The sequence below is a fragment of the Pimephales promelas genome, chromosome 24, assembly GCF_988280905.1.
Source record: "Pimephales promelas chromosome 24, fPimPro1.hap1.1, whole genome shotgun sequence".
Lineage (NCBI taxonomy): Eukaryota > Metazoa > Chordata > Actinopteri > Cypriniformes > Leuciscidae > Pimephales > Pimephales promelas.
The window spans coordinates 25747055-25819143 of NC_142792.1; the positions used below are offsets into that span (position 1 = coordinate 25747055).

Sequence of the window (72089 nt, forward strand, 5' to 3'; positions counted from 1 at the left end):
GACCCTCAACCTTGCTTAATTCTAAATTAAATATTTAAATAATGTAGATTTCAAGTACAAATTATAAAATAATGCCTATTTCAATACATATAATATATAGCAATATTTATTTACATTTTCCTCTATTTTTCATAAGTAGAACCCTTGTCCCTTGGGTTCACTGTCATTTCCTAGCCTGGTAATACCAGACTCTGCCACTTTGCTTCGTCTAGTCTGGAATGGCATAATAGGGAAGTGTTTTCTCTCTCGCAAGGGGGCGCTTCTCTGAAGTTTAAAATCATTGGTTACCCGTAAGCCAATCAGATACGTTTATTTATGACGTATGTTATGCGCCGACACGGCCGCATCGAGACATTATGCATCGAACTCAAATCTATGATCGAACTTCCACTGTAGACAGGGAGCGGCGCTTTTGTAAGGGCTGCAAAATGTGTGCCAACCGGGAATGAACAATTCACAAACTAGGTTATTTATATGAATTACTGAGTTGCGGCCGCCCCGCAGCATCGGTTTGCCCTGCTCTCACGAGCCATGACTGATTTAGCTTCCGCCGCCCCGCAGCGCCGCGAGGACGAGCCCCAGCCCCTGCTCTCACCCTTTACTGTCTATGGCTCTCACGAGTCAGGAATGATTTAGTTTCCGCCGCCCCGCAGCGCCGCGATCGAGGGCGAGACCGAGCCGCTGCTCTCGCGAGTCATGAATAGGAAGTCATTCGAGTCATTTTGTTTATTTAAGTGGCTTAATGTTATAATTTTAACAGCCAAATTCCCCGATCACATCCACCTACGCAATGTTGATCATATTCTGAATTAAGAAATCATAATGCAGTAAAAAATGATTTACAGGGAACATAAATAATCACTTTACCTTGCTTCCGAGTCTTACGTTCATTTGTCACGTGACATACGCAATGAACAGATCGTTCATGAATCACATGTCTGGGACTAATGCAGCAGGATGTCGAAACGAAATATGGTGGATTATTATTATGATAATAAGAGCGCGCCAGGAGCGTTCACAGCCGAGGAAACCGACGTTATTGTTATGGCCATAAAAGACAGAGAACTGACGTTGAATGGGGGTAAGTTCCCAGATAGCAAACTGACATTGAATCAACGTGGAAATATGACATCGAAACAACGTTGATCTGACATTGTTTTGCTCATCGAATTAACGTTGAACCAACGTCAGACGCGTCATTCTTTCAAAACTAACGGAAAATCAACTTGAAATCAACGCGTTGTTTCAACGTTATGAAAGCAAACCAATTTTCGATTTTCATTTAGCTTTGAAGAATGCCGCGTCTGACGTTGGTTCAACGTTAATTCGATGAGCAAAATCAACGTTGTTTCAATGTCATGAGAGACGTCGTTTCCACGTTGATTCAATGTCAGTTTGCTGTCTGGGTTCTGCAACCACAGAAACCGAAAATTCTCGGGACAGCAGCATGTGTCCAAATTTCAATCTTAACTGTTCAATTTCATCAGAAAACAGAGCTTTAAGGGAAAAATAACAGAAACGTTTATTAATAGTAATAACAAAAAAATAGTTTTTATCTGCGGAGACATCGATATTGATTTGCTCAACCCACACGAACATAATAAAAATACAGAGTTTATTAATTTGATGCATAGTACTGGTTTATATCCCTCAATCACCCGACCAACGAGAATTACAACAAATAGCGCTACATTAATTGATAAGAGAATATTTACCAACGTCATTGACTATAAAGTTGAAAGTGGACTAATAATTAATGACATCAGTGACCATTTGCCAGTTTTTGCAAACGTACAGTACATAGCTACACTAGGACCAAGAAAGACAACAAAATATACACAATGACCCGATACAGAACCCAAGAAAATGTCAATATATTAAAAGAGGATTTAATGAAACAAGACTGGGGCAAAGTGTACATAGATAATGTGAATGAAGCCTATGATTCATTTTTGAATATAGTAACATCACTTTATGAAAAAAAAAATGTCCTGTAGTAAAAAAGGAAGTAAAATTGAAATCTGATTTAAAACTGTGGATAACTAATGGGATATTAAATGCATGTAAGAAGAAACATTTATTATATAAAGAGTTTTCAAAGAAGAGGACAAAAGAATCAGAAAACAAATATAAGATATATAAAAATGAACTAACCAGAATCATGAGAAACAGTAAAAAGACTTATTATAGTAAACTACTGGAGGAAAATAGAAACAAAATAAGAAACACCTGGAAGGTGTTGAATGAAATTATTAAGAATAAAAAAGACAAAACTGGAGATACTAAATATTTTCTGACAAAAAACAATATAGAAGTTAAGGATATGACCTTAGCTGCAGATGAATTTAATGATTTTTTTGCTGGAGTTGGTCCTGGTTTGGCTGAGGAGTTTGCAAAGACTGTCAGTATTAGTGAGGTGCTAAGCAAGAATGTAAATATTATTGAATCTATGTTTGTCAAGGAAACAGATGAAAAAGAAATTATAGAGATTGTTGAAACATTTAAGAGTAAAAAAGTCAACTGATTGGAATGGAATTGACATGTTTATGGTAAAAAGTATTATTGGTTGTGTTGTTAAAGAGCACCTATTATGGCATTTAAAATGTTCCTAATATTGTTCTGGGAGTCCCCAACAACAGTTTTACATGAATGCAATGACAAAAAACACTCAAACCACTCCTTTGCGTGACGCTAATCGGTAGTGATTGGTCAGATGACCCAGTCAGTTATTATTTGTTAGCCCAACGCATAAACATATTGATATAGAGCACTGCAGTACTACAAGATGCTCTATTCTTTGACAACTCCAATGACAGTGACAAACATTTCACATATTTAAAAAAAAGAAAAAAAGACATTGGAGACCTAGAAGCTGCGCTATGATGAAGCCACTGAAGTATTTGCTTCCATTGCCAGAAATCCATTCCAAAAATTAGATACTGCTTCATGGCAGTTCCAAAAGCTTGAGAGACTGACTGTCATCTTGTATGACAAGTCCAGTCCTTCAAGCTCCATTGTCCAGAAGAGGAAAGAACTCTTCTGTTATGGTAGTCGGACAATGGATAAACTGCCACCCACCCAAGATACTCTACTGCAGCACATCAGACGGGGAGTTTATCAGACTGGAATCTGGGCGACCAGCACACTCTCATAGCAAGGTATTCCTTCTCCAAGGGACTATGGATGGACCAAGGAACCAGGGTCTTGGGAACAAATTTGGATAATACTTCCAGAAGTCCCCACAGCCTGCAGAGAACTTATCAAATGTTGCTGTAAGGGGGATTGTTCCACCTGCAAATGTGGCAAAGCAAGTCTAGACTGCTCACCTCTATGCAAATGCAACTGTAATGACTCATAATTATCAATTACAGGGCCCATAAAGACCATACTGCATGTATTGAAGCTTAAGTTATGTATGTAAAGTTCATAAACATAAATAAACATATAAAATGTTAACTTAGGGATTAATTTGAAATACTTAATCTTTTGCAGGAACTTGAAAAAACGCTGTTTTTAAACATATTTCATTGATAATGATATACTTCTAATATGACATGATAAGACAAAAGTTTGAAAGATGGATTCATGATATGATAACATGATGACATGTACATGATGACCAAAAGCCTATTACTACATCTATAAGTTTCACTTTCCCTACAACGATAAGTTGAAATGTTTTCTGGTTCTGTGTTTCAGTGACGCGTGTAACGGGTTTGTCTACAAGTTTGTGAGGTTTATTCCTTCCTGTAGAGCCACATTCCTGCTTAGTTTAATTTCATGCTTCAAATAATAGAAATAGCATTCTGTGCCAATACGATAATTATCTGGTGTCACATCTACTACATTAATTTCTAGCATTTCTTATCATTCACAACTAAAACGGCACTTTATGAAAACATCTATTAATGTCTCTGAACAAATAAAAAAAATCGTATTATATCAGTCAATTATATTATAAATTATTTTCCAGAGTGTAGCATTCGATGTAACGGCGCAAACGCACCACAGGTCAAAATTGTTAAGGTCCTCTTATTTATTTTATCTAGAAACTCTGTAAATTACTAAGAAATAATTAATAATTAAGAAATATTTGGCATTATTTGAATGATAAATTTGCATAATTTTCCCCACAGCATTCCTGTCATAATTTCAGACTTCTAAGCATTATGACAAATTCAACTTTGACATACACAATAAATCATTGCATATTGGGTAGCTCTATGCAGTCTCCACCTATATAAAAACTCTCTCACACGCACACACCATCTCATATTACTATACACGGTGAAGTGACAACAAAGTGAGTTGAGTTAGACACATAGACCAGGATGAAGGTTTTAGTTGTCCACATCTGGGGTTTCTTACTGCTCCTGAACCAAAGAAACAGGAACATGGCTTCAGGTAAGACAAACAAGTAACTCTTTAAGTAACTTGTCTGTATACATGTTCTGTGAAAAACTAGACAGGAGATAAAAACAACCAAAGTAAAACTTAGTTTATGTAAAGAGCAACAGTGATTACTGTTATTATTTATTTATTTTTGCCATTAACACTTATATGCATTGCTACATAGAAGGCTTTACCTAGCTACATGAAGGATGTGTGATGAAATTAAGCTGAAGTTAACTTAGTACTTCCTTTTCGGTTTCATGTCTTTATAAAATGAGTTTACAATAATAATAATAATTGGTGGACCCTCTGTGTGTGCGTGTGTGTCTTTGACTATATTTGTGAGCAGTGTTGGGGTAACTCATTACAAGTTACTTAAGTTACGTATTCAGATTATTTTTTCAAGTAAATGGTAAAGTAAAGCATTACTTTTTCAATTTACAACAAAATATCTAAATTACACTCAAAAAAATGATGTGTTGGCTTTACTTAACTTTTTTTGCAAACCGGTTCCACATAACTTGGTTTCGTTAAACAAACATAATTTGTTCATGTAACTTCAACATCATGGAAGTCATTTTAAGCCATCCAATTAAACTCTAAATTGAGTGTTAAATGAACACTAAAGCAGTGTTAAAGTTAATGAGACAATTAAGTGAATAATTGAGCATTATTATAGACACCTGATGTTAACAAGCAGAATCACTGAAGGAGAAAACCGGAATTTCAGGTCACTATTATGGAGATGAGATTTTGTTTTGGTTGGGCTCTTGACACCCACATTATTAACTTTAGATTATGTTTGGCTATACGTGCGGTATAACAGCCAGATGATCATATAGAAAAGGTGATCTGATGCTGTTGGTTGTGTTTTAACATAATCAATACATGTTGAAGTGTTTTGTTGCGGTGCAGGAGCGTGCTGTTAGTGCGTTCACATGATACGTTTGCACAGTGAATAACTGATCCGCGGCTGTACAACAAACACATACTTAATATTTTTATTTTGGGGCGGTTTCCCGGACAGAGATTAAGCCTAGTCCTAGAATAAAATGGCCCTTTAAACCTGATTAACAAAAATCTGCTTTCTATGTCATGGCTTTAAATAGTCCTAGATTTAGTTTAATCCAGAGTTTAATAAGCCGATTTCCTGGAGGAAGACTGCAGTTACTCCAGGACTAAATTGAGACTTAAATTAAACCTACCAGGAGGCAGGTTTAACTTCAGATTAACTTTGTGCTTCAAAGAAGACACCTGCATTACTTGGACACACACATACAGTACATATATATCATTTAAACATAATTATGTTTTAATTGTATCGGGTTTCTTGTTAAAATGTAATTAGTTCATGTTAAACTAACTTGAAATGGTCACTTCACTTTGAATTCACTTGATGTTTAAATTTTGAAATATGTTTCAATCTAGTAACCTATACATGACATTCACACACTTCCCATCATGCTTTGCACAGGGCTGAAATGTAAATTTTGAAATAAAGTGATATTTTATGCAATTATTTTAGTAAGATAAGAAAACGGAGAGAATGTTTAATGTTCTATTATTATGTTGTTATTTAAACGTTTATGTTATGTTAGTATTTTTTGGGGGTTACCGTTTTGGTGACGTGTTGAGCCTGTACTTGGAGCGAGGACCTGCTACAAAAAAATTCAAGCTGTATAATGAATAAAGCAACCACTACGGTACTACTCTAGCTGAAAGTATTGCTTCTAGACTGTCAACACAAAACACCACATGTGTAAATTAATGTTTTAGTAAGTTTATGTAAATCACAGGAATAAACAAGAAGCATTAATTATAGTTGTTTGAATAATTCATTTTAAATGAAAACCATTCATTGTTAAAGAACACCATTGATTCTAGTTGTACATTGTTGAATTTATGTGTATGTATTTATACAAACATATATATATATATATATATATATATATATATATATATATATATACATACAAACATATTTCCCGACATTTCTTCTCTTTTATTCCATAGCTGGTGTGTGCAGATTATTTAGATTGCATAACAATTATTTACTCTTGTTAGTAAATGTTTTTTGATTGCAGACTTTTTCTGATGCCATTGTTTTCTTTGGATTTTCTTCTCAGTTCCATGCAATTTTAAGCTTTTCTTGGTTCATTCCATGTTTTATAGGCAACCTCTGTCATGCTAATTCAGATTAGCACAGTTGGTTTTAATTTAATCTGATTTATTTTAGTTCAGGACTCCATAGTCCAAGTCTAACTAATCTGTACTTAATCTGTGTTACAAAAAGCCATTTTTTAAGACATGATTAACTATTCTAGATTAAGGCCTACTCCAGGTTTAATTTAAACCCTGTCCGGGAAACTGCCCCTTAAAGTCCAGAAGTTATGCTGCAACTTATTTTTAAAAACAAAAAGTTGTGTCAGCATTGCGATTCTTTATATGCAAGTTTAAACACAATCTAAACAATGTAAGTTAGGGCTATTACTCCATGCATTGCAAGTTGCTCAAGCAAGTGGTCAAATATTTCCTATATTAAAATCGCAAATAATTTAAATTAAAACTTAAAATTGACAAAAGCAGCCGACTTGCCTTTTCGTTTGCATCTTAATTTTAAAACAATAGATCTTGCATGTCACAAAACTTATTTTTCCACCTCCACGATCGAGACGAGTTCATTCTGTCGCCTGGTTGAAGTAAATTGTAGTTTTCCTTGATTAAATGTACATTTATGGTGAGATTACTACATTTTATTTAATTAAACACATTTATGGTGAAATTGCTACACTTTCAGGACAATCTTTATCATTTTGACCACCAGCGTTTGCAGCACAGCAGAAATAGATTCGGTGTGGAAACGATCGCTGTGCTGCTGTTAAATGTGCGTTAGGAAACTGCTGTGTGGCACTTTGCTCGGTTTCAAGCCATTTGAGCTTCTACTGCTTCCTGATGAACACCAACCTTTGTGCGCAGTGGCTGCACAAAATAGACATTTTGATCGACGCGCAAAAAATAATAAAAATATTAAGTATGTGTTTGTTGTACAGCCGCGGATCAGTTTATTCACTGTGCAAACGCATCATAATATGTGAACGCACTACCAGCACGCTCCTGAACCGCAACACACACTGCAAACGGGTGTGAAACGGACGTTAGAGAAACTTAGATGTGTTTAAGAACTCTTTTTTTTCGTACAACAGCAGCACTCATCTTGTTTGTTTATTAGTGGATGCGGATGACCAGTCGTAGACCGGAAACTGATACGCCGACTTCTGACAAAAGCGGAAGTTCGAAACTACCGTTGTGCACATAGCCCATAGTTTCCTGGTCTATGACGTCACATGACGTCCTGGACTGATTTTACAAAGGCTTCACGACGCAATCACACAGAGCGTTCCCCATCGCGTAGTGCAAACGGGTGTGAAACGGACGTTAGATCCACTACAGTTCTTAGAAACTTAGATGTGTTTAAGAACTCTTTTTTTCGTACAACAGCAGCACTCATCTTGTTTGTTTATTAGTGGATGCGGATGACCAGTCGTAGACCGGAAACTGATACGCCGACTTCTGACAAAAGCGGGAAGTTCGAAACTACAGTTGTGCACATAGCCTATAAAGCACCCTTGAAATTAGACCGCGACAGCTTCTGTTGCCTTCAGCAATCGATCTCTGTACTCTGTCCTTGTCTATTTATAGTTTTTTGTCAAAGCCCAATATATATCACTATTTAGATTAATGGCAAGCAAACAAGATTGTGTAGACGTTGTGTTGTTCCCTGCCCTCGTTACATTACGGGTGGGGACACACATCAGCTATTTTTTACTGTTTGGGAGTGGAGCATGCCAGCAGTGAGTTCTCGAGGGAGCTGAATGTGGGCATTGCGAGAAGCTGTCCGCGAGGACGCTCTGCTCCCGCCAGGCGTTCTCCGAGGAGGACGGTTTGGTTTGCGGTCCCCGCGTGGGTCTCTCTGTTGCCGAGGCACGGAGACGACTCGCATTTCGGGGTTCGCAAATGGATTTGACAGCGGGGGTTGGAATGGGCTCAGCCCTATCTCAGCTTTCACATGCCAAATTTAGTGTGACTGCGATTTTAGTGTTTTGTTTAAAAAGAAAGAGTACAAAACAAATAAAAATATTAAGAGAAAGGCATATGTTTGAGTCTTCAATGAATAAATAAATAAGTCAGCTCATATCTCTGCTGAATAAAGAGGCGTTTTTAAAAGAAGGTGGTTTTATTTGTGCTGTTGCCAGTTAAATATTTACTGGCCAGTTGAACATTATGAGATTGAAAATAAAGAAGAGTTTTTTTAGATGAAATGTATCTTAAAACAGGAAAACTCTGTATCTCAGCCTCCTCGTCAGGGTCTGCATTTTTTTTTAACTTATCTTCACACTAAGGTGTCGAGATTGTGGAATAAACCGTTTTGTATTTTATGTGTTTAATCCCCAGATGTCTAATTATAGTAATGTTTGGGTATTAAGTATTATGGTATGTCAGTGCCTCGGGTTAAAGAGACGCTTGCAAGCTTTCTCTCTCCCGAGTCGGTGTCATCGTTATTAACCCCGACGTTACCCACCAGCCATCTTAAATAATGAATACATTTTTAGGCAGCCCTGGTGGATAAGGTATATAGGACATGGATGAGTGTGAGGAGCGACTCGAGGGTCGCAGCGCTACCAGTTCGGTTGTTTCCTGCTGGTGGCCACAGAATTATATATATATATATATATATATATATATATACAGGGGTTGGACAATGAAACTGAAACACTGGCCAATGTTGGAGGTTTCACATCTATATGCCTGGCGGCCAATCTTCAGAGTGAAGCACGGGTGGATCAGTGATGGTTTGAGCTCCAATATCATGACAATCCTGATTGTATTTGATGGACACGACACTGCCGAGGACTACCAAACCCTTCTGGAGGATCATGAGCACCTGATGCTCAAACCGTGTATCAGCATGATCATGCACCAACACACACAGCAAGACTTGTGACAGAAGGGTTTGATGAAGATGAAAGTGACGTTGAACATCTCCCATGGTCTGACAGTCACCAGATCTGAATATTATTGAGGTGTTTTGGAGGAGCGAGTCCACCAGCATCATATAGTGACCTGGACACTGTTCTGGAAGAGGAACGGCTCATAATCCCTCTGGTCACTGTGAGGGACTTCTATCTGTCAATTGGTGCTGTATTTGGATGCAAAATGAGGCCCTCACCATTCTAACAAGTTATTGTGTAGTAAAACCAGGTTTCAGTTTTTTTGTCCAACCCCTGTATATATATATATGTATACATATATATTTATGTTTTTTTGCGATATAAAGATAATGGGAAAATAAATATATAAATATGTCTGTTCTTCTGGACACTCCACTTTCAAGAAAACTAAGAAATAAGCCATTCAGCGGTGTTCCAGAGGTTTCTTTCTCACCAATCTAATGCTCCTGAGACTGCTGGGCGAGAGCAGTCTCTGCCTATTAAGCTCCTCGCAGCACAAGGTGCAAAACCGAACAGTCTAGCCAGTAAGAGATATGCAAGATCTGAGGACTGTTTCATCTCTAAAAAAAGCTTAGACAAAGAAGAAGCCCTGACGCCGAGGCTACCCCAGAGGGGAAGGGACGGTTTTGAGAAATCATTTCTCCTCAGCACCCTTTGGGGTACGTCTCTCTGAGGAGGGTCGCAGCACTGCCAGTCCGGTTTCCCTGCCGGTTCGCCGTTTCAGGGCGTCGAGATGCCTGCTTTTTCCAACTGTCCTCCAAGGAGGGTCGTAGGAACTAAGCTAGTTAAGAGGTAGGCAAAATCTGAGGACTGTCATCATCTCTAATAAGCTTAGATAAGAAGTCCTGTCGCAAAATATGAGGCTATCAGGCTTCTGAGGGGCAGGGATGGTTTTGAGAAATCGTTTCTCCTTGGCGACCTCTGGGGTGCGACTCTCTGAGGAGGGTCGCAGCGCTGCCAGTTCGGTTGTTCCCTGCCGGTTCGCCACTTTAGGGCACCAAAATGATTGTTTAAGCAAATCCAGAGGCCAGTCTTGAGAGACTGGTTCCCCTAGTAGAATTTCTGGCAGCGTGGAAACTACTGCCACACATTTCTCAGTGGGTCCTGCACACTATAGAAAAGGGTTTCAGAATTCAGTTCGGTTCGGTTCGTCCGCCCAGATTTCTAGGGATGCTCCTCACAGTGTTGGTCTCCCATTCGGCCTAGGTTTATCACCCCACACCTTTTCAATATGCGTGGATGCAGCTCTGGCTCTTCTAGACTCCAGGACATTCGCGTATTATACTATCAATGATTGGTTGATCCTAGTTCAATCTGAGCATATGGCAGTTCGGCATTGAGATGTCGTTCTGTCTCATTTAAAGATGTTGGGGGTTGTCTCTTAACGCCAAGAAGAGTGTGCTCTGAGGACCACTTTTCTAAGTGTAGCCTTTTACAGCTGTAAATGAGGTATATCTAGGCCAGTCACTCACTGTGAAATGTTTTCAGACTGGTGGCTCTCATGGCAGCTGCGTCCAACGTGATTACTTTTGGCCTTCTGTACATGAGACCCCTGCAGTGATGGCTCTGAGGAGAAAAACATTTTCGCATGATCAAGGTAACGCGGCTTTGCCTTCATGCTTCAGTCTTGTGGAAGAACCTTGGTTCCTCGCCCAGGTCCAGTGTTGGGGGCTTCTTGTCGACGCATAATGCTATCGACGGATGCTTCCCTCACAAGTTGGAGGGGTATATCTAGGCCAGTCACTCACTGTCAAGCATTTTCAGACTGGTGGCTCTCATGGCAGCTGCGTCCAACGTAATTACTTTTGGCCTTCTGTACATGAGACCTCTGCAGTGATGGCTTAGGACCAAGGGGTTTTCTCCGAGGAGAATTACACTTTTGCATAATCAATGTCACACAGCTTTGCCTTCATGCTTCGGTCATGTCGAAGAACCTTGGTCCCTCGCCCAGGCCCAGTGTTGGGGGTTTCTTGTCGACGCATAATTTATTTATTTATTCATTTATAAAAATTTATTAGAGGATCAGCCCCATGAGATGAAGCATCTTGTTTTCATGGGGGTCCTCTGTACAATTTCCAAACAATAAAGAAAAGTAAAACAAGAGAGTAGATACAATATACAAGATACAAAGAAAAATCTCAACACACACACACACACTCAGTTAACAACATACTGTCTATAAAAATCTAAAAATCTATTTTAACATATGTTAAGCAACCTCATTTATTTTTCCTCAGCACCATCACGATTGAAAATGTGACATTGATTTCCTAAAACAAACAGGCTGTTTTTGTGCTGTTTCAGCAGCGAAAATGGTTCCAAACAAAAATCACTGCAGAACCACGGCGCATGTGACAGGGACACTCAACCTGTTTTCATTACTGAGTTATTCAGCATTTTCAACGTATCGATTGAGTCAAAGATTCAATGACCCATAAACATCTGTCTCATTCTTGAATGAATCAGCCATTTGAACGAATCGTTTTAATGAATTAATCAATGACTGAATCATTAAGATGGCCACCTGCCACCACCTACTGGTGGTTTAGTGTTAAATGTTTAAAAGTAGTATCATTCTTTCCAACGTTTCTTATATGTAAATTTAAATCAATTTCATAACATTATTTTATGCAACTGTAATTTTTCAGTGTAAATTATTTAATTTGATCAGCCCCTAGGGTAACAGCCCTATAGTGTCTTATTACTCAAAATAATTTAATTTATTAATCAAATTCAGGAATTTAAAATGAAAGATGAAGCATACATTTAATGATATTGGGGGAGGGGTTTCCCTTTAAAGGTGCAGAAATTACAATATGGTGATTTAAATATCAAAGCTAATTGAACACTGATGAGAATATTGTTTCAGAATAAATTAACACACACAAAATAAAAATGAAAAATCCGGACGAACAACTTTTTTACTCGGACAAGTGAATGGCAGATTTACTTGTCCGAAGGACAAGCGTATGAAAAGGCTTAATGTTGAGCCCTCCCTATATAGCAATGTCATCAGGAGATACACATACACCGGTAGGCAGTGGCCCACCTTACCTGGTGACCACGTCGTGGTCCACCAGAATTGATAGTTTACCCACCTCTTTTTTACCACTACACCTCTGAGTATAGGAGACTATAAGTCTGATTGGACATCCATGACATGCGGAGCCTCAAGGCTCAATTCTTGCTCCACTCCTATTCAACCTGGATGACAAGCCACATTGGAACAATGCCCCCACTGAATAACGTCAGGCCGTAATTCCTCTGGCACAAATAAGTGATTTGGTGGGCAACCGACCGGAGGCGTTACCCCTTGTAAGGCCGTCTTGACCTTCGATTCGACCTCCCATATGAGTGTAGAGATAATTAGAGTCTCTGGAAAAATGCAATCAGGGGTAGACGGTTGATCGGAGCGGTCAAAAATGTGCGATAAATAATCGGGCTTGATGTTTTTGGAGCCCGGGTGGTACAAGAAAGAAAAGTCTAAACGTCCGAAAAAAAGTGCTCACTGAGCCTGCCTAGAGTTCAATCTTTTAGCAGTTCTAGTGTATTCCAGATTCTTATGGTCGGTCCAGACGATAAAAGGTACCCCCAACCCTTCTAACCAGTGGCGCCACTCCTACAATGCCAACTTGACTGCCAACAACTCTCTATTACCAATATCATAATTACATTTGGCAGGGGACAACCGGTGAGACAAAAACGCGCAGGGGTGCATGCTATCGTCTGTGAGAGAACGTTGGGATAGCACTGCACCTACCCCCACCTCTGACGCATCAACCTCCACCACGAACTGACATGATGAATCAGGGGTAACCAGCATGGGGGCTGAAACAAAGCGGCCTTTCAGTTTGGCAAACACAGCCTCAGCTGCGTCTGACCACCTGAACGCTGTTCTGGGGGAGGTGAAGGGGGTCAGAGGAGAGGCTAGAACCCCATAAACCTCTGTAGGGCCTTACATGAATCTGGACTTGGCCAATCTACCACTGCCTTAACCTTCTCAGGATCCATACGCATTCCCTCAGACGACACAATGTACCCTAGGAAAGGAGCAGACTGTGCATGAAAAGCGCATTTCTCTGCTTTGACAAAAAGCCCATTCTCTGGCAGTCTCTGAAGCACACGTCGAACGTGTTGCACGTGTTCGGCATGTGTTCCTGCACTCGTTCATCAAAATGAACAAATCTTTTTTCGAGTCATTTGGTTCATTCAACGAACGAAATGAACGAATTGAAAGATTCGTTCATTTTGATGAACAAATTCGAACAGGAGAGTCACGAACGTGCATCACAGTACAGAGCAAGGCGAGCATTTGAGCTTATAAAACTTAAACTTTGTTATTTATTTATAAAATGAGCGATCGTTTCGCTTGATAAGACCCTGATTCATCGTCTGGAATTGTTTAAAGCCCTTTGAACAGTTTGCACTGAAACTGTCTTTTGGACCTTGAACAGTTTGGTTACCAGTAACGTGCATTATTCGGTTCCCACTGAAGTCCATTATATGGAGAAAAATCCTGGAATGTTTACATCAAAAACCTTAATTTCTTTTCGACTGAAGAAGAATGACATGGACATCTTGGAGTGAGTAAATTATCAGAAAAATGTTTTTCTTTTTTTAAAATGAACTACTACTTTAATGTGATAATGCAATTTACTCGTCAAAATTAAAAAAAACAGTTAAATGCAATCTCAGAATTTTATACAAAACTATTATAATTAACTATATTAAATTACTCAAATATGGTTTTATGTATATAATCTCACTTTATTAACCAATGTCCTTGCTGCTGACCACAAATTTAGCATATTTAGAAATAAGAGTGTTGAACTTCCTTCTCCTGTATCCTATTGTTCTTAAATACAGAATGGCAGCAAAGTTGAAAGGTATGTTTGAGTGGCGGCTTCTACTGTACAGGCTTAAATATGCATTTGCTTCCTAAAAGGTGCCAAAATATAATTTTTTTGTTATTATTAAAAAACAAACAAGTAAGCCCAGCCCAGGTGAGAAAAGATAACACAAAAGTAATGGAGCACTACTTTTCATTAAAAAAAGTACTTTCCTCACATAAAAAAAGTACGGTCCTCACTGCAGAACACGAAATCCAGGGGGAGGAGTTGAATTTAGATCGAACTCCTCTCACCATACATATTGTTAGATTTTGGTGATGCCGAGCAGTGGTTTCAGTGGCTCGCCAATGTATTGGATTTCTCCAATACATAAAACAAGTAAGCTTGACCAGTTCTTGTGGGGAGAAGAATTTATTGAAGGTTTGTAGTGTAGCAGTCCTTCAGCAGCGGTGTTATCATGTCACCCTTCAACAATCTTAACCCAATGTTCTGTCTGTGAGACAGAACTTTATAAAGAAGATTATGGGCTACAAACAATAGAAACCTGTTAGGACCTCCCACAGGAGATGCTAATCCACTCTGAGCAATGCTGAGTCTTTGTCATTCACACCAATCAGTTTCTGTGGGCCATACATCTGAATGGGCCATTCATCTGTATGGGCCATTTGACACACACCTTTGCAGACACCGACAGAGTGGATTGATTATGATACACGTCACAATGTAAATGAATCTGATAACTGAAAATACAAAATCTATCAATATCCTACCCATCTCCACCACCTGATCCCTAACCCCACCCCTAATCCTACCCATCTCCACCCCCTGATTCCTAACCCCACCCCTAATTCTACCTTTCTTCTTCTGCAATGAGGTGCAACTGACTTTTTTGGGGAGTAACGCAATATTGTAATGCATTACTTTAAACTAAAGGTTTATAAATTTCCCAAACCATGTTTTTATATAAATGTAGTGTTTTGTGATGGGTAGGTTTAGTGGTTGGGGTTTGGTTAGGCTATAAAAAATATAATTATCCTGATTTAAAATCAATGGGAGTCTATGCAAACTCCTCAGTAATACAGTAAAAAAAAAAAACGTGTGTGTTTTTATTAATTTAAAAATCTATTATTGTGATGTCATATTAGATAAAATAAGGAGATATACTAATACTAAAAAAAATACTAAATGGAACAAAACAATTATCAATGTAAGTAAATTAATTTTGCCAAAACTGAAGTTGACTTAAAATCTGTCAAAACATGTTTTATTTTTATATATTGCGTTTATTTGGATTACTAAGAATTGATGTTACTGATGTTATCATGTCTTGGTAATTTTAAGATCTGCACACTCTTTGTGTCTTATGTCTTTCAGCGCAGTGTTCAGAACCCCCAGTGCTCTGCTGTGCTGGACAGAATAACGGATGTAACCGTGGGTGTTACTGTGATGAGGCTTGCGTCACAATCGGTGACTGCTGTCCTGACTACCTGCAGACGTGCAATCAATGTAAGATTTCATAGTCTCAACACAAAACATCCATTCAAGTCTCTACATTTTTAAAGTGTTAAAAATCACACCAATCTAAAATCACACCAATCTAATGCCACAGAATCTAATTTTATATGATCTTCCTAATTCTTACCATCAGCAGCGAATGCACAGCTCTCCTCACCATCTTTAGCAACAACGACACCAGACTCACCAACTTTGTCACCCTCATCATCTTCATTGCCAGATCCTTCACCCTCATCATCTTCATTGCCAGATCCTTCACCCTCATCATCTTCATTGCCAGATACTCCACCCTCATCATCTTCATTGCCAGATACTCCACCCTCATCATCTTCATTGCCAGATCCTTCACCCTCATCATCTTCATTGCCAGATACTCCACCCTCATCATCTTCATTGCCAGATCCTTCACCCTCATCATCTTCATTGCCAGATACTCCACCCTCATCATCTTCATTGCCAGATACTCCACCCTCATCATCTTCATTGCCAGATACTTCACCCTCATCATCTTTATTGCCAGATACTTCACCCTCATCATCTTCATTGCCAGATACTTCACCCTCATCATCTTCATTGCCAGATACTTCACCCTCATCATCTTTATTGCCAGATACTCCACCCTCATCATCTTCATTGCCAGATACTTCACCCTCATCATCTTTATTGCCAGATACTCCACCCTCATCATCTTCATTGCCAGTTACTCCACCCTCATCATTGCCAGTTACTTCACCCTCATCATCCTCATTGCCAGATACTTCATCCTCATCATCTTCATGGCCAGTTACCTTATCTTCACAAACCTCAGCACCATCATCATCTTCACAGTCAACAACCTCTCCAACATCTTCATCAATACCCTCATTATCAGGTGACTATTTTAAATATTTTAATAAATAATATAAATTGGCTGTATACCACATTGTGTATGTATGCTTGTTACCGCATGATTTTATGTGAGATGGCATATTCTAGGTTAGGAAACCAACAGTAGTTATTTAACCACTAGAGGGCAGAACATATTAAGAGATGACCAAATGTACAACGCCATTGGTGTGTGCATTTTAAAATAAGATGGAATGATGGTCAAACTCTTGCCACAATTATGGAAGACTAAAGGCGGGCATACACTATGCGATTTTCATCCGATTTTGAGCCGAATTCTGACTCGTGCGACTCTTTTTCCTGTCGGACCGATTTTCAGCTTTGTCGTGCGTCGTTTGTCGTGCAGTGTTCGTGCAGTGTACAGGGAGAAACGAGAGGCGATTAACCTCTCACGATCGACCATCGGATGGTCGGATGAATTTCTGGCATGTCAGAAATTTTGGTCGCTCCTCGTGACTATATCGCACAGTTGAAGCAAAGCCACGAACCGATTGCCCTAAACTCAGTGTTTTTTCCCTCACTGCACCTGCGCCAAAACAGAAGTTTAACCATTTCATCTGCAGCAAAAATAAAATTAAAATAAAAACGAAAAGAGGGAGATCTTTAAGTTCTGTAGTTCAAACTAGCTACAAATTACTGTTGCTTACCTCCAGTTCGTGTTGCAAAATGGATAATATTACCCACCGTCTTCCAAGCCACCTGCGATGTAACACCTCTTTTATTAATTTGTCAAACAATGTTTTTGAAATAAACCTGTTTTTAATTTTTATTGATGATTAATTATGGCAATGTTCGGACATATTATAGACTGTTAATAGTTGTTTTATATGCCTATAATTCATTGTAATCGACCTAAATGTTTTAGACTATTTTTAATGAGGAGTAAGATTATGTAATATTTTATTATCCTCACAGCACGTTGGTTCTGTCACAGTCTGCGTCTGCACCGTCCTGTCTTGTCATCAGCACTACACTTCCCAGGATCCTCTTGTCTCCACTCCTGAACTCACTCCCTCATCAGCCACCTGTTCCTCGTCTTGTTCATCAGTATCACCTGTCTTCACATCGTTATGTTTGATTCCTCCCTGTATTTAGTTCCCTCTGTTTCATTCAGTTATTGTCGGTCAATGTTTGATGTTAGCCTGTGTGGTGCCCGTATTCCTGTCTTGCAGCCTGTGTTTGTATATTAAAAGTAATCTTTACTGATATTCCAGACTCCTCGTCCTCTGCCTGAACCACACCCTGACAGATTGACCGACCCTAAGTATGAAGATCACTCTGGACCACCTAACTCCAATTAATCGCCTGATTCATTGTTTTCAAGATGGCGGCTCCATTGAGGAATATGTCGCCAGCTTCCTGGAGCTTTCCGTTGGGGTAAGCTGGACAGATGAAGTCCTGAAGACAGTTTTTTGGGGCGGTCTTGATGATCATCTGTATCAGCGAGCTCCAGCGGCGGCTGTTCCTGGATCGTTCTCCCAGTACCTGGACCATGTGCTGTGGTTGAGCGGCTCAGCCTTCACTGTTGGTGAGGCTGATGACATCGCCGCTCAACCACCATCTCCAGCCATGATCACCAGCCCCGCCGAGCCCGAGCTCTCCTCTTCGCTGGTTCCGTCCAGCACCGTTCAGCCTGCGCCAGAGACCGTCCAGCCTGCGCCAGAGACCGTCCAGCCAGCGCCAGAGACCGTCCAGCCAGCGCCAGAGACCGTCCAGCCAGCGCCAGAGACCGTCCAGCCTGCGCCAGAGACCAGGATCCCACCCAGCCTCCCTCTCCCGCCTCCTCTCATCTGTCCTCCATCTTCTCTCCTGCCCTTCAGCTCCCCGAAACCAGCTTGGTCAGTGGATCCTCGGTTTTCGCCTCCCGCCTCCTCCACATGGACACTTCCTCGGCCCCCGGTTCCATTGGCTCCCCCGTGGCTCGTACCTCCCTCAGCTCCTCCGTGGTCCCTCAGTCCACCAGCTCGGCCAGGCTCCTTCGTCCCTCCAGATTCCCTTCACTCCCTCGTCATCCTCACTTCACCGTTGGACTTCCTTCCCTTGGCTCCGCCCCGTCATGTCACCCCCCCGGTTCTGTCGGACTCCTCACTCCCTCCAGTCACCCGTCAGCCCTCACTCCCTCTGGCCTCACCGTGTCCCTCTGTGCCCCTGTCATCACTTCGGTCACCTGAGCCTGTGTTCTCACCATGGTCCCTCGGTCCCTCATCATCACCCCGTGTCGTCAGTCCCTCAGCTTCACCCTGGTCTCCTCTCTCACTTGCTCCGCCCCTGTCAGTCGGCCCCCTGGTGTCGTCAGCCCCATTTCCATCGGCTCCACCAGGGGTCCTCCCTCCATCTGCTCCGCCCTGGTCTCGCCCTCAGCCTGCTCCGCCCTGGTCTCGCCCTCAGCCTGCTCCGCCCTGGTCTCGCCCTCCATCTGCTCCGCCCTGGTCTCGCCCTCCATCTGCTCCGCCCTGGTCTCGCCCTCAGCCTGCTCCGCCCTGGTCTCGCCCTCAGCCTGCTCCGCCCTGGTCTCGCCCTCAGCCTGCTCTGCCCTGGCCACGCCCTCAACCTGCTCCGCCCTGGCCACGCCCCGCTCAGCCCTCAGATCGTCCCCCCTCCTTCCTCTGTTCTGCGGCGTGAGGCCACGCCTTCCGGGAGGGGGGAGTTCTGTCACAGTCTGCGTCTGCACCGTCCTGTCTTGTCATCAGCACTACACTTCCCAGGATCCTCTTGTCTCCACTCCTGAACTCACTCCCTCATCAGCCACCTGTTCCTCGTCTTGTTCATCAGTATCACCTGTCTTCACATCGTTATGTTTGATTCCTCCCTGTATTTAGTTCCCTCTGTTTCATTCAGTTATTGTCGGTCAATGTTTGATGTTAGCCTGTGTGGTGCCCGTATTCCTGTCTTCCAGCCTGTGTTTGTATATTAAAAGTAATCTTTACTGATATTCCAGACTCCTCGTCCTCTGCCTGAACCACACCCTGACAGGTTATGTGCTGTGAAAATATTGCGTGGCAAATTAATTATAATAGCGGATCAATTTAATAATAAAATTAGCCTGCAGGCCTCCCCTAATAATGATAATACAATAATACTAATAATAATTAAATGCATAAATTGAAAATACTAAATCATCTTGATACTGATAGCAGATGCTTGTTTTGACAATATCCCTGGATACATACACGTAAATAGGCGCAATCCAGGGGGTTATCGCAGATATTACACGTATAGTGTGAGCAGTGAAGTCGCAGCTCGACGATCGGACCGTACAGTGTGAGCACATAAATCCTGAACTTTGGCTTTGCATCGCATGCGATTTACTCGTTCAGTGTGAGTAGGTACCTTGCTGAAATCGCACAGACATCGCACAGTGTATGCCCGCCTTAACACAGAGAAAGAATTAGGAAAAAGGAAAGAAAGGTGAAAAACCTAAATACAAAACAGAATCATTAAACAGAAATTTTGTCAAAGCTGTGCTTCTATATCCATCATGACAACTCTCACATTGTTTGGCACAGTAATGGATATGACAAATGTTATTAAGTTAATATGGCTTCTCAAACATCAAAAATTTGAATCTGTGGCTTTAACAAAAAAAAGCCCGAAGCATACCCCCAACAGAGATTTAAACCTCCGCCAAGAATAATATTCAAAAATAAGAAAGGCAAAACAACAAACTAAAATAACAAACAGTTTACCAATGGAAGGATTGAAAACCCATCTGAGGACACTCTAATTACCTGGAGTCTACTCATTTATACAGGTGAACACTAAAACATTATAAAATCACTTAAACATGTAACAATCCCGGACGAGCCCCCAATTTTATGTTACGGCCAGCTCGATTTAACCCGGAGATGGATCAACCACAAATAATCAATGAAAGGAAAAGGTTTTATTCTCTTTAACAAATATAACAATAACCACTCATAACAAACAGAAGTCTAGGGAAAAAATAAATGAAATAACTACAACAAAATATTAAGGCTAAATGATATAAGATAAGTATAAGAAAGAAAAGCAGTGAAATGTAAAGAGCCACTCCTGTGATAAAACCATCACACAGAGAGTGCTAACAAATGGAAAACAATGGAGCACTTAAATGCTCCATTTCCTAATTAACAATTAATTGGAAACTTCCACAGACTGCCACCATTAGGTAAGGAGGACACTCACAATTAGTCTTCCCCAAGTGTGTCTTGTTTCCTTGTTTAGCCCTGTGTATTTAAACTTGTTTAGCCCTGTGTGTTTTCTGTGTTCTTTGTCAGGTCTTGTCCTACATGTGTGTACATTTGATGCTTCTCATTCTGGTCTTGGTTCTCTGGTCTCGCCCTGTTTTTGTTTATTTTGTTATGGATCCAGCTCTCCCTCTATTTCTTGAGTTCACTCTGTGTTACAACAACATTGGTGTGCAACGATAATCAAACTTTTGCCATTAATAAAAAACAACAACACTAGTAGTGGGGGAAGAATTAGGAAAAAGAATAGTATTTGAAATATCTTGAAAAAAACAAAAACAGACCAGACCGCTTATACAGAACAAAACTTTTGTCAAAGCTGTGGATATTTCGATTTATATGCAGTATATTTGGATCACCAAGTATTGCTGTTATTTGTATTGTTGTGTGTTGATCATTTTATGAGATGCACACTTTATGTTCTCTGTGTCTCTGTCTTATGTCTTTCAGGCCAGTGTTCAGTACCCACAGTGCTCTGCTGTGCTGGACATGATAACTCATGCTACCGTGGGTGTTACTGTGATGAGGCTTGCATCCTGATCGGTGACTGCTGTCCTGACTACCAGCAGACGTGCATTCAATGTAAGACTTAATAGTCTCAACACAAAACATCCATCCAAGAAGTCTTAATGATATTTTAAAAGTGTTAATCATCTTCCTCTTTCTTACCATCATCAGCACATTCACAGCCTTCATCACCATCTTTAGCAACATTACCATCATCAACATGGACGACACCACACTCGCCAACTTTGTCATCATCATCATCATCTTCATTGCCAGTTACTACATCTTCACAAACCTCAGCACCATCATCATCATCCTCACAGTCAACAACCTCTCCAACATCTTCACCGTCAATACCCTCATTATCAGGTGACTATTTTAACAATTTGTAATAATAATTTTATTGGCTGATTACCGCATTGTACAAGTTAGCCTGTTAAAACATGATTTTTTTATGCGAATTAACACATAGTGTTTTCTAAGTTAAGAAAACACTGAAACTGAGGGATTGTCGTGCTTTATAAACAGCCTGGTATCCCTATTATTCCATGTCAAAGAAGCTGATCTGCCAAACAACAGTATTCAACCACTAGAAAGCAGAACATCTTAAGGGACCACAAAATGTACAACTGCATTGGTGTGTGCATTTTAAAGTCAAAATAAAATGCAACAATGATCAAACTTTTGCCATAAGTAAAAACAACAACAATACTAGTACCAGGGGAAGAATTAGGAAAAAGATTTCCATTACATGAGAGTAGATGTTAAAAATTCATGCTGATTTGTAGTCGGCTTTCGCCAAGATAAGCACAAACTAAGACGTAGCTTTACAGTAAACTATGCTTCAACATCCATTTACGCTTCCTTCCAAATGGTGATGTGAATCTCCTTCTGTCCGGTGTTAACGGCTGCAGTGTACGTGGGCACACAACGGCTGCAACTACAGTGTGGTCTCCCTCAGTGGATCAGCACCACAACCGTCTGGATTGAGCCGAGTAGGGGACATCTCTAGGGTCTTCAAGTGGGCACCTTCTGTCCTCAGTGTTTCGTCTACTAGCCCACGACACCTCAAGAGGGCTCGACAGTGACCCTGGCGTCCCAGAGTCACCCCTTTCTGTCCCCCACTCAACTCAGCCCAGCTTACTGACCTCTACATCCCTCCTGCTGCTGAGACCTAACCACAATCTCTCCGCAACCCAACCATACGCACCAATCCGTTTGACTAAGGCTGTCGAGCCCCACTGTCTTCGTTAAAGTAGCTTCAGTGGCAACGGTTCCGTAGGGCATACCACCTACCGCAAAACACAATATCTGCCCAAACACCAACCCCCATTCATGTAATATACACAGTAACATAACTGTAATTACTATGCAAACTATACAAATAAACCAACAGACTCTTCAAGTTTTTCAAGAATTCTACGAAACCGTAGTTTGGCGGCCTGTACACAGCCAGCTAGAATATTTCCGTCTCAACCACAGCCAGTTGCTGCTCCTTTCTGGTATTTCAGATAAGCTCTTTACTGTGCGATGCAACTCTTGACCACTGAATCCCACGTCTCTGAGGAACCGGGTTGTAGAGTGTGCAAGAAAAGTAGTTGAAAAACCAACAGATCCCTTATACAGATCAGAACTTTTGTCAACACTGTGCATATTTTGATTAATATGCAGTATATTTGCATCACCAAGTATTGCTGTAGTTTTAATTGCTGTGTCTTGCTCATTTTATGATATTATGTCTTTCAGGCCAGTGTTCAGTACCCACAGTGCTCTGCTGTGCTGGACATGATAACTCATGCTACCGTGGGTGTTTCTGTGATGAGGCTTGCATCCTAATCGGCGACTGCTGTCCTGACTACCAGCAGACGTGCATTCAATGTAAGACTTAATAGTCTCAACACAAAACATCCATCCAAGAAGTCTTAATGATATTTTAAAAGTGTTAAATATCATCTTCCTCTTTCTTACCATCATCAGCACATTCACAGCCTTCATCACCATCTTTAGCAACATTACCATCATCAACATGGACGACACCACACTCGCCAACTTTGTCATCCTCATCATCTTCATTGCCAGTTACTCCATCTTCACAAACCTCAGCACCATCATCATCATCACAGTCAAGAACTTCTCCAACATCTTCATCATCAATACCCTCATTATCAGGTGACTATTTTAAAGAGCCCCTATCATAGCATTTGAAATGTTCCTATTTTTTGTTTTGGGAGTTCCCAAAAACAGTTTAACGTGCATGCAAGGATAAAAAACACTTTATTTGTCTTATAATATGCATTTATTTTTACCTGATTTGCTCAACGACTCCCAAATGATTCGTTCGACGATTCATTTTCCCAAACACATCCTTTGAATGACACGAATCTGCGGCGATTGGTCAAATGACCCAGTCGGTTGTTATTGGTAAACCGTAGGCAGAGATTGTCGGAAACGGAACACCCATCACCATTAATGGATTATAGCTTGTCAAGTGTTGAAAATTGTATACAGTGTATGAACAAACGTGTCAGAAAAAGAGCACTTTCCACACGGTCCCTTACTCGTGTCTCCGTCAAGAGCAAGCTTTCCTGGCAAAACTCACATTGTGGCGGCTTTTGAGGGGCAGTGCTTATTATATAGAGTGAAAATATGGAAAATTAAGCTTGTGAAACGTTGTTAGCCTTGCCTTTTTAGTGGAAATGGGGTTTAAATAACTTTTGGCTTAGTCGTATAGGAGGTAATTGCCTTAGAAGCTGCACAGAGTGTACACAACAGGTAACATAACAACAAACATTATTAATAATACTTACAGATTGTGATTCGGAGGAGGACGAACCTGATCCATATACACTGGATACTGAGCCTTCCTTTCGGGAACAACTGGCTTGCGAATCCACATTTGAATTAATTTAGGTTTTTGAATGATTCGTCATTAAAATGATGAGAACACAAAGTTCGGGCTATACTGTTGTGGTATTGTTTTGTAGTGAAGTTTTATTCTTCCATGCAACAGACCAGGAGACTCTTGAGGTATCTTTCACGCAGAAGTTCTTTAATGCGTCGCTGTAGTAATCTCAAAATAAGTCTGATTTAAAAGAACCTTACATTCTAGTTTATACATTTCAAAGAGGGCGGGATTACATAAAAGGTGGGGACACTGAAACAAAGCAAATGTAAATGCATGTGACCCTAGAGCTCCAAGACAAATGGTAACCTAGCAGGTGTTCAAACTTCAAACAGGCATTTTCACATGGTGAGACGAGAAAACAGGAAAGGCATAGCTTCCCGTGTGGTCAAAGGACAGTCAGGAGTAGTGCTGTGTTGAAAAAATCCATTCACCAATTCTGAATCGATTTTCATATTCATTTCTAAAGATCGATCCGTAACTCCGAGAATCGATTTATTAATAGGCCTACATTTTCCCCGTGAACTTTAACTTGCCGTGAGTGATCCCTATGTGCGCATTGAAAGCTTTCACTCAGCGCGCACATTGTTACGACAATGGACTTTGATTCATTAAACCGTTCATTCAACAAACACGTTCAAAAAAGCAGATTCATTAAAATAGATGTGTTAATTATTTTAACTTTGAGTTCCACTTAAGGCTCAGCTGAGCAGCAATGCGTCGCATGGGCAAATGGCATTGATTCAATGCGTGACTCACTGATTTTATTTCCCCGCGGTTTCCTCGTGCTGTGTGATGCTGCTGATCAGCGCTGCTGCTGACGCGCATTTATGGTAAATACCCGTAACGTGAACGTTAAAAGGATGATTCGACAACTATTTCACGTTCCTTTGACACGGCCCGGCAAGCTTTCCACGAATACATATGACTTCAAAGACAGACGCTGGTAATCGCACGCGCTCTGCCGATCTCTCTCATTCACTGTCTGTGCGAAGCCTCTGTAGCCTACACATCACCACGATAAACAGTCTCGTTATCATTATGAATTTGTCTAACATTCAATACACGTGCATGAAGAAGTTCAAAACAAGAAGGGTATAGCCTTATAAAGAAACGTTAATATCACGGTTATATCCTGCGGTTACTTCGTCCTCTGTCGTCTACACCAGTGCAAGTTAGTGAAAGCAGTTGTATCAACACGGAAGGGGGATTGCCCAGACAGCAAACTGACATTGAATCAACGTGGAAACGACGTCTCTCATGACATTGAAACAACGTTGATTTTGCTCATCGAATTAACGTTGAACCAACGTCAGACGCGGCATTCTTCAAAGCTAAATGAAAATCGAAAATTGGTTTGCTTTCATAACGTTGAAACAACGCATTGATTTCAAGTTGATTTTCCGTTAGTTTTGAAAGAATGACGCGTCTGGCGTTGGTTCAACGTTAATTCGATGAGCAAAACAATGTCAGATCAACGTTGTTTCGATGTCATATTTCCACGTTGATTCAATGTCAGTTTGCTATCTGGGTGTTCTTTACAACAATCAATACTACATTATTTTGCAGTTGAATGTCTATAATAATGTATCAATATGTTGCATAACTACAGTCCTGTAATTCAGGTAACAGCTGTAAAAAATGCTTTTTTCAAAAACAATTATCTAAATCTCGAAGATCAGATCGAATCGGATCGAATCGAATAATGATAATCGATTCAAGATCTTGAGAATCGGAATCGAATCGATTCTTGAAATTTGAATCGAAACCCAGCTCTAGTCAGGAGTGTCACGCTGGGAAACTTTTACTGTTTTCAGAGATTTAGAGGCTTTCTCCATTCAAAACATTAAATTAAACATATTAATAAAATTTGTAATCTCGCAGTTGCAAATGTGAACTCTATCCACGGATTCTTCACATGCTCGTCCCTGGGCAATGAAAACAAGTGGCTGAACTGTCTTTGGAATGTAGAACACAGCGTCTTCTCGACCTGATGCGATTCAGCTGAAGTATTTGAATGTGTTCTAGACTTCAAGTTTACACTTCCGTCTGCTCGCGCAGTAACTGGGCGCGGCCAATTTGCCAATGTTTCGTATCTACGTCACTACGAAACAGCTAATGACTCGTTTCAAAAACAATTCATTTCATAGGCTCAGAGTCGACTCTCACTTTTGAAAGACAATAACTTTATATACGGTGCATTTTCAGCATTTTCAGATTGTCATGCTGTATTAACAGCCTGGTATCACAATTATTCCATGTTAAAGAAGCTGATCTGCCAAACAACAGTAGTGCTATTTATCCACTAGAAGGCAGAACATCTTAAGGAATGACAAAATGTACAACGGCATTGGTGTGTGCATTTTAATGTCAAAATAAGATGCAACGATGGCCAAACTCTTGCCATAATTATGGAAGACTAACAGAGGAAGAATTAGGAAAAATGAAAGAAATGTGAAAAACCTAAACACAAACAGAATCATTAAACAGAAATTTTGTCAAAGCTGTGCTTCTATATTCATCATGACAACTCTCACATTGTTTGGCACAGTAATGGACAGGGGTGCTGCTAGAAATTCTGGGCCCTATGGAAACCAACATTTCTGGGCCCCCTACATTTTTTACAGATAGAATTTAACCCAATAAGCATGCCCAGACTAGCATACTTAGCACATTGCATAGTTAAATGTGTAAAGATGAGTACAAAGCCTACAAAAACAAGAAAAATAGAAATATGTACTTGTTTAGCCTACATAAAAGGGAGCACAAAAGAACATAATGTAAACATACTAATACTTCAAACAATACACGGATCAAATACAACGAACAAGCACAGGACAGCAAACACAGGAAGACTAAATAGGCAGGCAAACAAAGGAGGGTAACGAGACAGACAGGTGGAGCAAATAAACCAATAATCAGATAACAAGGGGGAGGGATCAAACAATGACAAGAGCACATGGCTCAACATAACAAAACACCAATGTGCACCACAAGACAGGACAGACATGTGACACCTCCATACAAAATCTCTCCAGATCCTGCAGATTCCCAGATCCATGTTAGTGCTTCTTCTCTTCAGTTCAGACCACTCATCAGGACACTGTGACGGTCATGGCAGAAGCTTCATTTTGTGCTCCGTAACTAATTTTTGTGTTGATTTTTGATTTTTGTTTTGGATCGTTGTCCTGATGGAAGATCCAACCACGGCCCATTATAAGATTTCTAGCAGAAGGCGTCAGGTTTTGATTTTTTATCTGTTGATATTTGATAGAATCCATAATGCCATGTATCTGAACAAGAAGTCCAGGACCTCCAGCAGAAAAATATGCCCACAACATTAAAGATCAAACGTTTTATTCAATTGTACACATGGGGTACTTTTTATCCCTGTGTCCACCAAACCCATCTAGTGCCCAAGACTCAACTAATCTCTGCAATTATCCATCTGTGATCCTTGAAGAGACTTTGGCCCTGTCCACACTACAGCGTTTTTGATTAAAAGCGGAGAATTAAAACGAATACGATCTCCGTCCACACCACCGTTTTATCTGCATTTCTCCGTCCAACACTGGGCATGCGCGTGCCGGTGTAAACAGTGGCTGGCGAATCATGGAAGGATACGTCATGGCTGATGACAACTAATCATAGAGCCGAACGTGAGCCTCTGCGTCATCGTTTCTAAACTCCTCTATTTTGTTCCGTCTACGCCCTCCACGCAAAACGGAGCTGCAGCGTTTCTAAACTTCTCCGTTTTAGGTCTTTGTTTTTCCCGTTTTAGTCTGGACGGGAGGTGCAAACGTAGCAAAAGGTCTCCGTTTTAAAACGAAAATGCAATAGTGTGGATGGGGCCTTTGGCTACTCAAACTTTCAACCTCACCGTCCATTAAGAAAATATAGACACACATCCTCTTCCTGCTATATTCCTAACATCTTTAGTTAATTGGAATTTCTTAATTATTGCCCTGATTGTCAAAATGAGGATTTTCAATTCTTTAGCTATTTTCTTACAGCCACTTTCTATTTTGTGAAGCTCAACAATCTTTTGATGCAACAGAACTAGATTCTTTCGTTTTACTCATTGTGATGATGGATGATTAAGGGAATTTGGCATTTGTGTTTCCTCATATTTAAACTCCTGTGAAACAAAAAGTCACGACTGGACAATTTCATGCCCCTAGTCACCCTGATGTGCTTAAAAATTTCAATATTAATGGGAATGTACTTAAGAGATATTTTACTCGTAAAATATTCTAAGGGGTGCCAATAATTGTGGCCAATTATTTCATAATGTGATTTTCACCCCACGTTTAATTCTTTTACTTCAATGAAAGGTTAGAATTTTGTTTTATTAGACCATGGGTTCATTTTGCGCCAGAGTTCTCCTTTAAGTTTTCCTCTTTTTCGTGATGAATTTACCTCGTTTCATCCACGGCGTCGAGTTTTGGCCAGGTTAAAGCCCGCTTCATCAACAAAAATGTTCTTGTGATGGTTTACATCAGCGTCAAGCACCATAACCCTCTAAAAGATATATTTTGGTTAGTTCTTTTTTCAGTGTTGTTCCAATATACATATGACGTAAGTGATGCATCAAATAGTAACAGTAATACAATATATAGTGCTGTACCTGAACATACTCAGCCCTTAGTTGTTTCACCCGGTCATTGTTTCTCTCAAAAGGCACCAGGTAAATTTGTTTCATTGATAACTGGTGCCTCTATAAAAGGCAGCCTATTGTTGGTAGGCTGATGGATGCCACATTGGCAAAGGTGTCATTGTTCTCCTCAATTGCCTGCTTTATTTCTGACAGCCGTATGTCATTCCTGGCCCTCAATATTTCCACCACTGCCCTTTCTTGCTGGTCGGTCAGCACACAGCCACGGCCACCACTATGGGGTTTTCTGTCAATTCTAAGCATAAAACAGTATACTGTCAATAAATCATACTGTACTGTACAATACTGTAACATGTCTGATGAATTTACATGCATTACAATTTACTGTAAATGTAATAGTGTACATCCTCTACACTTACCGGTTTCCATGGCGAAAAGTTCGGATGATAGAATTGAAATCTGGCAGCCTCTGGCATATTAAGGCCTCGGTTCAGCACATGATCAATGATGATGCCCCGGACTTCATTAGAGACAACGGTTCTGACTCCCTTTCTCTGATGACCAACCTTTTGACAGGCCCCATGCCCACCTCTCTGACGGAGCCTTTGTCCACGAGCTCTTCCTATTCCTTGCTGTCTATTCTGCTCCATGTTGAAAGAAATTGCCAGTGTTTACACCCAACTTTTACATAGTGCCAGCAGCCATATCACCCTGTAGCCCAAGACTGGTTGCCCACTAAAGCTAAGCAGGGCTGAGCCTGGTTAGTACCTGGATGGGAGACCTTCTGAGAAAGCCAGGTTGCTTCTGGAAGAGGTGTTAGTGAGGCCAGTCTGTGTGGGTCCTAATGCCCCAGTATAGTAATGGGGATACTATACCGTCAAAGAGCACTGTCCTTCGGATGAGACGTTAAACCGAGGTCCTGACTCTCTGCGGTCATTAAAAATCCCAGGATGTCTTTCGAAAGAGTAGGGGTGTAACCCCGGCATCCTGGCCAAATTTGTCCAGTGGCCTCTGTCCATCACGGCCTCCTAATCATCCCCATCTATACCAATTGGCTTCATCACTGTCTCCTCTCCACCAGTAAGCTGGTGTGTGGTGAGCGTTCTGGCACACTATGGCTGCCGTCGCATCATCCAGGTGGATGCTGCACACTGGTGGTGGTTGAGGAGATTCCCCCCTCTATGTAAAGCGCTTTGTGTGCCGAGAAAAGTGCTATATAAATGTAATGAATTATTATTATTATTATTATTATTATTATAGTGGCCAATTGTGGTTACCACCAGTGTTGGGTAAGTGACTCTAAAAAAGTAATTAATTACTAGTTACTAATTACCTCTTCAACAGTGTAATTAGATTACTGTGCTAATTACTCTCTCTAAAAAGTATTTAATTACTTTTAATTACTAATTACTTTCAAAATCCCATATCAATCTCAACCAGCTGAATAATACAAAGGATAGACATGAATCTGTTTTAATTCTTTCAAATAAATACTATAAAATTGCATGAATTATCCTTAAACTGACCAAGGTGGAGAAGGTTACATTATAAAAACATACTTTTTAGCATCAGACAATACATTTTGATGTTAAACCCACTATTGTTTTATGTCTGATCTCATGACATCACACTTTTTCATACATATTTTACACGAATTTGTGCGTAATATTTAGGCACCTCATAAAATGCATATGAATCGCTGTGAGATCGGATTGATCCATACACAGTATTTACCTCAATTACATCAGAAGTAACTGTAATTAAATTACAGATAAATTAAGAGTAATCCCTTACTTTACATTTTCAAGGAAAAATTAATTAAATTACAGTAACTAATTACTTAGTAATTAGTCACACCCAACACTGGTTACCACTATGTGAAATCAATTAGCTATAACAAGTATTCATCATGTGTGGTTACATGTAATTTAAATATTCATACAAACACACATTTTATTTCTGTAGTTCTCAAAATCCATATACTGTATATTGCTGAAATGAAAATCTATATGTTTACCAAATGATTAATTGATTAACCATTAAGATCTGTTGGATTAAATAATAGACGAAAGTATTAAACTGAACAAAAAGAGATGCAAATCAAAAGTTTGATAGTAAGAGCTTTACAGTTACTGTGAATGAAACAATAATGTAGATGAAACACTTATTTTGTGTTGTAAAAGGATACTTTGTGATTGTGTGAATTGTACTAACACAGTTGAAAACATGATGAAATGTTTGAAAAAAGTGCACTTTTGATGATCTGCTGTGATATTAGCACTAAGAGTTTTGAAAATGTACACCTTACTTGTAAAAATAGTAGCAAAGCGAATAAAAAAAAACTGTAAATTTCAAGGGGCCCTGGGCCCTGGGCCGTGTTGAGGCCACGCCGAGCACCCAGGAGAAGTGAGGAAGTTAGAAGTGTGGGTGATTGAAGTCGTTGTTGGTCGGAGTCCTGGTTCCAAACTCCTGAGATTGTCCTTGGTTCTTTGTGAGAGAGTCTTCTATCTCCTGCATGAGCCCATATCTGGTTGGATCAAGGCATGATGGGCCCTCAGGACCCCCGTGGAGGGGGAGGGGTTTCCCCAGTATCACCAGAAACAGTGTTTGTGGCTGGATAAAAAAAAAAAAAACAAGAATGGGAGGTCACATGTGGACTGTCTCTTATAAAGCCTGAGAAAGATCCAAACCCTAAGGGTTGACTGGACCAATAAGCATGGTGAAATGTCCGAGTGGGAAGGTTGCTCTATTTAATTTACAAGTCTTTGTACCAAGCGTGGTTATCAATGCTCTTCATCAATGCTCAGATAGATATAACACATCCACACTGCATTCTAGAAGAAGGTGATGTACATCAAAGTGTGTGTCATTAAATGAGGATTAATTAGGTAGGAGGCATGATACAGGTGAGGTGACATTGATCGTTAGTTGGTTGTATACCAAGGTTTTATATACATAAAAGTACACAAGACAGTAAACCATTTACACTGTTTTTTATTTATTTATTTATTTTTTTACAGTTTTATGCTTGTTCATAGTCTATGACTAATGCAGCAAAGTCTGTATTCAAGATTCTGTCTTCCCATTGTCTCTCTGTTGCACATGTGGCCTCCTTATCAGCCCTGTAACATGACACTGTTTCAGCCCTGGTGTTCATAGTTTTGGAGTTTGATAAACCTTTATATATAATAAATATTTAGTGTGTGTCTGATGGGTCCAGACCCTACAGATGTTATGACGGTAATGGTTATTTTTTTGTATTTATTTTCGCAGGTCTGTTGTCAATTTCGATGAAATTACAATGGCTCTAGCCTTTAGCCATTCTGATGGACTGATATACTGTAATACATATGGATAGGTCCAGATCCAAATCACTGCATGCTTCCATGTCTTTTTTGGGCAATAATCTTCTTCTTGTCTGTTTTAGTTTGTAATACTTGCACTGAAAAAGAGACTTGCCAGGAGAGAGATGGTGTCTATGGCTGTTGTTGCTTGCAAGGACAAAGACCAAATCCTGAAAACTTTGGTAAGTGTTCCCACACTTGTTGTGTATTTTCACAGTCTACACTCTGCTCTTTTCTCATTCTGTGGAATTGGTTAATTTGGGTCCTCATGTTCATTTCTGTATGTGCTCAACTGGACTTACTGTACAAGACCCACTTTTAGGAAACCAACACACTTGTCCTAACTACGCCACCTGGGGTTATATACCCACGGAAATAACACCATCCCAAGTTCAAACAAACAGTAATTGGGAAAACAGCGAAGACATGACCTTCAAGTTTAATGACTGTTATTGGTAATGAGTCATAAACATCTTTTAGTTGTGTTTATTATAAAAGGAGCAATAAAACTTAATCAACATAGACATTAGGTTGACTATTAAATGTCACAATCCACTAGTTTTACCATAGGAGTGACCAAGCCTGTGTGAAAATGAGAGCACACACCACACGTGAATGATTCTCAAGAGTTTAAAATCACTTCTAAAAGCAAAACCAGTGCATTATACAAACCACTCTACACTCCCAAATCCATACACATGCAGTGCAGGAAATCTCACACCAGCTGCAGTGAAGGAAAGGCCCAAACGACCCCAGAGGAAGTACTCTCACACAGGCTGGCTCCTAACACACAAAGGAATATAAATTAACACTCCACTGTACATATCATATCCAAACACAGCAGTTGGTCAAAACCAAACTCAAATAATATAATCAGTAAACAAAAATAAGAAACCACAAATGAAACAAAACCAGAAAATCAATATATAACCAAAACTTTAAGGTTATTATAACGAAAAATAAATCATAAACAAAACAGTAGGGCCTAGACGTCAGAGGTCCACGTGCATGGGACTCCACAAAGGAGGATCTGCCAAATAAACACAAAACAAACCATAAATATCTAAAATACAGATCTAAATAGACCTCTGACACAAATTCCATGCAACATCATTACAACTTCAACTTACAGAATTGTTAGATAATTCAATAATTAGACATGAAATGTTAACACCAACCCAAACCTGACAATCTAACACACACATACCTCTGTCATAATCTACGAGTAAAACAGACTGGGTAAATGATTCGTGGCTATGGATTAAACACGGCATCCAGCGCTCGGGACTAGCCCAAATCATCCACACAATTAAATCACCCACACACTCACACTCTTGCAGGACCTCCGCCCTTCGTTTAACATGAAATCAATAAATAAAAACATACTTACATCTTTATATTAGAACAAAAATGCCACACTCGCAACTCTCTATGATGCTTCTGGATCACAACACTGGATGGAGATGGAAAAGGTCAAAGCGTCAGGAAGTTATGCCGTCTACTCGCTGTCGCGCTATTTATAGATATAAAATATACACGCCCCGCCCCATACCGAATCCTTACTCACACGGTCCCATAGACAAGATGTTTTAAGAGTGCTGCAGTAAAGGCCAAATAAGGCATGAACTGCTAGTGATAAACCAACACAGAAAAACAGTATTGCAATCGTCCACTGTCACAATAATTTATTTCACAAAAAAATTGCCACCTACATCTATTAATGTGATCTCAAATTAAATTTTAACCCCCACACACACACACAATATTCATGTATATAATCTTTGCAATCCTTTATCTGCTCAGATGCCGTGGAGTCTTGTGCCAGCAGCACCGGCTCCATATCTCTATCCCGCTGCCAGCTCTTCGAATCTGGTTTTTATCTTGAGCACCTGCACCTAAATGACCCAAACTGCACAGGAACCCTCGAGGATGGCAGACTTGTGTTTTATTTCGACAATAAAGGCCACGTATGTGGTACCACTCTGATGGTAATGATCTTTAATTTTCTATTTCATCACTACCCAGATAGCAAACTGACATTGAATCAACGTGGAAATATGACATCGAAACAACGTTGATCTGACATTGTTTTGCTCATCGAATTAACGTTGAACCAACGTCAGACGCGTCATTCTTTCAAAACTAACGGAAAATCAACTTGAAATCAACGCGTTGTTTCAACGTTATGAACGCAAACCAATTTTCGATTTTCATTCAGCTTTGAAGAATGCCGGGTCTGACGTTGGTTAAACGTTAATTCGATGAGCAAAATCAACGTTGTTTCAATGTCACGAGAGACGTCGTTTCCACGTTGATTCAATGTCAGTTTGCTGTCTGGGTAGAGCTACTTATAAGATACATATCCATACTGAACATACAGTCCTATGTGTGTAATGATTAGTAAATTGTGCCCTTGCTTGAAGTTTACATTTATTCTCTTCCTCAGAGCAACAGGACTCACTTCATCTACCAAAACTCCATTCAGTCTAACCCGACGGACACTGACCACCGCATCATTTCAAGACAGATATGGATGAACATGACATTTTCTTGTGTGTACCCTCTGATCCAGACCATATCTATGCCCGTGGCTTTCCGAGCCGAAGGCGGGTAAGGGTTCTCAATATCTTCTGAAGAACAGTGTGTAGGATCAGACTATAGATCATTAGCTTGATTCAGGCTGAAAAATGTTGATTTCTGTCATATTTAGGAACAAAATTTATGTTACACTAGTCAGATTTCATTGGTGATCTCAAATATGAAATTTATTTGTAAGCTTGGCAAACTCTTTTGGAGAATTTGATGTTTCCACATTCAAAAAGATAGGAGCTGCACTTGCGTGCCCGAGAGGTGTTTCAAAGATGGCCGCCAAATTAAATGACTGTCTGAATACTACCAAAGTCGCTTTAAGACCAATCTATAATATTTTTTGGTAACACTTTATATCAAGGTTCCATTGGTTAACATTAGTTAACTACATTGCTTAACTCAAACTAACAATGATAAATACTTCTAATGCATTTATCTTAATGTTAATTTTAACATTTACTAATGGATTATTAAATAATCACATAATTATCAAAAGTTTTATCTATTAATGTTATTAAATGGACCTGAATTAACATGAACCAAGAATTAACAGTAATAACAAATGTATTGCTCATTTGTTAGTTGATTTTAGTTTATGCACATTAATGGGACCTCCAGTGTGACTGTTTTTTAATTGCAGTGATCAAAGGATGACTGTGATCTTGATAATATTTTCTAATACTTTCTAATATTTAACACGTCTGTCTTTTAGAACATGACATAGACTGCTTATTATATACTCAAATTAATCAGATCAATTATCTAAGTGTTGATAAAGCAATAATGTGATGATAAAGAATTGATAAAGGTTACAGTGGTTATAAAGCAGGTTTGGAGCTTAACCTGATAACTGAAAGGCTGGAGGTTTGAGTGTCATAAGGCATGAGCTGTCACCATTACAATTGACTTAGACCATGGTTGCTGTTATTTTTATGTGTTTGCCTAAAGTGTGATAAGTAAGGAACTTCCTGCTGGCCAGGGCACATACCAGATCCGCATGATTCCCTACCTTGATGCAGAGTTTACTAGCCCATATGACGGAGAGGTGCAAATCCAGGTGAACCAGCGGATATATGTGGCTGTCGAGGTGGAAGGAGTGGATAGAAACCAAATCGCAACAGTTCTGGACAAGTGCTGGGCCACACCTGTTAATGATTCAGAATATCATGTTAGCTGGAATCTGATTATCAACGAGTGAGTGACTTGATGTTTAGTTATATGGTCAAATTTGTTTCCATCTCAACAAAATTGGATAACACTTTGAAAATAATGGTCCATCACTAAAAGGGAAGTAATGCAGCAAAAATGAGGACTACATTAACACTTTAGATAGTACTATTAACTAATATGGAAACCAGATGAACTAATCATCTAGTAATAGTGAATTTATGACTGAAATAGTTCTTTATTAATTTGATTCTATAAGAATTGATTGCATAATTAAAAACTGGCACAGTCCTATATTAGCTATTACCTAATGATTAGTTCATCATATTTCCATATAGTGTTGCTTTCTTCAACGAAAATTATGACTAAATATTGTCGTCAACGAACCTTTATCACGTGACGAAAACGAGACGAGACGCAACGTAAATGCTGGTCGTGTGACGATGACTATATCTAAATGTATAATGCAATATCGTTGACGAATAAAAACTAGACTAAATGTGGTTTACAAAAATAAAAACTATGCTAAAATGTCTCTTCATTTTCGTTGACCAAAACGAGACGAAATGTTATTTAGCGTTATTTCGTCTCGTACTTGCATTATTATTACGCAGCATTTCTGTTTCCTGTGTCACTTCAGGGGCTGCATCAGATCGCACTGTGCAAACGCATGCGACTTCAGATCAAGCCCCACTCGCGGCATTATTTAGAAGAAGCAGCTGCGTGAGTTACAGCTGTTTCACACACACTCCGTGTGTAGAGTGTATGCGGTGTGTGTTGCTGTGTGAATGCAGGAGCAGCGCGCGTTATTGCTTTCACATGTGCTGCGTTTGCAGTGCGCAACTGATCTACGGCTGTACCACAATCACGTTTATTCTCTATTTTTTATTTCAAATCAGTATTTTAGCCTACATCCATTGCGCTAGAGCGCGTGGTATAAGCGCTAATCTAATAACTGTAACATGGGTGCGGGAAAAATGCGCACTGCAAACGGAGTATGCGTGAAACAGGCGCATAAATGACAACAAACAAAGTTAAGTCTGACACAGAGAAAGGTCTTTGGGAGAAAAAGAAGAAATGACATTTGGAAAAACTTTCATTTCACCATGCGTGTAGGCTACTTCTAACATGTTTGGTTGGTAAAATAAAAATGTAAATTCAATTCAGAGCGTCTTCCGTGTCTGGAAAAGATGTATTCTTGAGTTTATTAGGTAACAATAATATAAGAAGATAATAAGAAGATAAGATTGTTTGAAATGGGTTGGCTAAAAGAAAAATTTGGTTTCGTCTATAGGCTAGCCTACTACTAGGTAGGCTACTTGACTGGGTTAAATAGAATTGCCTACTAAAAAGAGACTAAAATACAATTTTCATTGACTAAAATTAAGTCAAGTCAAGTCAAGTCACATTTATTTATATAGCGCTTTTCACAATACAGATTGTATCAAAGCAGCTTCACAGTGATAACATGTAAGTAGCACAACACAGATCAACAACATTGCTAAACACTAAATAAATAACCCCAACTGAGCAAGCTCAAAGCAAGCCAAAAGCAAGGCGACAGTGGCAAGGAACCAAACTCCATCAGATTGGATGGAGAAAAAACCTTGGGAGAACCCAGGCTCAGTCGGGGGCCAGTTCTCCTCTGGCTTACATTCATATTGTTTAAATATAAATATTAAATATAAATATTGTTTATGAATCAAACGGCGCCATAACATATCGCAGGCGTTGAGTCGTCTCATCACAGGCGTTGAGTCGTCTCATCACAGGCGTTGGGGCATCCGAAATCCCCGTGAGAGGCTGGACACAAAACTGGACCTGACGAACGCCATTTTTCTCGGGACAAGCGTCCCGAGATAACAGCAGAAAGGCAGATGGGAAATAATTAGCATAGCTGATGTTCATAATAATTTCCGTTATAACTCACAAACTCTCCGTAACCCGAACTCTCCGCAACCCAACCATACGCGCCGACCCGTTTGTCTAAAAGGCTGTCGAGCCCCACTGGTGCGTTAAGCAGTTTCAGTGGCAAACGGTTCCGTATGGCATAACAGAGGACTAGAAGGTAAGCATTATGTGAATGCTTGACTAAAGAGATGCGTCTTTAATCTAGTTTTGAACTGTGTCAGCGAGTCAGAGGCTCGGACCGTATCGGGAAGGCCATTCCAGAGTTTTGGAGCTAAATGCGAGAACGCCCTCCCTCCTTTACTGGACTTCGATATCCTAGGAATGACCAGAAGCCTTGAATTTAGTGATCTTAAGGAACGCGGTGGATTGTAGGGCGAAAGAAGGTCCGTTAAGTACATAGGTGCTAAACCATTTAGGGCTTTATAGGTCAGTAGTAGTATTTTGTAGTTGATGCGGAACTTAATAGGTAACCAGTGTAGAGATGATAAAATCGGTGTTATATGATCATATTTTCTTGACCTAGTAAGAACTCTAGCAGCTGCATTTTGTACTAACTGTAGCTTGTTTATTGAGGATGCAGGACAACCAGCTAATAAAGCATTACAGTAATCTAGTCTCGAGGTCATGAATGCGTGAACTAATTTTTCTGCATCAGAAATAGATAGCATGTTACGTAGCTTAGCAATGTTTCTAAGGTGGAAAAAGGCTGTTCTTGTAACATATGAAATATGATCTTCGAAAGACAAGTTGCGGTCTAGTATAACACCCAGGTCTTTTACTGTTGTGGATAAAGTAACAGGACATCCGTCTATATTAAAGTTGTATTGTGAGAGGTTTTGTGAGTAGTTTTTTGGACCAATAAGTAATACCTCCGTTTTATCTGAATTTAATAGCAGGAAATTACGCGTCATCCAGCATTTTATATCTTTGAGACACTCTGTCATTTTAGATGAGTTAGTGTTTTCATCTGGTCGTGATGAAATATATAATTGAGTGTCGTCAGCGTAACAGTGGAAATTAATTCCATGTTTTCTTATAATATTACCAAGTGGCAGCATATATATTGAGAATAGCAGAGGGCCTAAAACTGATCCTTGCGGTACTCCATAGTCTACTGACGTTATCTTTGATTTTTTCCCATTTAAACAGACAAAATGAGAACGGTCCGATAAGTACGATCTAAACCAGCTTAATGCCTGTCCCTGAACACCGGTGAAGTTTTGTAGTCGATCCAAGAGTATTTTATGATCTATAGTGTCGAACGCAGCGCTAAGATCAAGTAGGACTAGTATTGAGATACAGCCTTGGTCAGAAGCTAAAAGTAAATCATTTGTAATTTTAACTAGCGCAGTTTCTGTACTATGATGCGGTCTGAATCCTGACTGGAATTTTTCATAGATATCATTTTCTTGCAAAAAAGAGCACAATTGAGCGGACACTACTTTTTCAAGTATTTTGGACATAAATGGAAGATTTGAAATGGGTCTGTAATTTGCCAAGTTATTTGGATCTAATTGCGGTTTCTTAATGAGCGGTTTTATTACAGCCAGCTTGTATATTTTTGGGACATGACCTAAAGATAAAGACGAGTTAATAATATTGAGGAGAGGCTCTTCCACTACAGGTAATAGTTCTTTCAGTAGTTTAGTGGGTATTGGATCTAATAAACAAGTTGTTGGTTTAGATGCAATGATAAGTTTATTTAGCTCCTCCTGTCCTATCGTTGTAAAGCGGTTTAGTTGTTCTAGAGGGTCCATAATTGAAGCTGAATCATAAGACACCATAGCGGATTGTACATTTATAATTTTGTTTCGGATGCTTTCTATTTTCGCGTTGAAGTAATTCATAAAATCATTACTACTAAACTGTAAAGGTATATTTTGCTCTGGTGATGTCTGTTTATTTGTTAGTCTAGCCACGGTGTTAAATAAAAACCTTGGATTATTTTGGTTATTTTCGATTAGTTTGCGGAGATGCTCAGCCCTGGCTGTTTTTAGTGTCTTTTTATAACGTGACATACTGTCTTTCCACGCGATTCTAAAGACCTCTAAATTAGTTTGTTTCCATTTACGCTCTAAGTTGCGAGTTTCTCTCTTGATAGCATGCGTAGCACTGTTGTACCACGGTGCTTTAATTTTCTCTCGAACCTTTTTTAATCTAATTGGCGCAACAATATCTAATGTACTAGTAAGAATGGTGCTTAAACTGCTAGTCATTTCCTCTAATTCATCTGTTTGTTTGGGTTCACTTAGCAGCTTAGATAGATCAGGTAAGCTATTTGAAAATCCATCTATAGTGGTTGGAAGGATTGTTCTGCCTGGTCTATAACGTGGCGCAACATGACATATTTCAGCAGTACGTATTATGCAAGTCACCATGTAATGATCAGTGACATCATCGCTTTGCGGTATAATATCTATATCAGTTGGATCGGTTCCATATGATATAATTAAATCTAGTGTATGATTTAGACGATGAGTGGGACCACTGACGTTTTGTTTGACCCCAAAGGAGTTTAATAAATCTGTAAACGCAGCCCCTAAAGCATCATTTGTATTATCTACGTGTATGTTAAAATCTCCAGCAATTATTGCTTTATCGACATTTACCAATAGATCCGAGAGAAAGTCTGCGAACTCTTTTAGGAATTCAGCATATGGCCCTGGAGGTCTATATACAGTAGCCAGGGCTAGAGATAATATAGATTTCCTTCTTACATCTAAGAGCGTAACATTTAGCACAAGTACTTCAAATGAATTAAACCTGTGACCTGTTTTCTGAGTAATATTAAAAATATCTTTATAGATTGTTGCAACACCGCCGCCACGACCGATCAGACGAGGCTCATGTTTATAACAGTATCCTGGCGGAGTAGATTCGTTTAGACCGAAATACTCATTTGGTTTAAGCCAGGTTTCAGTAAGGCACAGAACATCGAAGTTATTGTCTGTGACCATTTCATTTACGATAACCGCCTTAGGTGTGAGCGATCTAATGTTTAGGAGACCTAGCTTTAGAAATTGTTTTTGTTGACTGATATTTAGATTTTCTGGTTTAATTACAATAAGATTTTTGCTAGATCCTACACTAGATTTATTGTTTGGCTTCACTAAACGAGGAATAGACACAGTTTCTATATAATGTTCCACACTATGCTTATTAGTTAAGTTTGGACCGCAAAGGCTGTAATTTGGACTTTGACTCATTAGTCATCTGGTGCGTAATGTCTTGGAAATGTTGTCCGACAGCACAGCCGCTCCGATTCGGCTGGGATGGAGACCATCTGTGCTGTACAGCCTCGGTCTTTCCCAAAACAGATGCCAGTTATTTACAAAGTGCAGCCCCTGTTCATTACACAATGACATTAACCATTCATTTAATGCAAAAAGTCTACTGAACCTTTCCTGTCCTTGTCTGTACGTGGGAAGCGGTCCAGACACGATGATCGCTGCTTTAGGCGCTGTGCTGCGTACCGTCTCTATCAGGCTCCTGTAGTCCTTCTTCAGAACCTCCGTCTGCCGCAGCCTGATGTCGTTCGCTCCCGCGTGCAGCACAACAGCTCCGACGCGCTCGTCCCCGTTCAGGATCTCGGGAACCTGTGCAGCAACATCAAGAACACGAGCACCAGGAAAGCAGTGAGTGCGCACTTTACCTTTATCCGAATTAGCGCGGACATGGCGGACTATGGATGTGCCGATGATCACGGCGTCATCGCGTTCCGGCTCGCGAAGAGGGGAGAAGCGGTTCCGGGTGGAGATCTCGAAGACCGGGAGGGGCGGAGAGGCAGCTCTGGCTCGAGTCTTCCGCTGTGTGATCCATGGTCCATGTTGTTTCGGTGCCGGAGTGAATGAAGCCTTAGATGATCGCATCTTCCTCGGCAGAGTAACGTACGGCGTAGATGAACTCGGAGTCAAAGAGTGATTTGATTTGTTAGCGTCGGCGCGTGATGCTTCAAGCGTTGAGCGCCGATCCAGCAGCTCGGCTTGCTTCACCAGCAGACCGCGGATCTGTTTCTCGACGTATTCCAGCTCCTGCTTCACCGTGAAGAGCTCGAATGTGTTTTCATCTGCACTCAAAGGTAATGTTAGACACGCATCTGATATGTTCGCCATTATAACGGATGATCAGTAAATTAGTAGTGATACTACAACTATCACTACTAATTTAGGATTGAAATGTCGGAAATAACCAGGATTCAGTGAAACGGGTGTAAGATGAGACGATCAATAGGCGAGAGGGCACGCGTGGAATGCTAGCGGGCTAAAGGCTAGTAGCCAGGATTTAGGGAGGTTGGATATAAGTAGCGATGTCAAAGCAATCCAATTGTTTTTTATAAGGAATACTATCGAGGATAAGTTCACATAATATAAAAATAGAAAGTGCTTGTTTATAAATAAGTGGTAAAGAAGAAAATCAAGGATTTGTGAAGAAATTCTCCGGAGCTACAAACACAAACAACCGATCGCTCGCGCACGCGCCAACAAAACAAAATTAGACTGTCTTTCGTCGACTAAAACTAGACTAAAATGTCATCGGTTTTCGTCGATTAAAACTAGACTAAAATGTCATCAGTTTTCATCGACTAAAGCTAGACTTAGACTAAAAAGAATATGAACGTGACTAAAACTAATATGTCTAAAATGTCAGCTTGACACAAAGACTAGACTAAAACTAAAATTAAAACAGGCCGCCAATAACAACACTATTTCCATATAAGTTAAGAAAACGTGTCCTTCTTGCACAGTTACCTATTAATGATGGACCGTTATTCTAAAGTCTGACCAAAACATACTTGGTGCCTAGTTCATACCAAATACATCACAAACCAGGCATTAAAATTTTGCCATGCTCTAATTTTGCCTTTATTACCTTCCCTTGAAAAACCCTCCTCCCTTCCTAGATGCGCCAACCCTGAAGATACCACAGTGGAAGTCGTTCAGAACGGTATTGATACAACAAGCCGTTTCTCCTTCAGGATGTTCACCTTCTCAGGAATTTCTGACCACTTCTTCCTGCACTGTCAGGTTCATCTTTGCCTTGTACAAAATGGCAGATGTGCTCTGGTAAGTTTGGTCTGGTAACAGTAAATCTCAACAGCATTACTGATAGTAGCCTTCAAGCAAATTGTAAACCTTTTACAACTGGTCTTTCTAATAGAAAACACATTCAACTTCAACAGCCTTTGCATTGTAGAAAGCATGTATTTGAGGTTAAATTTATATTCTTGTCTGCCATCTTCAGTTATGCGACCGTGGATATAGAAGAAGAAGACACAGATCTTTGGACTTCCTCCACTCTACAGCGATCTCCATGAGTCTGAAAGCTCAGGAACCCTGATGAATTAAAGATCCTGCATTTATAATCAATATGTTCAGCACTTTCTTTAAAAAAGTTTTGCAAGCACTTTTAAATCTACATTTTAAAGAAGCAATCATTAATAACTAACTGATACTGACCTGAAAAAGGACTAAAAAATTTAACAAAGACATTACAAATAAATTCTTTAAAAATCTCTCTAATAACTCTATTGTAACTGTATTGTTTTATCGTTATTGAGGAAGTGCTATTTAAAACAATATATACAAACTAAATGATTTTAGGTTGTTGGGTGAATATTGGGTTAAATTTACTATAAATGGAAAAAAATTAAATAATACGCTGTCTATCTTTCTCTTTGTTCAAGGGGGAATCTTGTAATACAATATACCTGACTAACATTGAATAAACCTGCTTAGAAATGAAGAAAAAATGTTGTAATTTTTTTCTTGAGTTTTGTGTGTTTAGATTGAATTAAATGTTTTAGTCCTACTTACATAGTATTGAAGATAATGAACAGGTCACTCAGAGGTTACACATCTCTTCTTAAAATGTAATCTGTAGTTTGGACATAGTAAGAAAAATAGTCTTTACTGTACTAGTGTTACTATTGTACTATATGAGGTGTTCCACTCAAGGTTGTATAAATTTGTCAGGTCTGTTTAAAGTATGAGGTGAAAACTTAGGGATTTTACGGGAAACGTAAGGATTTTATTGAGGTGCAAACAAACAAAAAGAAAAACATAAACAAATCTGTGGTGGAAAATCGCACAGTCTGGTGCTAGTAGTGGCAGGACTGGAGCACAGCACACGGGCACAAAGGCCAAGGCAGGCAAGACACTTCAGGACCAGAGACCTAAACAGGGAAACTTCCTCAACAATCTGGCACAGGACAGAACAAACAGGGAGATTAAATAAGGAAGGTAACAAGGGAGAGTAGTAGGGAAAATTAACTAATGAATGAATGAATGAATGAATGAATAATTTATTTCTTTTCTTTTCATTTCCTTTTCCTCTTCAGAACATGGTCATTGATAACAGAGCATATCCGAACAAAAAATAATAAAAACAAAATCTCAGCATGTTCAAAAGAGAAGAAAAAGAATATAGAAAAAAAAAGGAGAAGGAAGAAGCTAACTTATGTTTTCCTTCCCCATTTACAAATCTGGATTTGAAACGGCTACTGTTTTCTCTTTACAAAATATCAGAATTTATCCTTTTTGAGAAACAAAAAAAAAAAAAAAAAAACTTAATCATTTGCAGTACATTTTATCTAAAAATAAGTCACACAATACAATTATAATGTAAAAAACAAAAAATAAATAAATAAATAAACAAAAAACACAAAATGTAATACTGACAATGAATATTAAAGGAATGGCAAGAAACAGACTGTATAATAATTCAAATCATCCTCTTGAAGAGGAAATGAAACATATGTCCCAGTCTACCTTAAATCATACTTTTCTAATATAAACATTTTAAACCTTCTTTTAAATTGCACAATATGATTGCTTTCTTTAATTATTACAGGTAAATTATTCCACAGCCTTACCCCATTGACAGATATGCACATGCTTTTGAGTGTGGTACGTGCAATTGATTGGGAGAGATTTCCTCTCCTTCTTAAATTATATCTACTATCTCTTTCCTTAAACCATTTTTGAATATTATTAGGAAGTACTTTGTTTTTAGCTTTGTAGATAATTTGTGTAGTCTTAAGATCCACTATGTCTTCAAATTTTAATGTTTGCAAAGTGTTACGTCCCCAGAGAACTGGGTTCGTATTATAGTGATTTTCTTTTCTGGCATTGCTTGTGGTTCTTGTTTTTTTCTTCTTACAGGTAAGATGGCTTCAATAACCATTCCAGCAGCTGATTGGTGGATCAACGGCAGATTGGATCTTGGAACTCCTCCTACTCGTCAGTGGCTGCAGCTGGCTGGGCTCTTTAAAAAGCCTTGTGTTGGATCTGTTCACTCTCTGCTCGGGGCTTTGCTCTCTGCTCTGGGCTTTGCACTCTGCTCTGGGCTTTGCACTCTGCTCTGGGCTTTGCACTCTGCTCTGGGCTTTGCACTCTGCTCTGGGCTTTGCACTCTGCTCTGGGCTTTGCACTCTGTTCCTGCTGTTAGTGTGGTTGGTATCCCTTTTTGGGAAACATTGTGAGTTGTAGATAACTTTTTTTTGTTGTCTATTTTGAGAGTAGGATTGGAACATTTGATAATACTTTTGATAATGTTGTAATCTGATTTGTTAGCTAGTAACACTAGCTTTGTGTTCCACTTTTGGAACTTGAGCAGCAGGACTGAGTTTGTTCTTTGTGAAATATTATTATTATTTGTGTTAACTTCTCTTTTCTTGTTCTTTGTTTTATAGGGAGTTGGGGGAGTAGATTTAGAGCTACCCCGGGGTATACATCACCCGTAGGCATACTTCTCTGTCTATATACACCAGTTAGACCTGGGCGGACCACCATCTGTAATTTTGGTTAGGGCGCCTTGATCGTGTGCCAGATAGGTGATGTGTATAATTAGTGTAGGTTAGGGGTGGGGTATTTTTGTTTATTTCTTTTCTTTGGTTCGTCCAGCTCTCCCCTTTCTCCCTTAAATTTGTTTATCATTTACATTATTACCGTGACAAAAATAAAAACACAGTTTGTACGGTATTTGGAATTTGTCTCCTTTTCTCGCACCACGACTCCATTCCTCTTTTGCTGGCATTTGTGGGTCTGAGCAGAGGGTCATCAGGTTCCCCTCCCTTTTTGGGGGCTGGAACGTAACAAATGGGGGCTCGTCCGGGATCTTGGTGCCCCCATGCTCGGACCACTTGATGCTTGGTGATTGAGATGTGGTGTTGAGGTGTGAAAAAGGCTTCGTAGTTTTGTTTGGCATAATAGTGGATGTTTTCTGTCCTAGAGTTGGTTGGTATTTATAGTTGTCTGAATAGTTTTAGTGTACTGAATAGTGCATTGGAGTTGGGGTGAGTATGGCGGCTACTTCAGAGGTGGCAGGCTTTATTGCAGAGCCCTCATTGGGGTCATTGTGTAATCTGCGTAAGGTAGATCTATTTTCATTAGCAGACTACTATAATCTAACCGTTGATAGGCAGGCTCGTAAAGCGAATCTAGTAGCAGTGATTAAAGGCCATTTATTGAGTCTGTCAAGGGCAGGAGTTATGGCTGTTGAGGATGTGGAGATAGAAGATGAAGGGGAGGACGAGGAGGACGTAGGGAATCTCTCGCCTGCACGGCCGAAGGGTGGTGTGGGGGGTGGGGATGCTCCGGTACCTCGAACTCTGCCAAAGTATGATCCATTTTCTCCAGTGGTTCCTGAATCTGTAGAGGTCGCTCGGCTAAAGCTGAAAGCAGCCCGTCAAGAAGCAGACCAAAAAGACAGGGAAGACAAAAGGAGGTATGAGATAGAAATGAGAAAAATAGAGGCAGACAAGGAAGCTCGAATTCACATTCGGCGAATGGAACTTGAGGCTGGGGTGTCTCCTTACTCAGTTGGCAAGCCAGGTCATTTTGATGTAGGCAGGAACATTGCAGTTGTTCCCCCATTCCGTGAGTCTGAGGTAGACTCATATTTTTCAGCTTTTGAACGAGTAGCTGCTGCCTTACAGTGGCCAAAAGAGGTCTGGCCTCTACTTCTTCAATGTAAGCTAACTGGGAAGGCCCAGGAGGTTGTAGCCTCTCTCTCCATAGAGGATAGTTTGCATTATGATGTGGTCAAAGCTACTGTACTGCGTGCCTATGAGCTGGTGCCAGAGGCTTATAGGCAACGATTTAGAAACTATAAGAAAAGTGGTAGTAAAACATTTGTTGAGTTTGCCAGGGACAAAGAGTCCTTGTTTGACCGCTGGTGTGCAGCCAATAAAACATCTACTTATGAGGCTTTGAGAAATCAGATCTTGTTGGAAGATTTTAAGAACAACCTACCTGAAAGAATAGTGATGCATTTGAGTGAAAACAAGGTGGTGAAGTTGAGCCAGGCAGCGGTAATGGCCGATGAATATGCCTTAACACATAAAACAGTGTTCACAGCATCCAGTCAAAGTAGAACGTTCGTTTCATCAGCAGGCGGAGCATCACGCTCTTTAGATCCTTCTACTGTTCCTAGGAAAGAGGAGAGGGAATGTTTTTATTGCCACCGGAAAGGCCATTTAATCTCAGATTGTTCCTTACTGAAGAACAAGTCTAAGTCACCTCCATCTTCCCGTAAGAGTGTTGGTTTAACTCAGACTGTTTCTTTTCAGGAAGCTAGATGTGCTGGCGAGGTGTTCTCAAAGAAACCAGACCTGTTGTATGCTCCATTTGTGTCTGTAGGGGGTGTTTCATGCACCGGGAAAACTGAAGACCAGAGGGAAATTAAAATCTTGCGTGACACTGGTGCGGCTCAGTCAGTTATCCTTACAGATGTGTTGCCATGGTCTGATCAAACATACTGTGGATCACACATATTTTTGTGTGGTATTGAAGCTAACCCAATTTCTGTGCCTTTACACTGGGTTCACTTGCGTTCTGATTTGGTTTCAGGTCGGTTCCGTGTTGCGGTGGTGCCTACATTGGCAGTGGAAGGGGTAGCATTATTATTAGGAAACGACATTGCTGGAGGTAAGGTGTCCCCAGTACTAGAAGTAACAGACAGACCTCAGTCTAATGTCTCTGACAATGTCCTATTTCAGAAGTACCCTCAAGTGTTCCCTGCATGTGTTTTAACACGGGCACAGGCTCGTATGCAGGGGGATACAGTGAATCTATCTGACTCTATTCTTGAACGGGTTGAACCTGTAGTTGTAGAACCTAAACCAGAGGCATTACTTTCTGTGCAGGCTGAGAAAAGGGGGTGCAGAGTCGCTCCTCAGTTAGATGTGTTGTCATCCATCACGCCAGAGAAGCTGATTGAGTGGCAAAAAGAGGATGTCAGTCTTAATAAATGTTTTGATTCTGTGGTCTCTCTCGAAAAGGCAAAAGTACAGGGGGCTGCTTACCTTGTGGACGCTGGTGTTCTAATGCGCAAATGGACTGCACATAATACCGGTGAGGACTGGGACACAGTTTGGCAGGTAGTCGTTCCATCACCACTACGACAGCAAGTATTGTCACTGGCTCATAACCCTGCATGGTCCGGACATTTAGGGGTAACTAAAACTTACAACAGAGTCCTACGACATTTCTTCTGGCCAGGATTGAAATCGGACATTGTGAAATACTGTAAAACCTGTCATGTATGCCAACTTGCAGGAAAAGTGAACCAACCTGTTCCTTGTGTGCCACTTCAACCGATTCCCGTGATTGGAGAACCGTTTGAGCGGGTGATTGTTGATTGTGTGGGTCCATTGCCAAAAACTCGAACAGGTAACCAGTTTCTGCTTACCATAATGTGCAGTGCCACTCGATATCCAGAGGCTATTCCTCTCCGGACAATTACAGCTAAGACGATTATAAAGAGTCTGATCAAGTTCTTTTCCACCTTTGGTCTCCCCAGAGTGATCCAGACGGATCAAGGAACTAATTTTATGTCCAAACTGTTTTCTTCTGCATTAAAGACATTGTCCATATCGCATCAGGTCTCCAGTGCTTACCATCCAGAGAGTCAGGGGGCTCTTGAACGCTGGCACCAGACCCTCAAAACTATGCTGAGGAAGTATTGCATGGAGACAGGTGCTGATTGGGATGAGGGTGTGCCCTTTGTTTTGTTTGCTGTAAGGGAAACGGTGCAGGAATCTTTAGGGTTCAGCCCAGCTGACCTCGTGTTCGGACATACACCTAGGGGTCCGTTAAAAGTGTTAAAGGAGCATGTTTTATCTGATGCGCCTAGTAGTGCCCCTAAAAATGTGTTGCACTTTGTAAGTCAGATGCGAGAGAGGCTGCACGCTGCCCGCATGCTAGCTCAGGAGTCGCTCTCTTCTTCTCAGTCTCGTATGAAAAGACAGTATGACAAACAAGCAAAAGACCGTGCGTTTTTGCCAGGGGATCAAGTACTGGTTTTGTTACCAATTCCAGGTTCGTCATTGTCTGCCAGTTTTTCTGGGCCATATGTTGTAGAGCACAAAGTTAGTGATACTAACTACATTATTAAAACACCAGATCGCAGGCGCTCTTCTCGTTTGTGTCATGTTAACATGCTGAAGGCCTATCATGTGCGTAATTCTTCCGACACTCTCTCTAGTGTTCCAGTCCAGTCTGTAGGATCCAGCGTGGTGTTGGTGGTACCTGTGCCTACTGTGGACCTAGAGAACAATGATGGTTTGGAATTGCGTCACTCATTACAACAGTGTAAACGACTTAGTAATTCAGAGATGCTACAACACTTGCCTTCGTTGATGGAACATTTGGATGGTAGTCAAAAAGATGATCTTGTGTCTCTAATACAGTCTTTTCTTACTGTGTTTCAGGATGTACCTAAGAGCATGTCTGTTTTGATGCACGATGTGGATGTTGGCAGTACAACTCCTATTCGCCAACATCCCTATCGGGTAAATGTAAAAAAACGTGAGTTAATGAAAGAAGAGGTTGACTATTTGTTAAAACATGACATGGCAAAACATAGTCACAGTGCTTGGAGCTCTCCGTGTATTTTAGTTCCCAAACCGGACGGCACGTCCCGTCTATGCACAGATTACCGTCGAGTCAATGCAGTAACGGTGCCAGATTCTTATCCGCTGCCCAGGATAGAAGACTGTATTGACCGGATTGGTTCGGCTGTTTTTGTAAGTAAACTTGATTTACTTAAAGGTTATTGGCAGGTGCCTTTAACCCCACGTGCTTCTGATATTTCGGCTTTTGTGACTCCCGATACTTTTGTACAGTATACGGTTATGGCGTTTGGAATGTGCAATGCACCCGCTACATTTCAGCGTTTAGTTAACATTGTGTTTGATGGCGTCCCTAACTGTACAGCTTACCTTGACGATGTAGTAGTATACTCACCCACATGGGCTGAACATCTATCCACGTTGAGGTTGGTGTTTCAGCGGTTGGAGAACGCTTCGCTAACCCTCAACTTGGCTAAATGTGAATTCGGTAAGGCTACTGTAACATATCTGGGGAAACAGGTGGGTCGTGGGCAAGTGCGTCCCATTGCTAGTAAGGTCGAAGCTATTGCTAGCTATCCTACCCCTAAGACACGCCGTCAGTTACGTCGTTTTCTTGGAATGGTGGGTTATTACCGGACTTTTTGTAAAAACTTTTCAACGGTAGTCGCACCCCTTACCACTTTGCTTAGTCCAAAAATATCTTTTAAGTGGTCTGGAGAGTGTAACTCTGCTTTTGAGTCTGCAAAAGCACTGCTTTGTAACGCCCCTGTGTTAACCGCTCCTAATTTTGACAAACCTTTCAAATTGGAGGTAGACGCCAGTATGGTGGGGGCTGGGGCAGTCCTTGTACAGGAAGATGAGGATGGTGTAGATCGGCCAATTAGTTTTTTCTCCAGGAAGTTCAATCCATGCCAGTCTCGGTATTCTACTATTGAACAAGAAACGCTTGCTTTATTGTTGGCCTTACAGTTTTTTGAGGTATATGTTGGTTCTAGTGTTGAACCTGTAAAAGTATTCACAGACCATAATCCTCTTACATTCCTCGAAAGAATGTACAATCAGAACCGTCGTCTTATGCGGTGGGCTCTGATTTTACAGGGATATAATGTCTGCATCACTCATGTCAAAGGAACATCTAACGTAGTTGCTGACGCATTGTCCCGTGTGTACCAAGACTAAGAGGTGTGCAAACAGTGGTTTGCACAACTTTTGGGTGGTGGCATGTTACGTCCCCAGAGAACTGGGTTCGTATTATAGTGATTTTCTTTTCTGGCATTGCTTGTGGTTCTTGTTTTTTTCTTCTTACAGGTAAGATGGCTTCAATAACCATTCCAGCAGCTGATTGGTGGATCAACGGCAGATTGGATCTTGGAACTCCTCCTACTCGTCAGTGGCTGCAGCTGGCTGGGCTCTTTAAAAAGCCTTGTGTTGGATCTGTTCACTCTCTGCTCGGGGCTTTGCTCTCTGCTCTGGGCTTTGCACTCTGCTCTGGGCTTTGCACTCTGCTCTGGGCTTTGCACTCTGCTCTGGGCTTTGCACTCTGTTCCTGCTGTTAGTGTGGTTGGTATCCCTTTTTGGGAAACATTGTGAGTTGTAGATAACTTTTTTTTGTTGTCTATTTTGAGAGTAGGATTGGAACATTTGATAATACTTTTGATAATGTTGTAATCTGATTTGTTAGCTAGTAACACTAGCTTTGTGTTCCACTTTTGGAACTTGAGCAGCAGGACTGAGTTTGTTCTTTGTGAAATATTATTATTATTTGTGTTAACTTCTCTTTTCTTGTTCTTTGTTTTATAGGGAGTTGGGGGAGTAGATTTAGAGCTACCCCGGGGTATACATCACCCGTAGGCATACTTCTCTGTCTATATACACCAGTTAGACCTGGGCGGACCACCATCTGTAATTTTGGTTAGGGCGCCTTGATCGTGTGCCAGATAGGTGATGTGTATAATTAGTGTAGGTTAGGGGTGGGGTATTTTTGTTTATTTCTTTTCTTTGGTTCGTCCAGCTCTCCCCTTTCTCCCTTAAATTTGTTTATCATTTACATTATTACCGTGACAAAAATAAAAACACAGTTTGTACGGTATTTGGAATTTGTCTCCTTTTCTCGCACCACGACTCCATTCCTCTTTTGCTGGCATTTGTGGGTCTGAGCAGAGGGTCATCAGGTTCCCCTCCCTTTTTGGGGGCTGGAACGTAACACAAAGTTAAAAATAAATCATTTGTATGTTCATAATAACCAACATTACAGACTATTCTAATTGCCTTTTTCTGCATTGTGCATATTGTCTTAAGGGTAGTTTTATAAGTATTGCCCCACACTTCTGTACAGTAGTGCAAATAAGGAAGAAAAAGCGTGCAGTATAAAATATACATTGTATCCCGATTCAATATATGTCTCACTTTACAAAGTATACCATTTATCCTTGCCAATTTAGAACTAATATAGTTGACGTGAGGTTTCCAGCATAGTTTATGATCAATTATTACTCCTAAAAACGAGTTTTCATAGACTCTTTCTAATCTGGAATTATCACACAGTACTTCAATAGTTAAATCTTCAGGAATTCTACGTTTCCCAAAGATCATAAATTTAGTTTTCTTTATATTGAGAGATAATTTGTTTAGATCAAACCACAGTTTAAGCTTAGCCAGCTTAAACTGTGTTAATGAGTTAACAACGGGGTGAGGTCAAGTCACAGCTTGCCTCACCGTACTAAATGTGTTACAATTAGCAGACACCCGATGTACACACACACTCACATACACTGGCCAATACTCATGTATGTATATGTACATGTGCGCACACACACGCCTGATTCACTACCTTTGTGGGTGGGTACTCTCCATTAGGGGTGGTGAAAAAATCAATTCTTAGGGTGTATTCACACCTGCCTTGTTTGGTTCGATTGAATCGAACTCTAGTTCGTTTCCCCCCATGGTGCGGACCTTTTGGGCAGGTGTGAATGCAGCAATCGAACTCTGGTGCGGACCAAACAACCGAACCGAGACCCAGCTGAAGAGGTGGTCTCGGTACAGATCCAAACGTACAGAGCGTTCTCTTTAGTCTAATTGCACATAGATGCAAAAAAAAAGCATTTGCAGTTCATAATGTAAGGATAATTACAAGGACGATGCTGCGTTAATTTACGTTAAACTGGACAAACTTAATCGCAAGTGTTAACATTGACAGCACTTGTTAGCAGTATATACAATAAGAATCTCATTGAAAACGTTATACCTTATCCATCTTCTGTGCAGTGCCACTTGTAAAGCAAAGTTGAGATGTTGCCCAGAGATAAAAAAAACGTACATGGTCGAATGAAAAGATGCACGAGAGACGAGAGTTGTCGTATTTCCCCGCGTTTATAGAGCCACTCAAACGTTACACTCGTCGTCTTCTCAAAATCCGAATTACAACATCGTATAGATCAGTGGTTTTCAATAGTTGAGGCCCGCCTCCCCTGGGGGGCGCCAAGGAGCGATAGGGGAGGCGCGAGTCAGTTTATAATACGCGACTCTGTTTTTTTTTCTTTTCTTCTAAAGTCCTGTTAAAACAGCACGGGTTGCGTTTTTATTTTTAAAAAAAAGGTAGCTTGTTAGGAAAATCTGACACGCAACTTTGTTTTCTTTACATCTATCAGTTGCTGATACGGATTAGCCCACATAAGCAGAGAGCAGTCTGTTTTCTTTCATTTTGAATTATTCTGTTTAAAAGTGTAAAAGGTTACCGTTTTCTCTATCTCCAATACATTGATTGACACTGTCTGCCCCCAGCTATAGCCAATCAGTGCAATCATATAAGTGCTGTGGCGTAATTCGTCAAAACATCGAGCCGAATTCGGCAATTTCAGCGTTATGGAGGAGATCTATAATTCCCCGATAATTAAATATTTTAATAAATAGGCCTATGTGAATTAGCTACACTGCACAAACCAAAAGTAATCCTACCCACCGGATGAAGAAGGGTTGACTCTCCCCAGAACATAAAATCTTCATTTTATTTTATTTTCCGTGTTTGCATTTATGAGGAAAAAAATGCAGGCGTGACCGTTCTCTGGAAGCAGCACTAAAACTTTCACAGAGCCTAAACAGAAAGCACAAAGCCTTTCTTTAAAGTGATTTTCGTTTTGAAATAATTCTATCTTTATTTAATTCAATGTTAATGTGGCATCGATCGGCTTTTGGGGGTTCTAATAAATAATTTTAAAAAATAAAGAATTTGTGATAGTCGACTACGCCACCCTGACTCAAACAGGGAATATACCCAATATTGCACTAAGCCACACAGGTTCGTGGGTGTCAGGAAGGTCAGAGACGCAAGAACAATCAAATTACAGAAAAAATATTTTATTAGTGTACAAAAGTTTAAAAAAACATCACTTCATTCTTTTAAAAACAAAGGCACACATGATATCATTGAAAGAGAACAATTCTCAGGGGCATCAATGATGGCTCCTACAACCCAATCCCCCACCCACAAGGGTGGAAGCACTTCTAGAACCTGGTTTTCTTACCCAAGGCAAACCCAAGAAAAAAAAAGAACAACCCACCCAGGCTGGGGCTACAGGCGGAAGGACCACTTATAGGCTTTTCCAAAAAGCACGATCTTACTCACACACACACCACACGTCACCGTGCACGTAAATCACACACTGGCACTTCAAAAGTGTCTCCCCACAGCAGCACCACAATGCAGAGGAGGTCCTTCCGCCGAAGCACCTCAGTCCCTGGGGAGAAACAAACAGACAGCTGGGTTTAATACAACCCTAAAAATAAGCAGGAACAAAACATACAAATACTCATGATCAAGGCCACAAAAGACCAGCTGATCTTCAAATGAACAACAAAAAAGACACGTAATTAAGCAAAAGAAAAACACACCTAAACAAACGTAACTCTCACACACACACACACACGAATGAAACTAAATAAATCACAACACGCACGGTGAGCCTAGGGAGAATAACAGAAGTCGAGGCTGTTATAGCACACACACACACACACGCATCCACACCCACGCACAGTAGTGTGCGTCCAACTATCACTCAAATTGTGATACTCAGTCCCTCTAAAAGTAAGCAGAAAGTAGACAGTGGAATCCCGGCAACGGGCGCGTCGACCCACGCCGAGTCACAGCAATAGAGGGAGCAGCACGAACACTGCAGTTCATCAAGCGGGGCTCAGATTCCTACAAAGTCCAATCACGGCGGACATGGAAAGATAGATCGTGACGGAAACCCGTCCGGATGACGAGAGAGGAGACCCCGCACTTTACAAACACCCTAAAGGGAAGCGAGACGTTACTAGTGTTCTTCTCACTACAATTTTCCGGCTTTCATAAATAATATTTACCACAAGAAGAAAATACTTCATAAACAATTCCCGTAGGCTACTGTTTACCGCGACCATCAATCCCGGCAACCGGCTGGGGTACAGGAAGCAACACATTAATAACATGATACCGCACGCCATCATAGCACATTACTCTGCACAAAACAGCTTACCTAACGTTGAAGAAGGAGCAGACACCCAATCTGAGCTGGTAGTGAAACGTCGGAAAAAAACTAGTGGACACACTATAATGCAAAGAAGTGAAGACCCATCAATAGCGTTCTCAACGCATGACTCACATCCACTATCAACACATACCTGCGGCACCAGTCGATGACGAAACAAGGAGGGACGAGTTGTGACGCTCTTTGGTTAAGACATCCCCTGATTAAATACCCCATTCTCTTCCTCTGATAGGATGCCACAACCGTCACTCAATTACATAATTCCATCACATTAAGAAATAAATATTGCAGACAATGGCCTAATCACGACACGGCGGCACGTGAACATAGGTGCACTCGAACAATCATTCATTAAAACGCATAAAACTTTAGTTTACAAAGACGTGAAACTCACCGAGTGGTCTGGGGTGTTCACTGATATGCTCACACAAAAATCGCTGCAAAATATGCTTTCCAACAGGTTTTGTCGTAGTTTTTGTCCAAGTCCATTTTCTTCCTGTTTTTGGGCGATTGTCGAGTTTGCATGAGCGATCCTTAGTTATCTAGTTACCAATGATCGCGCACGTGAACTCGACAATTTACTTCTGTGGACTTCGACCGAAAACAGGAGTAAGTATAATGCAACAAAGCAACGCACAAGCTTCCACTTTTAATTCTTTCACATGCAAGTTTAAAATATTCGAACTGACCCCCCAGCGTGCACAACCGTTATTTAGAACTTGTCATTTTAATGTTTCCATGGTGACGCGTCATTCCTTGTCACGGGACACAGCACAACCACACGGCACTGAATGAATCTGCTTTTGTCATTTGTCCTTTTTTTATAAAAAATATTCACAAACACATTAGCTAGCTAGAGTATGAAACACTGATATTCCGATTGTCAAATATGTTTAAGTGGAATTTTGTTGTTTAGACGCCTTCACAATGAGTTGAGCTGTATGCGCGATGGGCAGTTCAGAGAATCGGATCTGTTGGATTTACAACACGTCAGTTTCTCCACTTCTCACGAAATAAATGAAAGTAAGAGGCCGGCGAACTGGGAGAAGAATAGGGTAAAATGTGAAGCTACCTACACAATGTGTTTCTGAAATGATAAAACGTGTCATCTTATTATAATGAAAAATATTATTATTGACACTTCCATTGATATCAGGAAAATCTAAATCATTTATAGCTATTACTTATGTGTATTTAAATGTCTGAAATTTACAATAAACATTATGTGGTTGAAAACACTCAATAGTTGTGATATAAGACAGCACTGGCTCAGTGCCAGCCAACACGCGAAAGAAGTTTGAATTTAGAAGTTGATAATGTAAATAGCGGCTGCAGTGCAGAGCAGTGTGTAGAAGACAGAAGCTATCTTCTACGTTCTGTCAAAAACTGATAAATTATAGTTTTTTATTTAAAATATAAGCGATTACAAAGGAAATGTTTACAGTTCATGTTTTTTTTTGTTTTGTTTTTTTAATGGAAAAATACCACTTAAAAAAACAGACCGCCATTACATTTTTCCTCTCGCGCACCCCCTGGTGGCAGCTCGCGTACCACAGTTTGGGAATCCCTGTAGTGACGGAAGAGGAAGAGGATTTGAATGACTGAATTCTGAATGAACTGAGTGCGGCCAGTGAGGTAGGATGTGAGCCAGTTTAGTGGAGTGTGAGTAATACCAATGGGGATGTCAATCTTTTGAAGAGGGTGATATGACAGATGGTGTCAAAGGCCGCACTCAGGTCAAGGAGATTGAGGATAATGAGTAGTAAAGAGTCAGCTGCCATGAGAAGGTCATTAATGATTTTTATTATTGCTGTTTCTGTGCTGTGGAGTGGGTGGAAAACAGGCTGGAACTGTTCATAGAGATTGTTGTGAGAAAGGTGTGAATGTATTTGAGTGGCAACTACTTTTTCAAGAATTTTGTAAATATAGGGTAAGTTAGATATAGGTGTAAGACTATTGGTATAAGTTAAACATCATTTCATACATGTATTTTGTAACTATTTTAAGTGAAACCATAACCATATTTTGTCATTAAACCTTTTCAATTACAACTAATGTGCTAAATAGTTTTGGTTTGGTATTGACTTTGAAGTGCTACCTATTGCAATACAATACTGTCACTCTCTATAGCAAAGCTCTCTCACATATCAAGCTATTGTAACTGCACTTCTGTCGTTGGTATAAGTGGCAGTGGGTGGAATAGACAAGAAATGTACAATTTTCTACCATCTTGCTGACAATGTTTCTTTAGTCATTCGGCAGTATTGCAGCCTGAACCCTTGCAGAAAATCCACCCTGATATTTCCATAAAAAAATCAAAAAGCATTCTATCAACCTCTACACAAATTGACTTGTCCACATGCAAAGAAAGAGCTGGATGGGTCAATTTAGAAACACCCTTCGCTTTGTTGAGGAGAGCACTTCCTCGTAAAACACAGGTTTTTTTGAAGCCAGGAATTTAACTTTTTCCAAGCTTTAATAATCACTGGATCTAAGTTTAATTTCCTTCTAGCATTGACATCTCTATAAATTGTAATACCCAAATAATTCACCTGAGACTTTACAGTAGAGATGCACCGATTACAGTTTTCTAGACTGACCCCGGTTTCCGATTTTTCCTGCCGAAATCGATTTAAGCCGATTCCGATTGCATTTTTTCAAACCACTTTACAAATATTTATTTTCTATCTTCTCTTTAATATAACATTTTGCATAGAACATTTTTTGAACAGATAATCAAAACAGTCTCGTTGCTGAAAGCTGCGCTTCACTGCTGCTCATGTGATGTTCCTGCTCGACGCTCACGCGCTGCTCTGGCTCCCGGTGTGAATGCACCAACCCGATCTCACGGGAATTTGTACAAATTCGTAACAATTCATACGACCTCACTCGTATGAATTAGTAAGATTTTGCTATATCGTACATATTTTACGAATTGGCCAATTCGTATGAATTGGTACGAATGACCTACCCCTTACCCCGCCCCTAAACCTAACCATGACTTGGGTTTCGACAAATCGTACGAATTCGTAAGAGGGAGGTCGTACGAAGAAGTACGAATTCCACTTTTTAATCACTCGCCGAATTACAGCAGAAGTACAAGGTGAACTGTCCTCCCCATCATGGACATTTGACTGCACAGTTTTACTACTACCATGTTCACTGCTTCTGGCCTCACAGACTGACATAGCCATAGCCACCAACTGCAAACTGTACATTCATGATCATTTCACCACACATTTCAATAATACATTTAGAAATTTGTACCACTTTCCAATTAACACTTGAGCTTTCATCAAACATGAAAGAAAATAAAGAAAATAAGTAAACTGAAAATCCTAGATAATAAGATAAACAATAGCAAGGGCACTCAGAAACAGAAGGCAATATGTCTAAACTAAAACTGCTAAAACTATCAAACATACTACCAGTAACAACAAACAAGGAAGAACAATATAACTGCAAAGTCTACCATATAGCATAAATTGGCAAAATGTATAACAAGATGGCAAAACATTAGGAAAAAAAGAACATAACAAAAACAATATAAAACATGACACAAATGTGACAACACAGACAAACAAAAACTCAAGGACTTAACAAGAGAACATACTATTTGGAAACAAGAAGACAAAACAAGAGAAGCACATGTCAAACAGAAAAAAGTGAGAGCCATGTCCTTATGCACAGCAAACAAAAGCATATTGAAAATATACAAGATAGACAGGACTGTTAAAGGAACACTTTAGGACATATTTGAAACAAATTATACACAGTATTATTTCCATACTGTTGAAAAAAAGGAAGAAAAAAGATCAATTTATATTGTAATATGACTACTTTTGTTAAATACAGTATAATATGTGTCTTTCCATTCATAAATTCCTTTATTTAAAAAAAAAAAATTAACAGACAATTTCCTGTAATTTAGCGGAAATTATTATGGTAAATAATTGAATTTATTATGAAAATTTGTGTTGAAAAAGTAAACTAATTTACAATTATAGTAGTTACAGGAAATTTTTGAATTAGCTAAAAATGTAAGCAGGTCACATTCAGAAACAATTAATAATCATACCAAAAAGCCAAAGCCAGCGGCAAACGCCAGAGCCAGCGGCAAACGCCAGAAGCTTTACAGTGGAAGTTCGATCATAGATTTGAGTTCGATGCATGATGTCTGTGGTTCGATGCTGCTGTGTCGGCGCATAACATCCGTCATAAAAAATTTATCTGATTGGCTTACAGGTAACCAATGATTTTAAACTTCAGAGAAGCGCGCCCTAGCGAGAGAGAAAACACTTGACAATTATGCCATTCCAGACTCTGTCTACGGAGCAAAGTGAAGTAGCAGAGTCTGGTATTACCAGGCTACGATTGCGGGATAATGGAGGAGAAAACTAGCAACATCTGCAATGAGACAATCAGTGATTGGAACACGCGGCTCAATAAGGACTATAAAAAGGCATCTAGGTGTGAAGAAAGAGGCAGAAAAAATACGGAGAAGAAAAAGTGTCCGAGACAGGACAGGACAGGGGACAGGACAGATACTGCAGTCTTGGGGGATTCTATGAAGGAGGACATTCATGGAACTGGAAAATTAATTTGTGCATCGACCACTCCTGGGACAGTTAAGTACCACAATCACGTTCATGGCGATCTCTAAAGCCTTCCAACAATACCTGTGTGTCTTAGCCTGAAAGTTAAACCCAGTGTTGTTGTGATTTCTCGAGGCTTCTGCTGGTATTTCTCTCCCACACTGCCTGAATGTCATAGTTCTATGGGAATGGAGGAAACTGAATGAATACTGGAGAAAAGGCCTTAATTGAAAGAACCGGTAATCTCCCCCACGCGGTAGTGTGATTTGAAGAGGGCTTCTTGATGTCGATCACTCCCTGACCTGAAGAGGAGTTTCTTGCCTGCATGTTGATCACTGCCTGACCCGAAAAAGAGTTTCTATATGTGTGATATGCTTTGCTGTTCTGAAGAGGACTTCTTACCTGCATGTCGATCACTGCCTGACCTGAAGAGAAGTTTCTACCTGAGTGCTGTGCACTGTCTATCCTGAAGATCCGCTGTGGAGTCCCTCGGCTGACAGTATGTTCACCGTTGTGGACTTTCTCCCTGAGTGCTGTTCACCGTCTGTCCTGCAGGTATTGCTGGGAAGTTCCTTGCCTGAGTGCTGTTCACCGTCTGGCCTAAAGATCCCTTGTGGAGTTCCTCACCTGATTGCTGTTCACCGTTGTGAAGTTCTGACTTGAGTGCTGTTCACCATCTGTCCTGAGGATTTGCTGTGGAACTCTTTACCACTGCCTTTGACCAGGAGCGCCTCTTACTTCCCTGCCATTGTAACCTGCCTTGGGAATTCGTTGTGAAGTTCCTCACCTAAGTGCTGTTCACCGTCTGTCTTGCAGAATTGCTGGGAAGTTTCTTACCTGAGTGCTGTGCACTGTCCATCTTGAAGATTCGTTGTGAAGTCCTAACTCGAGTGCTGTGTACCACCTGTCTTGCAGATTCGCTGGGAAGTTCCCTACCTGAGTGTCACTATTTGCCCCGAAGATTCGCCGCCCCGTTCCTTATCCGAATGCTGGTCACGACCTGTCGGGTAGATTCACTGAGAGATGTGTAGCAATTGTCGACGCCAGTGAGAGCCCTTCCTTCCACAGCCACTATATCCTGGGGACCTGGAGGATAAGGAATAGAACGATTACTTAATGCCCTGTTCTGAGAAACTATTTTAATCTAATAAAGCAACATAATAAAGCAACAGGTCAGGCTCTTCAGGGTGGTGCACTTGAAAGGGGTGGCGCTTAAGGTCTGGTTGCCACCCCGGCCTGTGACATAAACTCCATTTTGCAAAGGTTGCAAAGCTGACTCTGTTACAAATATGTAAAACTATCACTTCTGCCACTAAAGATTGCTTTATTAGTAATATTCCTGATCAGTTTCATCATCTCAGCATCCTGGATAGCATAGAAGAACTCGATATTGCAACAGAAACCTTTAGCTCTCTCTTTTCCAGCACTTTAGATGTAGTTGCTCCATTGCGCTTAAAGCAGAACTCGGCAACTGAAAGACTTCTTTGCTGATTTTGACTTTTTTTGTCGCATCTTTTACCCGCGAGCTCCCCCTACAGCTGTGGTCCGTATATTTCCCAACACTGTCGTAAAAAGTTCACTAGCGGCACCCTTCTCCCCCGTTCTACCTCACGTGCATTTGTTATAAACGGAGCCGGCCAACTGCGGAGCGTTGTGGAGCTACAGTATGTCTACCGAGGTGGGTAATACATCAAACACATTATCATAGAACATTGACATGTACATTTTTTATTCTGTTATCAACTATAAAACGTAACACGGTTTGTGTGGATAAAGCTAGCGAACGTCAAAGCTTATTATTATCATAACTATAGCCTGATTTACCTTCATTGGAACTGAGATTTCAAATTTTAGTTTATAACGTTAATCGTGCAGAGAATCCTCAAGTTGCATTCTTTTGTAAAAGTACAATACATAATTTATAGTTTACAATAACTGTGTTTTACCAGTTAAAAGGATTTAATCGACCTAAGTATAAATAATTTACGCACAATTTTCCTTGACTACAACATCAGATGTTAGCTTAATAATTTTGAGTTTTACGGTTGACTACACTATTTTTCCGTTTATGATAATATTACAGGAGTCAACTTCGAACTCGGCCTCGTCCGAATTCACCCCTCAGGCTATAGGAACCAGAAGTGCTAAAGCTAAAACTCCAAGGCAAAGGGCACCGAGGAGGGGGGGCACAAGACCCAAGGACCTAGAACCTGATGTCCAGAGGAGGCTGAGGGAACTGCAAGAGAAACGTACACATGAGTCCAAGGTTTGTTTGTGATCAGGCAACATTAATCTTAGTGTTAATTTTTTGAAGAAAATATATGCATCTAACTAATAATAATAATAATGTGTTGTAGGAGAAAATTAATTTGCTGAACCCTGGCCAGAAGCATGCTCTCCTAGAGAAAGTACTCACAAGACTACCTGGGTTGATGTTTGACATCTTATCTCTAATGGAGGTACCACAACCACCGTACGCTGACCCAGAAGGACTTCACTGGTGCGTGTGTGGCCATTGTCGTGATATGACAACAGACATTGAGAAAGCCAGGGGAGGAGCAGCGACAGTATCGACATTCAGCCTACCGCCAGTTTGTGCTGTGGCAGCATGGCCGCCTTGGAATAGGGAACAGGGTGGTCATCCCAAGCTGTTGCGTGTGGAAAATTAGAGACTGCTTTCCTGACCCAAGGGGTCAGTACACGGGATTTAGGGTGACACGTCATGTCTGAATGTTTCATAATTTTTCCTTATTTATTATAAATACTTATTTAAAACTTATAATAATATTTGGACATTTGAATAGAGACAGTTTTTTCATTGAATGTATTTATTTGAAATAAAATATATATTATTTAAACAAGTATCCATCATTTTTTTTACAATTTGTGGGAAACAACAATTTACAGTTTCTAAGAGGGAATAGTGTCAATCCTCCTGTGGTTTTGTGGGCGCAGTGTCCCCTCGTGACACATGTTTTTGAACAAGCTCTGACGTGGGTGGTGGTGGCTCTGCAGAGGAAAGCAAACCAAGTCTCCTGGGATCATCTGCCCTTATGGTGGTTTTGCGTGGAAGGCCGGTCCTACTCTTTAGCCTCCTACCAAGAATGGCCTTCTGGAGGTCAGGGATGTACTTGTAATCCTTTTTCTCCTTGACTGTATACACAGACCAGTTTTTTGATTTTTTATTGTACGCTCTTTTGTACCTGGAGAGCAAGGGCAGTGTGTAATTTGATCAGTCACAAAAGTTATGTAACATAGAAAGGTGAAAAAATTTAACTTAAAAAAAAAAAAAAAAAACTTTATTCAAAATGCAAATACTTGCATTTTGTGTCCATCCTTGTTACGTGCTGGCATGCGTTGATTGTGCAGATTATAATCTATTGCAGCCAGCAGTGTCCGGGTCTTGTAGATGAATGGGGTGTATGACATGCGTTTAGATGCGTAGAGCAGAATGTGATTTTGAAAACTCTCCAAATCCGACGTCGTCCTGAAAAGTGTGTTGGGGGAAGAATAATTGAATTTAGATTATCTCAGCTCTCACCACGTGTCTATCTAATGCAACCCCTTTCTTACGTCAAAACAGAAATAAGGACCTCATCCCAGTATGGCAAATATCAAATCTGATAAGTAAACAAATCACTATTGATTGAGTGCGAAATTAAAAATATTCTAAGTGATAAGGTGAGAGCAGATGATTACCTGAAGTTTATGAACTTCTTCGCCTGGTTAAGCCATCTCTTATCGAACACAATTGCAGCCAGGGCCCGGTGAGCTGCTGAACCTGTAAACGCATCATATGAGTAAACTGAGTGCAGTCATGTAGGATTTTTATTTTTTCAGTTCTTTTTCTTATTTGGTCACCTTGCTCCATCCAAGGCTTGTCTTGGCTGCCTTCCTCCAGCGGCTCATGTTGACAGCAACCGGTTGCCCATAAATGTTCATTGCACACATGATGCATTACACCAACCCACATCAACTGCAAGAAGAATTAATCTATATAAAAACCAATCTGCCACATTTTATTTTTTAAACAAATAAAACACTTTACTTTTAAACATTCCTTAAATTCCTCCTCTGTGGAGGCCTGTTTGCTGCAGTACCAAAAATGGTTGACAATGTCCCGTGTCCAGATGTGAATATGATTTTGCCCTTTCACTGCTCCAGCCTGAACATCCATGCACATCAATAGCAGTGTCAGTATACAGCTATAAACTAACTCTTCTATAGCCACTATGTTATGGGTAAAAAGTTGTATCATATGCCATTGTTGAGTACCCTTTGAAGTATGATAGTGTGGATGGAAACATACCTTTCGAAGCCTTTTGCTAAGACTTTTAGCAGCATGCCAAATGTCAAGTGAATGCTGTAATCCCCATTCCTTGTATCATCCACGTTCAGGATCTGCAAAAAAAAAAAAAAATTGTCAAAAATCCAATATGAAAGTAAAGACTTATAATACAGTACAAAAGTTCTGCTTACTCAGTAATGCCATGATCTGAGGGTGGGCATCAGTAACCACTTCTTTTATTTTGACATTTGGGAGCAGAGCATCCATGGTGCGAACGAAACACTCCTTCTCCATGATCACGGAGTTGCGGCTGGTCTCCCTTTTGTCAACAGAAACGATGTGGATGATATCTCTAGACTCCTGCTCTATTGTTGTATATGTGCAATACTGAGCACAGTGTCCTGAAGCATAACACACCTGTCAGTAAATGAACATTAATCACACAAAATAAATGTATGTACTCATAACTTACCAGGAGAGTCCATTCGGCCGTCTCCTACATCCAACAGACAATTGATTAAAAGGCATTAGAATCACAAGTCTCACATTGACTACGTCTTTGATAAACATTGATTTCTACGTAATTGATGTCGGCAAAGAAACAAAAGTATCCCTCACCTAGAACAACAATATGGTCCTTTTGACGCATACGCTCCATGACTTTGGCATTGATGTTTTCCCAGAAGTCTTGGACAGGCTCTATGCAGTATGCATCTTGGATACGGTAGTATGTCGATTCTGTAACCATCCCCATGGCCATGAATTTGAAAAGAAGAGCTACTTTTCTGTAGTTGTTGCCAGACAGTAGTATATTTGCAGAGAGCATGAAGTCCCCACCCTGCATGCCAAACTTTAAAGTTGGCTGCGAGTTCCACTTCCACTGGCTGTGTCCGAAGGGGCAGAACTAATGTACATGTGAAAAAATACATCAACAATCAACAAGAGACCGTTGTTTCTATGGGTCTGAATAAAATGTGAATAACGGGATCTGAATTACAGTCACATCTCATTCGCCAGAACCAACTTACCCATTCCAAAACTGCTCCAGTCCCACGAGGTTTCAGGGTGACCTGAAACGGTGGAACACCAGGACATGGACAACCAGACAGTCTGTCCATGTGTTTGCAGTTCTTGATTGGTAGTTTCAGGTGCCGAGCGAGTTGAAGGAGATTATCGTTGTATGTAATGTTTGCACATTTACCAACTAGGTCTTCCTCTGTAGTTATTCTATGTTGTTCTGGAACAGAATCTGATTCCGATTCATCAACTGGACAATCAGATACAAAAAAATCTAACACAGCTTCGTCCACACTGATTTCCGGAAGCTTGTCTGTTTTGGCACCAATAGTGCTGTGTAAAGAGTCAAAATATGTATGCATTGATCACCACATCAAATTATTAATAACCATTACATAATCAATTAATCAGTGGTATGAACAGCCCACCACCTACTTCAAACAAATAAACAAATTATTTTACCGCAAATGAAGAGATGGGACAAAATCCTCATCGGAGCTGTACCCATCTTCAAAGCACACATTTTTTGGGTTATCCCAAAAAGGATCCATGACAATACTAAGAATTAGACATGTATATTGACCTTATTAATGATGTATACATTTATTAATCTAAATGATACACATAATATCCATTACTTACTAGGTATTCCTGAAATCATTCTCCTCCTCTTCATCTGGTGAATCTTGGTTATCCTGTTTGCTAATATCCAGGGAATGCATGCTGCAAGCGTAACAATAAACAAATGAACAAATAAATAAACAGTAAACAGAAATGAAACACATTAACCCAAATCAAATATGAGTTGTCATATTTGTGTAATATCACAATATGTGTTGCAAGGCAAACTCACCTGGATTCTAAAACCTCAATTTCTCCCTCTCTAACCAACGTTTCAACACCAATTGCATTGGGATTCATTTCTCTGATTGAAAAAAACGAACAAAACAATCAATCACTTTCTGCAATACCAACCAACACTGTCTGAAATATTACTGCTTTTGGGAGAGAAAAAAAATTACAGGTCATGATCCGACTCCGTGCCGATACTCGACACCACTGGTTGTGGTGGTCTGCACTGGCCCTTGCGTGGCGTGGACGTTGTCGCTTGCCAGCACTTGTAGCTACAACAAAATCAAGAGGACAGGTGTCACCTTTACACATTGTATAAATTTTCTAAACAATATAAAACTAAAAGAACATTTATGACTATTGCTAATCCATTACGAAATCAAACAGTCTAGATATAGTAAACGCATATTTTTGACCGATGCTAAAACACGAATGCAGAGACACAAATGTGATCAGTGTTATTAGCCTTGGTTATTATGTACCACTACATGGCCCGACGGATAAATCATATATGACAATAGTTGTTTGTCAAGTTTGCCACATAGATATGAGCAACCCAATACAAAAGATAGCAATGTACCGTGCTCAAAACAAACACGTTGTCTCGCTAACGTAAGGCAATCAGCTTACACAGACAGTCATGGTTTGAACACATTTATAAACACAAACAAGAATAAGTAATAAATAAAACAAACACTTACTTACAATTGCATTAGCAGAAACGCAAGGTCCGCATCTGTTCTGCATTCTTCATTATCTTTTAGTTCTCGCCACTCGGTGAATGCACGACCAATGTTGACTCTTGTACGGTCCCTAGCACGGTCAAAAAGTTTTTTCCTCTCTTTCACCTCCTCCGCCGATAACCGTCTCTTCAGTCTTTTCGCTGGAACATTATCCATCGACGCTTGTATTGTGAACTTACTCAGGTTACTTCTAGCTAGTATTGAGGTGGGCGTGTGTGTGTTGAATTGCCGTAAAGCTGCTCGTGTTTCGCGCTCGTTCTCGTTCTCGTTTTGCTTCTCACGAGACTTCCGATTTTTATTTTGCCGGGACGGTAGTCCTCATGTTGCAAGGTTGTTTTTTCGCCTGGGAACGCTGGGGGGAGCTGGTAAAGTCACCAATATCACCAGAACAGGTTGTTTAACCATCCAAATGATTTCTAGACGGCTTTATTATGTTAAATAAGTTACCAAGTTCCCCTTTAAAGAAGATAGAAAATAGTCCACCGCCATATGGTACAATGAGCACACCCAGGCCCTTATGAGAGCAGCCAGAAAAATGGAGCGCAACTGAAAGAAAATAAAACTAGAGGTATTTTGTATTTCGTGGAGAGAGAGCCCGATTGGATACAGAGAGGCCTTAAAACAGAGGTCTCAAACTCGCGGCCCGCGGGCCGCAATATTTTGTGGCCCCCCACTTGACATTAAAGTTTAATGTGAGTGCGGCCCGCCGTTGCGTTTGCCGCGTTTTTTTTTTCCTCCCCTTATGGGCTACCAGATAGCCTCGTGACAGCTTACGGTGGGTTTGTTGCAATAGTTGTCATAGACAACCACGAAGTACAAACATATACTGCGCCCGGAAAAAATGAGCGCGTCGCTTCAAGTATGAGCGCGCTTTATGCGCGCATATATTTGAAACAAACTTGAGCGTGCAAAATATGTGAGCACGATAAGTGAACAGCCCCAAGGCGAGCTTCTACTACCGAATCAGGCTCGCGAGCGACGTGTTGGATATCCCTGCTCTAAAACAATGTGAGAATAATCATTTTGAGTTTGTAATATGTGTTGTGTCTGAACGCGTTCAATGAACGATAGTTCATGAACTTGTTAATATTTTGGGCGAACGTGAACTGAACGTAGCCTACTGTATTACTGCCTGATGAACGTTACAGTGAACTCGTTCATTCTAGTGGCTGTGAACCGAGGAGCGAGGAGGCGTCGTAAGATCATTTAAAAGGGTTTTATGAGGTCGGTGAGGATGGGAAAGTCTGTGCATCTTTTGCCCGTCGATAAAATGATTGTTATCTGTGGATGTATGGGCTGTGGCAATCATACTAGCCTAATAATAAAAAAGAAGCTCTCAGCAACATATGGAAAAAAAAGAACTATGAACTAGTTCATTTTAAAATTTGTGAACTGAACTTTGAACTAGTTCATGTAATGAACTTGGTCCAACAGGTTGATAAGAAGGTTTGCTTTGATATGTGCAAAGTCAGTAATTTACCTGAGACACTATACACGTGTAGAAAGAATTATTTGTATTTCAAAATCAGTAATTGTTTTTCTAAGTATAATAAAATGAGATGTGCCTTTCAGAAAAAAAAAACATTCAATATAATAGTGTTGTATATAGAAAATAAAAAGAAAATGTGACTATCATCACAAAAATGTTGTGTATAAGAAAAAGACAAAGAAAGTTTTAAAATGAACTTCAACTGTCAGAAGGACAGCTCATGAAGAACCAATCATGTACAGAAAGGAATGTTCAAATTCAGAAGAACAGTTCAAGAAACGTTAATAATAAAGATTGAGAAGATTGGATCAGTTGTGCTCCATTTTTGGAATACTTAAATACAATTTTTTTTTTTTGGAATACTTGATGTGGCCCGGCCTGACCCAGACTCTATCTCCAGCGGCCCCCAGTTAATTTGAGTTTGAGACCCCTGCCTTAAAAGCTAGGCCTTAAAAGCTGCTAGATCTGCTTATTTTTCAACCCTATTTGAAGGAAACAAACAAAACCCTAGGTAATTATTTGATACAATGGCTAAATTAACAAGAAAACAAGCTTCTACTTCTGAAGTTTCCAAAGATCATAGCAGTAATCACTTTATGAACTTCTTCACTTACAAGGTGACTAAGTAATAATTAACAAAGATAAAAACACAGCTCACTTTATGGTACTGTAATATAACTCAATATAAATGTTATCGTTAGAGCATGAATCGTTTCCCAAAATCTAGGGCATTCTTTTACATTAAAAGTTGTAAATCACGCTAATAATTACATTTAACATATTTCTACATGTCATTAAATTTAAGTTGATGAGTTTTGTGCATTTATTCAGTGTTACATCTGTTGATAACAGGATGTTATTCCATGTGGAGGAAAAAATAACTTTTGAAATCAATAACACGTTGAACTCTATCAGCAAAATGTGTGGCATGATATCAATCAAAACAGTAATAACTGTCTTGTTCTTTAGTTTAAAAAACATTGTCAGGCACTTTGAATGGAAATAAATGGGCCAAGCATTAAACGTGAAAATACACACTTTTAATAGTACAGCCACTTAAATGTGTAAATATCATTTACTAATTTTGTCTGTGTACATTTTATCCAATGTTTCCTCTTTTTAATTAAGTCAAGTCGCCTTTATTTATATTGCAAAATATATTATATTGAAAAAAATCTATTCAAATTGTATCAAAACAGCTCCACAGTGATAACACAATACAACAAAGTTTGTTTCTAGAAGAGAATAGTGTCATCATCCACCTTAAGTAAGGCAAATCGATAATATTGTTGAATATTAAATGTCCCCAATTAAGCAAGCCAAAAGCCAAGGGGATAGTGGCAAGAAACCAAAACTCCATCATTGACAGAATGGAGGAAAAAAAAACCTTGGGAGAACCCAGGCTCAGCTGGGGACCATTTCTCCTCTGGCCAACAAGCAAACAGTGTATGATTATGATTCAGGCAGCATTACAGGTTAGAGGTCAGGGGGGTATTGCACAAAAGCAAGATAAGGGATTAAGAGATTATTTATGGACTTAGCATTCAATCGGTCTGCTATTGTTCGCCAGGCATTCTCTCTTTGTTTTATTACAGCATCTCTATTGGCTTTTTTACATATTATATGTTTCACTTCTTCATACGTTTCCATAAGAAGCTGTTGCTCATTAGGTGAAAAGTATGCCGCACGCGTTTTATCCACTTTTGGATCGGTGATTCTGTGATCGATTTCGCGCTCTTTTTAAGAATGCCGTGAACGCGCATTTATCCAAACTATATACACCTGGTTTGACATAGCCGCGTGTTCTCATCCTGGCTCAGCAAACGTGCAACGGATTAAGCCAGGATGCACTGAGACTAGGTCAAACCACGACTGTTCAGTTATCCTGGCTTTCTTAATTCTACTTTTATGCAATACCCCTCAGATTGGATCAGAACATTCACAGTATTTATCCAGTTCCATCTGGTTGAAAGTCAGTCACACCGGTATGGAGACAAGTTTGTTAAGGATCAGTGCCGACAGCTATCGTGTCGATGAGGCCTTCACAGGGCTGATGAGGCTGGCACTTCAGGGATGTGTTGTGGATGAGTAAAGGTGCAGGTCCTTCATCAGATCTGGATCCGGCAGACTGCAGTAAACCTTGGGATAAACACAGAGACTAATATTAGCGTAGATGCCATTCTCCTTACGATGTAACAAGTACATCAGGAGTTATAGGAAGTGTTCCCGGTTCTGGCTGACCTAATCTATGCAGTCTAACATTAAATTATAGAAGTCTGTGATGTGTTATGTGTAAGCTAGGTCAAAGAGATGTGTCTTTAATCAAGCTTTGAACTGACAGAGTGTGTCTGCTTCCCGGACAATGTTAGGAAGGCTGTTCCAAAGTTTTAGTGCTAAATAAGAAAAGGATCTACCACCATCAGTTTTTGATATTCTAGGTATTATTGAGATCGCAGTAGACGTGAATGACTAATGCGTTAAAAGCTCGCTCAAGTACTGCGGAGCTAAACCATTTAGTGCTTTGTAAAAAATCAGCAATATTTAAAAATGTATATGATGTTTAATAGTTTTTAATAGTTTAACAGTCAATGCAATGTTGAAAGAACAGGGCTAATATGGTTATACTTCTGATTCTGGTAAGAACTCGAGCTGCTGCATTTTGGATCGCTCTAGTTGCGGATCAAAAAAACACTCTTCCATTCCAATTACTATAACAAATCGATTTGCCTCATTCAGTTAAACAGCCATTGAGAATCCTGTTGATTGTGCCCTGGTTATTGGGGATTCGATCACATGGAACGTGAAAATAGAGACACCAGTAACCATAGGCCATGTCCACACTAATACGTTTTCGTTTGAAAACGTATATTTTTCTCTCCGTTTTGGCCTTCCGTCCACACTGAGACGCCGTTTTAAGTCAACAAAAACGTATCGTTTGGAAAACGCTCTCCAAAGTGGATAAATTTGAAAACGCCGTTTTCGCGTTGTAGTGTGGACAGTGAAACCGGAGGTATTTCAAAACGATGACGTAAGTTTAGTCATGTGATCCATGTAGTACCAATAGATATTCATGTTTATCGGTATTGTGCCTGTTGTGTTATTCATTTTTACTCTATTGCTAAAATATGTTACTTTCTATGTTACTTAATATGTGCTATTCTTCATAGCACAGCACTGCAAAGATGACAGATTATGTAGTCTACTCACATTTGCTGTCCTGCGGCAAAACTGGAGAGCAGTTGCGTTTTAGACCAAACATATGGTGACTGAATGCGACCTGGACGCATCCGTGATGGTGAGATATTTTGCTAAATAAAATTATCCTGTTATTGTGCGATAACATTATTATTTATTTTCTCATCTGTATCATCTCAGTGAGATTTTGTGAAGTTTCACGCATGCGCAGTAAAGTGAATTTAGAAGTTTCTCATCCACACTGAAACGTCGGAAAACGCCTGAAAACGCTAGTGTGGACGGCGAGCGTTTATAAACGAAAACACAGTTTTCAAATGTATCCGGATTAATGTGGACGTAGCCATAGTCACATGTTTGCCGGGAGTCAGAGCGCCTGACATCACAGCAAATTTAAAAGTGCTGGCTAATGCAAATCGTGAATTCTCTAAGATCATTATTCATGTCGGCACTAATGATGTTCGACTCCGCCAGTCGGAGATCACCAAAATTAATATTAACCCCCTGGGGACCAAGGTGTATTTGGGGTCCTTGGGATGTTTTGACATGCACTGACATCCGTGCTTTTTTCAGTTATTAATAAACATCTTAATGGCAAAGGTGTAAATTCACTCTATATAGCACAAAT

The 72089-nt window shown here is 40.2% G+C and overlaps 1 protein-coding gene, 2 long non-coding RNA genes and 1 pseudogene across 4 annotated transcripts; 2 read left to right on the top strand and 2 right to left on the bottom strand.

Moving 5' to 3' along the window:
- The first annotated feature begins 4292 nt into the window (after window positions 1-4292).
- Window positions 4293-43652, top strand: LOC120489811 (uncharacterized). 2 transcript variants are annotated; one of them, XM_089126877.1, is made up of 13 exons: window positions 4293-4404; window positions 15626-15757; window positions 15900-16637; window positions 21328-21459; window positions 21556-21753; window positions 23131-23262; window positions 23362-23553; window positions 32329-32427; window positions 34049-34233; window positions 34692-34855; window positions 35783-36028; window positions 42813-42975; window positions 43154-43652. In XM_089126877.1, exons 1-13 carry the CDS (start codon window positions 4332-4334, stop codon window positions 43247-43249), a joined length of 2550 nt encoding a protein of 849 aa, XP_088983003.1. In that variant the 5' UTR covers window positions 4293-4331; the 3' UTR covers window positions 43250-43652. The 2 variants fall into 2 exon arrangements, with proteins under 2 accessions (XP_088983003.1, XP_088983004.1); XM_089126878.1 differs by lacking the exons at window positions 42813-42975; window positions 43154-43652 and having other exon boundaries at window positions 35783-36032.
- LOC120489842 (uncharacterized) lies at window positions 28009-33726 on the bottom strand. The gene is made up of 4 exons (XR_005624814.2): window positions 33636-33726; window positions 32918-33028; window positions 29321-31514; window positions 28009-29196 (listed from the first exon to the last, which is right to left on the bottom strand). It is a non-coding gene; the product is annotated as an uncharacterized LOC120489842 (long non-coding RNA).
- Window positions 43653-61337: 17685 nt separating the features above from the next.
- Window positions 61338-62411, top strand: LOC148969290 (uncharacterized). Its single transcript, XR_016149944.1, has 3 exons — window positions 61338-61558; window positions 61964-62146; window positions 62238-62411. It is a non-coding gene; the product is annotated as an uncharacterized LOC148969290 (long non-coding RNA).
- Window positions 62412-62477: 66 nt separating this feature from the next.
- Window positions 62478-66936, bottom strand: LOC148969291 (uncharacterized; annotated as a pseudogene).
- Between the last annotated feature and the right edge of the window lie 5153 nt (window positions 66937-72089).

Coding starts and splice junctions, on each gene's coding strand:
- LOC120489811 (XM_089126877.1), top strand. CDS start 4,332: ATGAAGGTTTTAGTTGTCCACATCTGGGGTTTCTTACTGCTCCTGAAC. Junction 23,554..32,328: donor ATCAATACCCTCATTATCAG/GTGACTATTTTA, acceptor TGTCTGTTTTAG/TTTGTAATACTTGCACTGAA. Junction 36,029..42,812: donor TGGAATCTGATTATCAACGA/GTGAGTGACTTG, acceptor CTCCCTTCCTAG/ATGCGCCAACCCTGAAGATA.